Source organism: Sorex fumeus, unplaced genomic scaffold (genome assembly GCF_029834395.1).
Source record: "Sorex fumeus unplaced genomic scaffold, SorFum_2.1 ptg000047l, whole genome shotgun sequence".
In the NCBI taxonomy this organism is placed as follows: Eukaryota; Metazoa; Chordata; class Mammalia; order Eulipotyphla; family Soricidae; genus Sorex; species Sorex fumeus.
Genome location: NW_026606104.1, coordinates 46,225,738 through 46,295,333, shown reverse-complemented (window position 1 = coordinate 46,295,333; position 69,596 = coordinate 46,225,738). Strand labels below are relative to the sequence as shown.

At 53.9% G+C, this 69,596-nt stretch overlaps 2 protein-coding genes across 2 annotated transcripts; both read left to right on the top strand.

Moving 5' to 3' along the window:
- The first annotated feature begins 18,939 nt into the window (after positions 1-18,939).
- On the top strand, positions 18,940-40,436 carry LAPTM5 (lysosomal protein transmembrane 5). Its single transcript, XM_056123178.1, has 8 exons — positions 18,940-19,084; positions 32,314-32,407; positions 33,019-33,095; positions 34,026-34,157; positions 35,045-35,167; positions 36,275-36,370; positions 37,498-37,584; positions 39,013-40,436. The coding sequence occupies exons 1-8, from the start codon at positions 18,998-19,000 to the stop codon at positions 39,100-39,102; spliced, it is 786 nt and encodes a 261-aa protein (XP_055979153.1). The 5' UTR covers positions 18,940-18,997; the 3' UTR covers positions 39,103-40,436.
- A 14,283-nt stretch (positions 40,437-54,719) lies between these two features.
- MATN1 (matrilin 1) lies at positions 54,720-63,539 on the top strand. Its single transcript, XM_056122953.1, has 8 exons — positions 54,720-54,816; positions 56,322-56,668; positions 58,412-58,634; positions 60,185-60,310; positions 60,911-61,327; positions 61,850-62,002; positions 62,693-62,773; positions 63,445-63,539. The coding sequence occupies exons 1-8, from the start codon at positions 54,720-54,722 to the stop codon at positions 63,492-63,494; spliced, it is 1,494 nt and encodes a 497-aa protein (XP_055978928.1). The 3' UTR covers positions 63,495-63,539.
- The last annotated feature ends 6,057 nt before the right edge of the window (positions 63,540-69,596 follow it).

Genomic DNA, 69,596 nt, shown 5'->3' with positions numbered 1-69,596 from the left:
AGGCGGCGTTTGAGTCCGAGTTCTGCTGCTTACCGGCTGTAGGATTCTTGGGAGAAGGGTCATCCCCTTCAACACTCAGTTTCCTTTACTCTTTCTTTTTTTGGGGGTGAGGGTGGGGGTGTGTTGTTCACGACCCGGCTTAGAGTTTACTCTTGGCTCTGAATTCAAACTCAGGGATCGCTCCTGACGGGGATTCGAGGACCATATGGAGTACCGAAGATTGAACCTCGATTGGTCATGTGCAAGGCAAGCACCTTACCAAATGTTCTCTCTCTCAATCCACCAGACCTCATTCCACCCCACCCCCATCTGTAAAATGGAAGTAGCAAGGTAACTCTCACGGGATCATGGTGAAGACTGAACGTGTGGTATGGAGCAGGGGGTGATTCCTGCTCTTATTCTGGGCTCCCAAACTAGACCAGAGACTCAGATCTCTCCCCGTAGAGCCTGGTTAGAGGTCTGCCTTCCCCTGGAAGCCATCCCAGATTGCCTCGGCTTAGGTTCAAAGGCAACCTTCAAATCCAAAGAGTGAACAGCACAGCAGTGGGAGAGACGGGGAGCAGGAAAGGGTCTTGGCAGTGCCCAGTCACACCTTCTTGTTCTGGAGCTCAGGGATGAGAAAGGTAAGGTTCACACAGGGACTAGGAGATGGAATTGGGGCTATGTAGCTCTCCTGTTCTCCATTTCCAATTTCCCTGCTTTCCCTATTAAGTGTCCTCCCAAGAGACCGGGCCATACGGAAACACACCCAGAGAAGGCGCTTTCATTGATGAATGGGTACACGGAGACAGAATTGGGTCTGCCCACAAAACAAGCTCCTAAGAAGCTGCTTCTCCTAGTCCCTTCTCCCCAGCACAGCCCCTGGCCTGCTGTGACTTCACCCTTCCCTGCCAGTGAACCTGAGTTGCATATGGACAGACACAGACAGACAGAACACTCTGTGTGCAGCCTCTCCAGACTCACAGCCAGACAGGAGGAAGAAGCACAAGGGCCAGACACACCAGGACACACAGCTCCAAAGAGGGAAGAGTGCAGAGCCAACAGCATGAAAGAACTGGGGGAAATGTGGAGGGATGTGTTTAAAATCAGACAAACAGAGTTTGTGACTCAAAGTATCAATGACTTTTAAGTTTTCTTTCAAAATGGAAAACGGGCCAGAGATATAGTCCAGGGATTAAGATGCTTGCATTGCACAAAGCTGACCCGAGATTTGTCTGGGGCATCCCATATGGTCCCCAGAGTAGCACTAGGAGTAATGACTGAGTGCAAAGTGAGGAGTGACCCCTGAGTATTACTGGGTGTGGCCAAAACAGAAAAGGAAAACAGAGTGGGAGAGATTGTACAGGAATTTAGGCTCTCACACTGCACGCTGCTGACCCAGGTTCGATTCCTGGCACTGAGTACAGTCCCCTGGGCACTGTCAGGAGTCAACCCTGAGTAGAGTCAGGAACTGCATTTGAGCATCATCAGGTGGCCCTAAAATTTTAGAACAGGCAAATCGAGAAAGATAAGGGATATTAGGAGGTAAGGGGTTTCTTCGCATTCTACTGACCCAGGGTTCCAACCCTATGATCTCCTGAGCAACACCAGAAGTGATCCCTGAGTGCAGAGCCAGGATTAAACCCTGAACACCACTGGAAGTGACTCAACTCTCTCCTCATCAATGGCAAATCAAAAGGTAAACTGAAGGCTCTTGTGTTGTAGCCCAGTGATAGAGCATCAGCCTTACATGTATGAGGCCCTGGCATGGCAAAAAAGAAAAAAAAAGATAAAGAGTATAAAAAGGTTGCAACTTATATTACTGACCAAAAGGTTAATATGTAAGGACAATTTTTAAATCATGATTTTTTCAGTTGTTGAGGAATAAGCCAGGGCCTCTTATATGTAAGGCCAGTGCCCTATCTCTGAGCCACATCCCTGCCCCACAAATGAGTCTTCTTAAAAAATCATTTATTCTGGTATGGACGCTTCTCAAAAAATTAGAAATTGAGCTCCCATTTGACCCAGCAATACCACTTCTGGGAAAATATCCCAGAGATACAAAAAAATATAGTAGAAATGGGGGCTGGAGCGATAGCACAGAGGGTAGGGCTTTTGCCTTGCACACAGCCAACATGGCTGACCGAAGTTCGATTCCTCCGCCCCTCTCAGAGGGCCCGGCAAGGTACCGAGAGTATCTCACCCGCACGGCAAAGCCTGGCAAGCTACCCCTGACGTATTCGATATGCCAAACACAGTAAAAGTCTCATAATGTTACTGGGCCCACTCGAGCAAATCGATGAACAACGGGAGGACAGTGACAGTGATAGTAGAAATGACATCTGCACGTATATGTTCATTGCAGCACTGTTTACAATAGCCAGAATCTGGAAAAAACCCAAGTGCCCAAGAACAGATGACTGGTTAAAGAAACTGTTGTTCATCTACACAATGGAATACCGTACAGCTGTTAGAAAAGATGGGGTAATGAAATTTGCATATAGGTGGTTCAACATGGAAAGTATCATGTTAAGTGAAATGAGTCAGACATAGAGGGACAGACATAGAAAGATTGCACTCATTTGTGGAATATGAAGTAACAGAATGGGAGACTAATACCCAAGAATAGTAGAGATAAGTACCAGGAGGATTACTCCACAGCTTAAAAGTTGGCCTCTTGTGCTGGAGGAAATGGCAGCTCATATAGAGAAGGGACCACCAAGCTAAGGGTGCTAGGAGGGCCTGCTCGGGTTGGGAGATGCGGGCTGAAAGTAGATTATAGACCGAACATGATGGCCACTTAATATCTCTATTGCAAACCACGACACCCAAAAAGAGAGAGAGATAGCAAAAGGGAATACCCTGCCACAGAGGCAGGGTTTGGTGGAGGAGACGGGGTGGGGGTAGAGGGAGGGATGTGGGACTATTGGTGGTGGGAAATGGACAGTGGTGGAGGGATGGGTACTCTATCATTGTATGACTGAAATGCAAGCACAAAAGTTTTTAAGTCTCTAACTGTACCTCCCAGTGATTCACTAATAAAAAACTAATAAAATAATTTATTCTGGGGCAGAATGAAGTACAGAGGGTAGGGTGTTTGCCTTGCACGCAGCATTTAGGTTGATTCCAAGCTTTGGCTACTGTGAGCAGAGCTGCTATAAACACAGGGGTGCAACTATCTTCCCAAATTAGTGTTTTGCAGATGGAGAGATAGTACAGTGAATAAGGTGCTTGCTTTGTATGTAACCAACCTGGATTTGACCTCTGGCAGCACATAGGGTCCTCTGAGCACTACCAGGAGTGATCCCTCAGCACAGAGGCAGGAATAAGTTCTGAGCATAGCCACGTGGGGTCCTCCAACTCTCTCTAAATAAATGCATCTAAAAAAAAATTAGTGCTTTCATGTCCTTTAGATAAATGCCTAGAAGTGGTATTGTTGAATCAGATATTTCCATTTTCAGGTTTTTAAGGAATCGTCATGCTGTTTCCGGTGGAGCCTGCACCAACCTACTCTCCTGCCAAGAGTGTATTTGGGGGTCTGTTTCCTCCACTTCCAACTCTATTTTCCAATCTTTTCTGATCTTTTTTTCTTTTTCAGTTTTGTGACCACACTGGATGGTGCTCAGGGCTTATGCCTGGCTCTGTGCTCAGGGATCATTCCTGGCTGTGCTTGGGGGATGGTATGTGGTGCTGGGGATTGAACCCAGAACAACTGTGTGTGAGGCAAGGTCCTTCCCGGCTTTCCTGCCTCTCCAGGCCCTGTTCCCCAACACAGGCCATTTCCCGCCTGGTGAGATGAGAGCTTTTTGTGGTTTGCACCTGCGTTTTCCAAATCGGTGAGAGGATTTACTTGGCCTCTTTCTCAGGCTTCTGCCACTACCTTTTCTTGTAGAAAGGTCTCTGCAGTCTTCTGCCAGCCAACCCCCCCTTTTTTTTTAATAATTTATTTCTTTATTGAATCACTGTGGGAAAAGTTACAGAGCTTTCGGGTTTAGGTCTCAGTCATGTAAGTATCAAACACATTTCCCTTTACCAATACTTATTTTTAACCGCGAACCCCAATAGAACCCCACCTCCCACCCCTCCCAATTCCTGTGAGGCAGATGAGTTCTAGTTAATACTCTATCTACTTTGACTAGATACATTGTTTCGATAGAAGATGCACAATTATTGTTTAGAGTTTACAACACCCCCCCCCCCAATCAGATATGTTGAAACAGCGTTGTGAAATGATTTGCCTTCTACAGCTGGGTTTAAGAATAAAATGATGTCGCGCGGCCGCTATAGCGGCCGCGTGGTTTTAGATCTCTGCTATTTTACTTATTAACCCTGGAAGTATTTCTATTAAAAGTTAGATAGTTAAGAGATTGGTTTCTGTGCTCTGGAGTCGTGGCCGTGCCGGAGAGCCGCTCGTGGGGAGCAGCTGGTGACCTTGGTCGGGTGTGAAGGACGGCCCAGAACGCCCCCCTTCCCATGAGGCCCCTGCTGCTCCCCCACCCCCGGCTCAAACCTGCTGTCCACAAGGCTCCCGTGCGGCCACCATCTTTCTTTCCAGAGAGGAGCGGGCGAGTGGGTCAACACCCTTTCCCCTCCGGGCAGGCATGCTGGCGCGGTTTAACACATAGTCCATTTGCTTTTCTGCTCCAAGCGCAACCCCTTGTTGTTGCTCTGTGTTTCTTATGTATTTTGGATATCAAGAACAATTTTTTAACCTCACCTATAAAATGAATTGAACTGCAATGCAAGCCATTTTTCTCCACTTATTTTATTGGTAAATATTAAAAAGTTGGCTAATTTGCTGAGCATGTGGGAAACAGGATTTTTCACCACCTTGTGGTGGAAGCGTATGTTGGGATAACTGCTCTGCAGAGAAATTTGTCAATACTGATCAAAACTGGCAAGTTTTGATTCCATTTGTATTCCATTTTATTTTCATTTCTTGGGCCACTACCCGGTGAGAGCTCAGGGCTTACTCATGGCTCTGTGCTCAGGGTGGGCCTCCTGGTGGGGCTTAGGGAACTATTTGTGGTACCAGGGATTCAAATCAGGTTAGGCTGCTTCCAAGGAAAGTGCCTTACCCCCTGTGCTATCTCTCTAACTAGGGTTTATATTCCTTAACTTATTAACTCCACTTCTAGGGGTTTATCTTTCACATGTGCTTTAAAATGTGTATGTCAGCATTATTTACTGCTGCAATGTTTGTAATTGTAAACTATAAGAGACTAATATCCATTGATTAAAAATTATTTAAGGTCCTCAATAGAGGAGTACAGACCTTATACACAGGAGACCTTAGTTCTACTTCCAGAGTAGTACAGAGCTGCTCTGTAAGCTGCTCACCATGCATGTGGCTGACTTGGGTTCAATCCCTACACTGCACAGGGTCCCCCAAGCTCAGGAGTGATGCCTGAGCACAGAGTCTGGAATAAACTCAGAGCATAGCAGAGGAGCAGGTGGTGCTGGGGGTACTTCCAGCTCTGTGTTTGAATGAAACTGGGGTAGCCACAAGCAAGGTCAGTGCCTTCTGCCCGGTACTATCACTGCAGCCTAGACTAGGAACACTATGTCTCAAGCATAGCAGGTTCTAGAGCAATTAAATGACATACACTTGGTACAGAACATCCAGATCGTAGGTAGGTGGCCACCTTTAAGGATGGCATGGACATGGGGGTGCTTGTACACACAACAAAAGCTCCAGACAGAAGCTTCAGAAACCAGCATTGCCCCAGGGGAGGGTACCAGGCTAGCTGTTTGCACTTTAAGCCCTTCTGCATATTTTGGGAGGGTCACACCTGGCGATGTTCCGGGGTTACTCCTGGCTCTGCACTCAGGAATTATTACTCTTGGCAGCGCTCAGGGAACCATATAGGATGCTGGGAATTGAACCCCGGTAGGCCTCATGCAAGGCAAATGCCCTACCTGCTGTACTATCGCTCCAGCCCCCTTCTGCAAATTTTAAATGCATTTGTGGTATGCATTTATGATCTACTCAGAAATCCATTTAGATGGTGAATGACAAGCATCTTTCCTGGATCACAGGGAAATGGGCTCATGGGCTCATTTTAGGCACCGGTCAGGGGAGAGGGAGAGTCTCAGCCCCATCTCAAGATTTCCTTTCAGTTTTGAGCAGCGTCAATCCTGGGGCACGAGATAAAGTTAGAGTATTTCAAGCCTGAATTCCAAATCTAAATGTATTCCCAGCAAACCAGTTCACTGGAGGAATTCCCAATCCCCAATGTGGATAAGCACCTGCTGTCTCAGAGCTTAGATGAGGTGATGAGGGGGGTAAGGGATGGGGTCCGTGGCAACAAGGCTGCCCGCAAGCCTGATCAGGGTTAATATGCAGAAGGGCTTGAGGTGCAAAATAAGGATATACCCTCCAAGATCAGGCTTGATCCCTGGGCTACTGGTATCCACACGCCACAGCCCAGGTGGCTCTGCTGTCAGGGACCTTTCCCTGCCAAACACACACACACACACACACACACACACACACACACACACACACACATAAAATAAAGAGTTTGGTCCCCTTGGCAAAGAGCGTGACCCCACCCCAGCACGTGTGAACATCACTCTCGGGGAACACTTGCCAGAATGTGCATGAAAACACAACTAAGGGAGTTCTTCTCCCCATAAGCATGTGTACAAACACCACATCCTAAGCGTCGGAGCCCACAGCCAAGCATGGGGGACCTCTGCCATCCACACAATAGCAGCAGAGAATGGGTGGGGGAGATGTCCAGTAACAGCCCAACCCTGTCTCTCCCTGGACATTATCACTGTCCCCGACCCTGGGCAGCCCTTGGGCCATGAGTAGCTGGAGCACATGGCCCACTGCTTAGCAAAGCCACCAGCAAAACAGGCCGCATCAGATTAGCCCAGTGGGAACCAGCAACCACAAACGCCCCCACATTTCCCTTCAGTGTCAGGGGGTTTGTGGAAACGGATGGGGCTGAGGCTACTGATACCTGCGACATCATCAGCCCTGCTAGCTGAGACACCATTTTGGGGGCATTGTGTCTATCATTCAGGGAGCTCTGGGCCTCGTGACTGACCCGCTGTATGGGATCCCAAAGAGGCAGGGGGATCAGAGAGGCCACTGAAGGGTGGACTCTGAGGTCCTCAGCAGCACTGGGCACAGGATCTGGGCAAGGTGGGCTCAAACTGGCCTCTAGGGACCGGCCAGGGGTTGGGAAAGGGACAGGTGTCACAGAGACCTCCTGTCCAAAGCAGCATCCTGTCCTGATTTTTATTTTGGGGGACATGGTTTGGACCACTCCTGGTGTTGCTCAAGGCTGACTCCTGGCTCTGTGCTCAGGAATCACTCCTGGTGGGTGTCAGGGGACCATAGGAGGTGCTGGAGATGGAACCTGGGTCGATCAAATCAAGACAAGCACTTTATCCCCTGAGAGGTCTCCCATTATGATGTGTGTGTGTGTGTGTGTGTGTGTGTGTGTGTGTGTGTGTGTGTGTTTCTTTTGGGTTTGGGCCACACCTGGTGATGCTCAGGGCTTACTCCTGGCTCTGCTCTCAGGAATCACTCCTGGCAGTGCTCAGGGCATTATATGTGATGCAGGAATAGAACCCAGGTCGGCTGCATGCAAGGCAAACTATCCCTGAAAGCCTTCCCTCTCCCAGTCATGATCTTCACTGGCACCACCATGAGGAAACTCAATGGATGTTCACAGAAAACAGGAAGGTGGCATCACAAGCCCTGGCACACAACTGGGGGGGGGTGGGGGGCTGTGGCAGACTCTTCTACACCTCATCACTTCTCTAACCTGGGCCAGTTATTTTTAGGTCCCTACTGTCATCTCAGTGGCTCTTTTTACTAAGAGGGTATCGGTCTGCCTGTGACTCTTCCTGAGGCCGCAACCCTTTCTGGCTTCTGTCTTTCATAGCAGCGACCACCTGTGTCTCCGGCCACACTGCCAGCTTCCCGGCAGCCCTGACAAGTATGGGCTTGTTAGAGGTATTCCCACGCCAGCCAGGCTGGGCGCCACTGTGGGCCTTGTTTGACGGACCCCCGCAGACTTGCATCCTGTTCAATGTCTCGGGTATGTCTGTACTGTCCCCAGGATGTGGTCACCACAGGATACCATCAGGCCTTCACCATCAGGCCTCTGTGGTGGGGCTGTGGGCTCCCAGCACTTGTGGCTCAGTAGGGGTCCTTCCCAAGCAACAGATTTCAGGCCCTGGGCAGATTCTGTGGGGGATGTGGGGGCCTCGAGTTAAGCGCATGTTCTCGGTGTCTGCATTTGTGCTTTTATTTTGGCTTTAAATTTTGGCCCGGCCAGGAGGATCACGCCACAGCTTGGAAGGCAGCCTCACTTGCTGGGGGAAAATGTAATTGGGATAGAGAGGGGACCACTAAGTGAATGATGCTTGGAGGGCTTGCTCGGGATGGGAGATGCGTGCTGAAAGTAGACTATAGACCAAACATGATGGCCACTTAGTACCTATATTGCAAACCATAACACTCAAAAGGAGATCGAGAGTAAAAGGGAATGTGCCTGCCGCAGAGGCGGTCGGGGGATGGGATGGGGGTGGCTGGAGGGATACTGGGAACATTGGTGGTGGAGAATGGGCACTGGTGGAGGGATGGGTACTCGATCATTGTATGACTGAAACGTAATCACGGAAGTTTGGAAGTCTCCAGCTGTATCTCATGGTGATTCATTTAAAAAAAAAAAAATATATATATAAAAAATCACTGTAGAAAAAGAAAAGGCCCTCCCGTTGTTCATCGATTTGCTCGAGTGGGCCCAGTAACGTCTCCATTGGAGATTTTGTTGTTACTGTGTTTGGCATATCGAATACATCACGGGTGGCTTGCCAGGCTCTGCTGTGTGGGCGAGATACTCTCAGTAGCTTGCCGGGCTCTCCAAGAAGGGCGGAGGAATCGAACTCGGGTCGGCCTTGTTGACTGCGTGCAAGGCAAATACCCGACCGCTGTGCTATCGCTCCAGCCCTGTGTAGTACTTAAATTGTGGTTGTTTCAGGAAGGATCACAATATTTTCTTTATTTAATTTCACTTGATTTTTAAAAAAATTTTATTAGTGAAACACCATGAGGTACAGTTGTAGATTTACAAATTTTTGTGCTTGGGTTTCGATTATACAATGATCAAATACCCATCCCTCCACCAGTGCCCATTTTCCACCACCATGGATAATATCCCTCCCACTCCCATCCCCCCCATCCCACCCTGCCTCTGTGGCAGGGCATTCCCTTTTGTTCTCTCTCTCCTTTTGGGTGTTGTGGTCTGCAAAAGAGGCATTGAGTGGCAAACATGTTCAGTCCATAGTCTACTTTCAACATGCATCTCCCCTTCTGGGAGGATCCTTCAAACACCCTTTATTTGGTGCTCCCTTCTCTATCTGAGCTGCTCTTTTCCCTAGAATGCCCGGCTGGCCTCTAAGCTATGGAGTAATCCTCCTGGTGCTAATCTCAGCTATTCTTGGGTATTAATCTCATATTTCGTTACTCTATATCCCCCAGATAATTTCACTTGATTTTTACAGCTGAAATGTAACCTATTTTCCTGCATAAAAAGATGAGATGAAATAATACCAATTTAACTATTTCACATATATGTAGTGCTGCCATATAGTTAATGCCTATGTATAGACTAAAAATTGTGACTACAAAAAATATATAAATATATAAAATAAATGAAGGGTGTGTACACACACACACACACACACACACACACACACACACACTATTTTGGCCCAGAGTATTCCCAGCTGTGCTTGGGGACTACTCCTGTCTAGTGTTTCAACTTGTTAAAGTGGTTAAAGTGTACGTGTGTGTGTGTGTGTGTGTGTGTGTGTGTGTGTGTGTGTGTGTACCGACTGAATAGATGGCTCATACCTGCTCTTTAATCACTGGCAGAACCAGAGCCAGAGCCATAATACAGCAGGTAGGGCTCTTTTCTTGCATGTGATCCACCCAGGTTCCTTACCTGGCACCTCATATGGTCCTCTGAGCCTGCCTGGAGTGATCCCTGAGTGCAGAGCCAGGAGAAAGTCCTGAACACTGCCAGGTGTGGCCTCCAAACAAAAACAAAACACACACACACAGAAAAAAAAAACACTTGCAGGAAGGCAGATCTGGTGCAGATCTACGGTTCCAAGCTTCTGGGTCTAAGAAGCCCCCTGAAAGAAGGAGGTGGGGGCTTAGGTCTGGCTCTCTTCTGCAAGACAGGGGAGCAAGAGAGGGACCTCCCAAAGGTCCTTTGAGCAGGCTCCAGTCCCTGGGAGCCTGCAGTGTTGGGTGGGTGGGGTCGGTGCTTGTAAGGTTTCTCTTATTTTCCAGAAGTGCTTAGCTCAGGGATCCCTTATCGCTTTTGCCCTCTTTGCCCAGCAAAGCACAATCAGAGGGGTTTTCAGAAGGAATCAGGGGGAGGGATGGGCCCAAATCATGGGATTGCTGGTGTGGAGGATAGAGGGAGAAAAGCAGTGGGAACCAGAGTAGGGCATGTGGAGGTCTCCGTAGAGTTACAAAACAGGCGTAACTCGTGTGTGTGTGTATGTGTGTGTGTGTGTGTGTGTGTGTGTCTGTCTGTCTGTCTGTCTGTGTGTGTCTCTGTGTTGGGTGGGGGGTGCTGATAGAAAGGACCTGGCCTGGGTGGGAGGTGAGCTGCCCCTGGGGGGCCCAGAGCATGGCTGCGGCCAGGGGAAAGCAGTGGTGGTGGCTGTAGCATCCAGGGCCTTGCCTGTGTTGGCAGGGGAGGCCCCAGCCATATTGAGGCCCCTTAGCCCTCAGCAGGCAGGACAGGTCTGCCATTGTTGGCTTAAAACTTCTCAGTGGTCCTGACTGGGTTGCTTTCAGGAGGCATGGATAGGGGTTCCCTGAAGAATTTGAGGGCAGCACTGTCCCAGCCAGGCGTGGAGGAGAGGTCCTAGGCCCCGGGGACAGCTGTTAGGAGTAGCCCGTCTGGACCCAAAGCTGGTCTCCAGAGGGGTCCCTGCTTCAGAAGGAGGGTGGTCAGGAACCCAGCCCAGCTGGGAGAGGTTGGGGTGAGTTGGAAATGACTGTCCGCCCATGGCCCACGGCTTGTTCCTTCTCCTTCAGGACCAGAAGCCAGGCAGAGTGGAGAACCACAGCTGGTCGGAATAACCTACTTCCTGTGCTCTTCGTTTGTTATTTCCCCCACTAGAATTCTCACCCCATGAAAGATATACACTCGTCTTATTCACTGCTGTGAGCCAAGCACCTACATGAGCTTGCTGTTGAATGTATGAATAAAGCCAGAAGATGTGGTAGGATTTCGTCACCTCACTTAGTAAGATGCCCAGAGTGAGGGAGAGTTTTCAGGGTTGCTGCAGAAGCCCCATGATGGCGTCAAAGCCCTGTGTTTGTCTGTCTGTCCATCTGTCCATCTGTTCCTTCCTTCCTTCCTTCCTTCCTTCCTTCCTTCCTTCCTTCCTTCCTTCCTTCCTTCCTCCCTCCCTCCCTCCCTCTTTTCCTCTTTCTTTCTTTCTTTCTTTCTTTCTTTCTTTCTTTCTTTCTTTCTTTCTTCTTTCACCACATCTGGCTATGCCCAAGCCTCACTTCTGATTCTGAGCTTGGGGATCACTCCTTGTGGTTCTTGGGGGATCATATGGGGTGCTGGGGATTACCCTGCCCGCTGTTCTATCTCTCCACACCCCTGATATCTTCCTTTCCTGATCCTTAACATATATGTCCTTTGTCTTCATACTCCCCAAATGACAGCAACTTCTCTGGCCATTGCACCTGCATTCCTAGCAGGAATAGGAAAGTTAGGACAACGGCACGTAGAGCCTGTCCCTGTTTAGACAGGATAACCACAGATTTCCTAAAGTGACTTCAGAATTCATTGTCTACAACCACAGCTAGCAGTTTTCTGCTTCTCTGGTGTGTCCTAAAAACCAACCCCCCCCCCCAAATATGGAAAGAAAGAAAGAAAAAAAGAAAGAAGGAAGGAAGGAAGGAAGGAAGGAAGGAAGGAAGGAAGGAAGGAAGATCTTCCAGGAACTTGACCATTAGCAGAGCCATCCACAGATGTTGTTTGCGGGCGGTTGTTGTTATTTGATGAAATAAAAATCCCCTTTGCGGGGGAAATGCCCTCATGAGGTCATAGTCACTGTGCTGAGGGCAGGTGTGCTGACTTATCTGCCAACCTCCTAGGGACTTGGGCCTGCAAGGTCCCTTCTGAGGGTGGGCTCCCAGAGGGGACCCCTCTCCAGTGCCCAGAGCAGCCCTGGACTTCCCAACAATTCTCCTTCAGTAACGTCAGGGCAGGGCAGAGGCCAGGTGGATCCCTGACAGGGGTCCCAGCCCCCGCCCACGGCAGGTGAGCCCATGGCCGAGAAGACACTGGGCTGGCAAGTGTCTCTCCCATGATTTCCAGCTGACCCCCTTTCCACACAGTCCATCACCTGGGCCATCTGCGTGCAGAGTCCTGGAAGTGTGGCCAGGCCAGACTAAGATGCCGCTGGCCTGAGGTAAGGCGACGGCCTCAGGGATTCCCGCTTGCCCATACGACCCGCTCACCAGTCACTAGGGGCTTTCCACAAGCAACAGTCAGGTGCTGGTCATCTGTGTCAGATCAAGGTCTGGATCTCTACTTCTAACGAAGTAAGAGAGGGGTTCTCAAATGTTCCCTAGACAGGTGCCAGCCCCTGGGAGCCTCCTGAGTTGGGGGGCAAGAGAAAGGGAGAATGGAGAGAAATAGAGAAACCTCTATTTTGGCTTTGACCTTGCGATGCACTCCTCCCAGGTGGTGAGGGCAGCCAGAAGAGAATTCCAGGCCAGTGGTCTGGCCAAACTTGATCTTCAGTCAGGATAAGCATAGAGGGTGTCCAGCAGTACCTGGGGATAGGAAGCCTTGGAGTCACCCCTGGCTGCCAACACACACACACACACACACACACACACAGACATACAGACACACACAGACACACAAACACACACAGACACAGACATACATAGAGACACACAGAGACACACAGAGACACACACAGACACACAGACACAGATGGACACACCAACACACACAGACACTCACAAATACACATAGAGACATGCATATGCAGGCGCACACATAGATACACACACAAACACACACATGCAGGCACACACACACAGACACACACACACACGCAGACCATACATCTGTCTCCGAGGAGCACCTGTCCGGCTTTGATCCCGGAGAAGCTGAGCGGGCGCCTGCCAGGCACACAGTAGCACCCCCACACTACCCTCCTCAGACTGGGGCTGCAGAAGTTCAGAGAGCTGCATGCTAGGAAAGGCTTCCTGGACCAGAAATCACCCCAGCAACAACCACAAGGGGAGCACTCGGGAGCCAGGCCCAGAGCTTTGTCAGCGTTAACGGAAAGGACTCAGAGTCTTTGTTTAAACTTGAAACCTGGCAGAGCCTAAGCTCGTTTTTACCTCCAAGCAAGCAGTTGAAGGGGGAAGTTCCAGCGATGCTCTGCCTCAAAGATAGCTCACCTACCTGTGAGAAACAGATGTCCGCTGTCATATTAATAGGCCACCGCAGCACTTGAGAAAGCAGCAAGATAACTCACCTGCCTTAGAGATAGTTTGGGAATTGAAAAGGGTTTTCTGGGACCTGGGAGCCCTCTCAGAGGTTAGGGATGAAGCCTTAGAGGAATCTTCACTAGCAAGAACAGGCCCAAGGGCACGTTCCCACAAAGGTCTGCTCCAGCTTTGCCTGTGGTGTGTGGAATGGGGGACACGGGGGACGTTTGTCCTTACCTTGAAGAGACGGGAAGGTCTGAGGCTTCACGATTTCTACTGATTCAGAAAGAGTTCTGGAAGGAGTGTGGGAATACCAAGGGACTCAGAACTGATCATTGTAGGGGGAAAGGTGGGTGAGAGTGAGCTGGGATGAAGAGGTTGTTGTGCCTGAATGAGTAGGTTCTCACCAGCCAAGAATTGGGTGCTGGCTCAGCCCACCTTTGCCAGAAGAAACCAGGTTTGGAAACTGCCACTGCTTGTTCAAGACACCTAAGGTCTTGAAGCCCAGGGGTTAGGGCTGTCCTTGTCAGGAGGAGGTCATGTGAGAGCCCGTGTCAGGGAACTAGGTTCCTCTGTGGACTCTGCTGAGTAGTTTGGGTGTTTCCTATGTTCACTGAAACAAATGATCATAAACTCAGCAACAGAAACTGATTATTATAGAGCTCTGTGGTCAGAACTCCAAAAAAGGGCTTCACTTCAGGTCAGGGGGTTGGCATGATTGCTGCCCTTGGAAGATCTGTGCCTTTCTGGCGTTCTAGAAGCCACCTCTGCTTCTTGACCCAAGTCCCCTTGCTCCATCATCAAAGCCAGCAGGGAACGTGTTTCCCAGTTTCTGTTCTGAGGCCTCGAAAGCCAGCAGGCTGCTGATAGATAAGGAGGGGCCTCCCAGGCAATGAGTTCTTGGGAAGTAATAAAATCAACTAACCCTAAGGCTGCTAAAAAGCTCACCTTGTGGACACAGGCACTACGGCCTGATAAGATCTTTATCTGGCACCAGAGAAGGTTGGATGGACCTTCCTCAGATAGAAACTCCACCGGGAACATAGGGCAAGAGAAGAATGTCAAAGCAGACCATCCACCGCTCCCACTCTTCCCCTTGGCAACCACCCTAGCAACAGACTCTCGCCTAGGTAGAAAGCCCCACAGGGGGAAGCTTGGGAGAAACCCCATAAAAGCCAACTTGAACCAAGGAAGCGTGTACATGTGCTACCCAAACCCATGTGCCGCCTGTGCTCATGTGTTGCTTCTGAGTGCATGTGGTGCCTGAGCACGTGTTGTGCTTTGGAGATGTGCACTTCCATACCTTCATATCTAATGCTGGCATGTGTTCTGGCGTTCTCCTTCTACTGAAAAAGCCCACATTCTCCCTTGGGCACGTTATTCTCTCTCTCCCCCCTCCCCCCTCTCTCCCCACCCCTTCCTCATAACTTCCAGATCACACCTGTTACACTTCACTATTCCTTTCCTGAAATTCTTCTCAGAGAGGCAGAAGGCAATGGATGTGAGCCCTGGGTAAGGGCTAGCACTGACTCTCCCTTTCCTGCAAGGAGCATGGCTCTCACAGTCAGTCTGAGATTGCCCGAGCCATTCTTCAGGTGGCAGAACATGGATAGAGAGAAAATAGCAGCAGATTCCTTCCTTAAGGCTGCTGCCTCGCTCCCCCACACTTTACTAAAGTCATCCCAGAACCTCACCAGCATTAACTTCATTTCCTCCTTTCTCTCCTGGGGTCCTTCTGGTTATCCCGACTCACCTGGGTAATCTAAGAACATTTTAAGTCTGGCAAAAAAATATGAGATAACACATTTTCTCAGGTTCTAGGCTTATGATGTGGGCATCAACTTTTGTTCTGCATATCTAATATGCAGCCTGGGATAAGGAGCTGGACATTGGGCATAAAGCAAGCTCATCCTTCACGGGTTGGTGGAGGGGATGACAATTAGGTTTGTAGACCTCAGGGAATGACTGAGGCCCCAGAGCGGGTGCTGGAGGCCGGGGATGCCTTGAAGGCTAGTGCTCCTGGCGGGGAGACAGTGCCAGGAAGATGCCTCTTCTCTGAAGGGTTTGTCTCTCCAGTAGCTGGCCTCTTGGAGGTGTGACCCATGACAGTAGCAGGCTGAGGTGGTAGAGTGGAGAAGAGAGGAAGCGTGTTTGCACTTGACGCCATTTCAACCTCCACTGTGTGAAGTGTCTGCCTCGGGTTTGCAGATGTGGAAACAACAGCTCAGAGACCTCAAGCTCCTTGTCTGGGCTCAAGCAGCTACTGTGAGAGATTGGGGGTTCCCATCCCAGGCCACTTAAGCCCCTCTATGTAGAGGTTGAGCAAACCTATTTCCTTCTGAGCGGGGCTTTCTTTTTTTTTTGTGAGTTATACAATGAGTTTTATTAAGTATGATTTATAATTTTTATATTATTCCATTTTTCTTTTAATCAACTAAGTGTTCTTTAATAATTTTTTGAGCCTCTCCAGTGTTGCTTGGGAGACCAAGAGCCACTCCATGTGGTTCCTAGTGACTGGCCAGTGGTTACATGCAAGGGCCTGAGAAGTGGCCCTACAATGCTGAGGACAGTCAGGTTCACCCTGACAGTGTTTGGTATCTCCAGATCACATAAAAGGCATGTGTCTTCACTGTATCACTGTCATCCTGTTGTTCATTGATTGCCTCAAGCAGGCCCCAGTAACGTCTACTTTGTCGTAGCCCTGAGATTTTAAAAACTGCCACATTTAAGGCTCTTTCACTGTCAGGGGAATGAGACCCATCATTGTTACTGTTTTTTGGCATATTGAATATGCCACGGGGAGTTTGCCAGACTCTGAGGTGTGGGCAGGATACTTTTGGTAGCCTGCCAGGTTCTCCAGAGTAAGAACTAGATAATAGGATATCTTGTGGCCGGCCAATGCGTCTGCATGCTTCAGGGAGCAGGGTTTTATAGTCTCTGGGTCTTGGCCGTTGATGGGATTACACAGCACCGGGGGCAGTTGGTGGGTGTAACACCTACATACTGGAAGATGGGGGATCTGGGTGGAGGAGTCCCAGTCCCAGTCCGAGCAGGCTTGGAGATCTACACCCAGTATCCTGCACACCTGGGTTCCTCTGCTGGTTCCTTCATGTGTGAGGTTCATCTGAACGTGTGGAGAGTGGTCTTAAGCATGGCTGTGGCTGGAACCGGGGGTCTTCAGCTGCCGGGGCTCTGCTTGGGGTGGGGAGGGAAACTCAACCACCCTCCTCCAAGGGGCCCCGGTGAGGACAGCCAGGCGCAGAGGCAGGAGACTCTGCGCTGTTCTTTTCCGGGAGCAGGGTTTTATAGTCTCTGAATCTTGGCCATTGATGGGATTACAAGGCATGTATCTTACCCTGTATTATTTATCTCCCTGGCCTTCTGACTTACTTTTTTCTCATCCTAATGTATCTTTTTAAAAATGAGACTTCATAGGGGCTGGAGAGATGGGACAGTGGGGAAGGTATCCCCGGCATCACATAGGGTCTCCTGAGTGATCCAGGACTAAGCTCTGAGCACGGCTGCCTGTGTTCCCCTTCCCATCACCCTTTACCCCACTCCCAAATGAGACTTCATACTATTTCCACAGTTGGAAAATCAGCAGAACTCTTGGGCTAGTCATGCGTATTTCCATAATGCACATTAAGATAAATTCATCACTGTGTCAATGGCAAGTATTCATCTATGCAGCACGTAATAATCTGTATAAATGCTTCCAGTGGGGCTGGCTTTCTCTGCTAGAATTCAATCCACATTTTACTCATCTCAGCAAATCAGAATGTTATTAACGGTTATCTTTTACTAGGCCATGAAATGTTTGCACAGCTTCCCAGAACAATGAAACTCAGACTCCCCGGATGGCCTCTGTCTCTCCTGGCCCCAGTGTTTCCATCTCTGGATCTTTCTGTCTTGGACAATACATGCCTCCTCTTGCTGCTTTGGTCACCCAGGGAAAGGTGCAAGGGTTGGAACCCAGGCCATGAGTCCTGGAGCGCAAGTCTGTAACTACTCCTCGGTACCCCTTTCTGTGATATCTCATCTATGGTAGAACAGATGAGAAAAGAAAACTACAACAGATTTGAAAAGTAGGGAAAGTGTTGGCTGGGTCATTCAGGAGCCCCTAACTTGGAGAGCCTCCTTATTTTTATCAGTACACATTGGAGTTCAACCAAGTTCTCCAGCCTGGTCTGTAGGTCCAAGAGACCACCTCCTGCCAAGCGGGAGGAGCCTAGAGACCTTTTAAAACCTTTGGCAGAAGTGATAGGCAGCTGTGATGGCCAATCCTAACTGCCTGATCTGATGGGAGGGTGGTGCTTCCCTGAGGCTCCTGCTATATCTGCTACTGACAGAGCTGATGTCATATTCCCTTTCTTGGTGGCAAGGTGGATAATTTGTCATCTGAGCAGGGAGCATAGATCCCAGTGTAACTTGCCTAATACCTGTGGTGTATTAATTCCCATTTTCCTGAGAGAGGGGTACCAGGTCCCTGGTTTCAGGTGAGACTGGGGAGTTCAAGGCCAATGAACGGGGATTCAGCAAGATTCTGCCATACTCTGTGGGAGCAGGGGGTGGGGAGGGGAGGAATAGCCAGGCCCAGGACCTGCCACGTCGTTGATGGGTTTGCTTAGGCACCACTGTCTGTCCTGGGATGGAGCCTACACCCCTCATTGGATTCTGCTCAGGAAGAATGTGCTTCTCTCTGCACTGGGTGCAGGGTGGAAAGGGAAGAGATGACAAGCTCTGAGCTGGCGGCCTGGCTTCCTCTTCCGCTGCAGATTAGGCGCATGACTATGGACACATCCGCTCCCCAGTGGACCTGGTCAGTGGGGACACTCGGGGTACCTGAATAAAAGGGGATTGGTGAGGACTGAAGGGATTAAACCAGCGGAACACAGAGGAGGTTCTAGATATGATAATTTTTGCAACCAGACAGATTTGGGGTTGAATCCTGCAACCAGCCCTAGCCGCTCTGCAATTTGGGGTGGATACTTTGCCCTCTCTGGACCTTTACTTTTTCAGTGTTGCAGGGAGGAGGTCTACTTCTAGTGATGTCTGAGGGGGACCTTATTGTGCCAAGGACTGAATCGGGAGTTCCCCTAGGAAGAGCATGAGCTCCAGCCCTTTGGGTCTTCTCGCTGGCCCAGACCTGTTTCCTCATGAGGAAATGAGGCTGGGCACAGTCCCTGCTGTCCGGGGAGGTGAGGAGCCTCGGGGAGCCGCCAGGGTATGTGGGTGTCAGGGTGTGTCTGTGCCCATTCTCTGCCCCCTTCCCCCGGGCAGCCCTCCTGGAATGGCTGAGGGCCAGGTACTGTGCTGGGTGCTGGCTGTGTCCCTCCCCGGCCGCCCCACCCCATGGTGACGATCTTGCCCCTCCCCCCCCCCCCCCCCCCCCCCGCCTGTATGCAGGGGGCAGGAAGGAAGAGGAAGCGAGGAGGGCAGCCAGCTTCCCCTTTTCTGCTCTGCTCCCGGTGTCAGTGGCTCGGAGAAGGGGACGGCAGCACCATGGCTCCCTCCACGGCCGTTGTCCGCCGCACTTGCTGCTGCTTCAACGTTCGCATCGCCACCATGGCCCTGGCCATCTACCATGTGGTGAGTGTGGGCACTTCGTGTGCGAGGGCAGGAGTGCCCCAGGGGCCCCCTCCCGTGTCCCTCGGCCCCTCTCTGTCCCTTCCTGGGCCTTGGTCTCCCGCTCTGTGCAGTGGGGGCAGGGGGGGTCCATCCTGGGTGACTGGGACTCGGTTCCTGCCTCTGTAAAATGGGGCAACAAGCAGCCACCAGGCGTCCACCACCAGGGGGACAGCAGATGCAAAAGTGCTCTGGACGTAGGGTCCTGGGGAAGTGGGAGCTGGCTGGTCCTGGGAGGGGAGCCAAGTCCATCCTCCTCTTCCCGTGGGGCCCGGGCTACTGGAGGGGCGAGACGTGGAGCTTTTCTCGCTGGGCTTCAGGAGTTGTCCCAGCTCAGGCAGCTCTGCAACAGCCACCGGCTCCCCCCAAAGATGAGGGGGTGTGTGCGTTCCTAAGTGGGGTGTCTTCCCTGCTCGAGTGTCCGGGGGCAGCTGGGGAAGGGCCCAGTGGTCCCCCTCAGGTGCTCATGGGGCCTTATCTGTCTGCCCATGAGGTGGCTGATGACAGCCCCAGCCCCCAACTCTCAGCCTCTGTCACTTGTCCTGACCAAACTTGCCCTCCGACCCCACCAAGCCCAGTCACACCCAGCTGCCCAGACCTGGACACCTCCCTCTCGGGGTGACTCAGGGCCTGTGGTTAACAGTTCTCTCAGGAACCTGGAAGGGCTTCCTCAAATTTGCCTGAACCTCACGGCTGCGGGCACTGCAGAGATGCTGCCTCCTAGTCGTGCAGGCTCGTGGGAGCAGTGAGGGGTGTCCAGGGAGCCTCTGCAGCCCTCCTCCCAGGGGCCATAGTCTGGGCCTCACTGCTTTCTGGCTGGGCTGCCTCGAACCACTGTCTTAACCTCTCTGAACCTCAGTTTTCAGCTCTATGAGTGGGCACGGGAATGCTGGCTCCTCATGGATAGGACAGTCATGAGGACTGAGTGACAAGGACTGGCACAGAGTCTGCTGCTTGTTGAGGAGTGTGCAACCAGCTCACAGAGTCAGTGGGATGCTGAGAGGGGTGGAGGGTGTCAGGTCTGTGGCCACCCCGAGTCCTGGCGAGAAAGCGTTGCTCCCAGGGCGGAGGTGTCTACACAAGCAGCAGTAGCAGGGCCCCACGGAGTCTTTGTTCTCACTCTCCCTCTGACTGGCTGGTAAACCCAGACCCATTTCTCTCTTGGGCCTCAGTTTCCCCTTCATAAAATGAGCAGTGAGAGGATGTGATCCGACACGGAGTTCTGGAACTCCAGAGCCTCAGGGGCCACGTGTGGGGGAGTGTGGCCGGGTGACAGGCCCGGGGGCGTCTGGGGACCCCCAGCGGGTCTCCTGCAGACAGCTGGCATTGGCGGGTAGGCACTGGCTGGCACCTTTCTGACCTTTAGAGAAGCAGGACAAGAAGGATATCATGTCCCACCGCCTGCCGTCTCCATGGTGGTGACTGATTCGAGATTGGGAGAAACCCCTGTGCACACTGTCCCCCAGACCCTGGGTGGGCTTTGTTTTTCTGGGAGCCATATCTGGTGGCGCTCAGGGACTGCTCCCAACCCTGTGCTTGGGGGTCACTCCTGGCAGTACTCAGTGAGCCGCACGGTGCAGGGCTTGAACCCAGGCTCCCGCATGCAGGGCATGCGCTCTGTCCACCTCTCTCTCTCTCTCTCTCTCTCTCTCTCTCTCTCTCTCTCTCTCTCTCTCTCCACTGTGCTTCTCTCCAGCTAACTGTGATCCTTGAGTTTGCTTCTCCATTGCACCATCCAGAGTCCTTCCCTATACGTGGCTAAGTGACATCCAGTCCCGTCACGGAGCTGGAGAACGGCGGTGGGCATCTGATCCAGGAAGCCTGCTTGGAGGTGGTGTTGTTGCAGAGGCACATAGTTGGGCTGAGGAAGTGCAGAGAGGGGAGCACCTGAGGGGAGCACAGAGCAGATGAAATTCCAGGCCAGAGGCTTGCACTGCATCCCAGCCTGCCTGGAGGTGGCAGGTTGGGGCACAGCTGGTGGGCAGTGGGGCTGGCATGACAAGTGAAGAGCCGGACTCTCACTTGGGTGCAGGATGGGCATTTGGGGATAGAGGGTTCATCGTGGGAGGATAGGGGCATCCCTGGCCTCTCCTCGTGAGGTGCTGACCCCACCCCTCGTCATGCCCACTTCTTGTCTCTGACATTGCAAGGTCACCCATCTGTGGGCAAAGTTGCCACCCCCCCCCCCCACACACACACACTGGGGATCGGGGTCTGTTCTAGGGCAGGAGAAGACAGTGGGGGCTTGGAGATGGCCAGGAAGTTCTGCAGGCCTCTAAGCAGGGCAGCGGTCATCTCCAGGGCTGGGGGTCCTGGTCTGACTGGGCGGTAGGGTGGGAAACGTTCTTGGCTCCCCTATGGGAGGGCTCAGCCCCTTCCCAGGAGGGCAGGACTTGGGGGCTTTCTGGGGCCAGCAGCAGGGTGGCAGGTGTGTGTGTGCCGGGCCTCGAACATCTGGGTGGAAAAACGAAGCGCTGCCCAGATGTGCTGACGGGCAAGTTCGTCATCTGGAGTCAGTCATGGGCAATGGCTCTGAACGTCGGCAGTTATTTATGGACAGGCCTCTCAGGCTGCAGCGTCCTAAGGAGGGGCCCAGCCCAGGGGCTGCTCCCGCCCTGGGCGAGGGCCTTGCTTGCTGCTGGGCTGGGCTTGTGGGATACAGACAGGGAACTCCCCAGGTCGACATGCCCACAAAGGGGCAAAGAACTGGCTTCAGTTGGCCCCTTTGCTTCTGCTTCTCAACCCGAAGCTCTCCACTGCCCTCAGATAACCTTTTGCCCTAAACTCACTTCCTCCTTCCCCAGCATCTGACGGCCTCTCCCCACATGCCATCAGAAATGTAGAGTTCAGGGGCAGGAGTGACAGCACCGCGAGTAGGTCATTTGCCTTGCATGCGGCCGACCAGGGTTCGATTCCTAGCATGCCATAGGATTCCCCCGAGCACCGCCAGGAGTAATTCCTGAGTGCAGAGCCAGGAGTAACCCCTGAGCATCGCCGGGTGTGACCCAAAAAGCAAAAGTAAATAAATAAAAATATGGAGTTCAGTGAGTCCTGCTCTGCAGCGGTGGCCGGAGCAGGAGGGAGTGAGCAGGAGGCAGGCAGGCAGGCAGGTGGAGCCGGTGCCAGGGACCCGCCACTGTAGGGGCAAACAGCACCGTGACGACACGAGTTCTGCTGCTTTTCTGTTTTCTCCATATGGGGGCACCATGATTAGGTGTGGCTTTTTATTTATTTATTCGTTTACATATTTTTGCTTTGGGGGGGGTCACACCTGGCAGTGCTTAGGCTGACTCCTGGCTCTATGCTCAGGGATCATTCCTATCAGGGCTCAGGGGACCCTATGGGGCGTCTGGGGCCAGGCAAGTGCCCTCCCTGCTGTACGCTCTCTCCAGCCCCAGGTGCCACTTTTAATTAATTAATTATCTTAAAATTTATTTTTTAATTGAATGGCAGTGAGTTAGAGAGTTACCAAGTTGTTCATGAAATACACAGTTACAAAGTTGTTCATGATTGGGTTTTAGTCATGTATGTTCCAACACCTTCACCGGTGTACATTTCCTACCACCAATGTCCCTGGTTTAGGGAACCACCACCACATGCCCCACCCCTGTCTGCCCTCATAACAGGCACTTTCTCTCTCTTTCTCTCTTTCTCTCCTTTTGGGCATTATGGTTTTTTAATACAGATACCGAAGGATTATCATGCATATCCCTCTATCTACTCTCAGCACTCGTTTCTTGTCCAGAGTGATCATTTCTAACTATTATTGTCATACTGGCCTCTTCTCTCTAACTGCCCTTCATCTTAACTTGCCCACACACTTGTGGTGAGTTTCCAACCATGGGCCAGTGCTCCGAGGTGCCACTCCTTAGAGTAGACTTTTTATTCCAGAGGAGGTGGGTGCCTCGGGCAATGGCGAACGTAGTACGGGCTCTGCCCATCACACTCTAGCCCGCTCAGTAACACCTCGCAGCACACTCTTCACAGAGGTGGAGAATGAGGTCCTTTGTCCTTACTGTCTGCGAGTCCCCCTACATCCTGCCGAGGCCCCTTTCTCTTTGTGGGGTCCCTGGAGCTCTCTGCCCTGGGGCGGGGCTCACACCCTCTTCCTTTCCTTCTGTCAGTTGTTGCTTGCTGTTGTGATATTCACACACAGCTGGTGGCATCACATGCAGCTGGTTGTGGCATCACACACAGCCGGTGGCAACCACAGTGTCTGGGATTGCAGTCAGTGATGGGGGCAGGTGCCAGGGGTCGAACTCACAGCCTCACACCTGCGAGAAAGGTGCCATCCCCGGAAGCTGAATGCTCTCCAGGTCCCCTGAGTGGATGACCCCCACAGTGCTGGCAGCTTTGGTCATACACTTGGCGAAATGTTCCTTCAGTCTGACTTGTCAGAGGGGCTTCTTGTGGCCGACGGGGCTTGTGTGTTTTGGGGAGGATGACCAGGGAGGGGAAATTCCAGTCTGTTGCTTGGTCCTGGATCCCCCGGGAGAGAAGGCATATGTCAGGGTGCCCCTGGTTCTCCCATGTTCCCTTTCCACGCACGTTCTCTTTGAGAGAAAGTATCCACTTGACTCCTTGGTGTGTGTGTGTGTGTGTGTGTGTGTGTGGAGGCAGCCAAAGGGGGGATTGTCTCTGCTTCTCTCTCAAGGGTGGGGTGGACGCACATGGTTTTTGAATTTCCTCTGGGAGGCTTGTGTGTCCTCATTTATTACATAAATAATCAATTTGTGAGCTTGTATCCGTGTGTCATGGGTCTCGTTGTTGTTTGGGGGCGTCCTGTCCGGTCTAGCTGCTTGCTGGGAGGAAGCCCCACACACTGCTCCCACGGGGGCTCTGCCCTGAGTACCAACAGCTCTGCCGGTGCTGGGACCACCAGGCTCACTCACAGCTTCTGCCCTCCAGACTACCCGTCGGCCGGAGAAAAAATATGACCATGGCTTGGTGGGTGACAGTGTTGCCATGGATGGACCTCTGAGGAGGCGTTGAGTCCTGGATTTGTGTGTGTGTGTGTGTGTGTGTGTGTGTGTGTGTGTGTGTGTGTGAAGATCCAAGGAGTGCAAGGAAGAAGGGCATTGTTGGGCCAAATGACAAGCCTGGAGGGAGCAGCATGTGCAAAGGCTAGGGGGCAGGGAAGCTTTGGGAACACTGAGAAATTCTGAACTGGAGTTAAGGGGAGGAATGACCTTGAGGGGTCCTAGGGGCAGCTGCAGAGGTCAGCGCAGTCACAGTGCCTGGGATTGCAGTTAGTGATGGGGGCAGGTGTCAGGGGTCGAACTCACAGCCTCCTCCAACTCCACGTTAAAAGGAAGAGCTCTGCTTGGTCGACGTCTTCCTGGACCAAGAGGAAAAACAGAAGTTCAGGAGGGACCGTGGCCTGTTCCAGGCCTCACGCCAGGATATCGAGACTGGACACAGGTGTATGGGATGACAAGCCCACAGTCAGGGTGGTCTGTCTGTCTTGGAGACCCTTCCCTCACCGAGGCTTCATTTCTTTGTTGCCGTTCAGATGATGGGAAATGTAATCTGGAAGATTATATTTATTATATTTATTTATTCCAGATTTCCTCCTCCCGGAAGCCCTCCTGATAGCGTCTCCTCTCACTGCTCCCCTCCGCCCACCCTGCTTTGGGACCGAAAGGCTCCCAGGCCTGCCTCTCTCACTTTCTCTCTGCCTGAGCATCCGGTGCCTGAGCTGGTGAGGCCTGTCTCTGGATGACTGTCCCAAGGGGCCGTGCCCTGTTGAAGGGGGCTTCCAGGGGGAGTGAAGCACAGGGGACACTCCTGAAAGTGCATCTGGTGGCACCTAAATATAGGTGCCAACTGCCTGGCAGGGAAAGTCCCTGGGCAAGCCTGGAGGCACCTTCTGCATCCGGCCTGGACAAGCCTTGCCGGGGTGGGAGGGGAGAGGCAGGGCCTGGACTCCCGAGTGGGAACCGAGTCAGGGACGTGCAGATGCCCTCTGGGGGCCTGCCAAGCCCTCTGGACCCAGGCCAGGTGCAGTCAGCTCCGTCTGGCCGGCCCTTGCCCCGCTCGCTTGCTCGCTCGCTGCTCCTGGGTTGGGGGAGAAGCGGCTCTGGGAGCCGGAGCTGGAGCTGGGGGTCCCCTGCAGGGAGGGACAGGAGCTGGGAGAAGCACAGAGGAGGGGTCCTAACCAGCCGGCCAGCTGGGACCCACTGGACCCCGCCACCATGACTCAGGACAGGAGGGCGGGGCCGTGGCTTGGGGACCCTCCCTGTCCTGGCCCCGGCCCTGGCCCGCGGGAAGTGGGGTTTTTATTTTGAGCCCCGGGCGGGCAGTGGTCTGGAACCAGAACTTCACTCTGTGTCCTGGGCACCGTGTGTGCTGGTCTCCCAGGGGACTGTGGCCTGTCTGAAGTTCTGTGGGGACATCGGTGGGCACAGACCTTGTCAGGAGGTGCTGAGCGGGGGTTGGGGGGTTATGCTAGTATTGTGCCGGCTCCTGCTCGCCCGCCGTGGCCTGCCGTGGCCCAGTGCACCCGCCCCGCCGCCACTTCCTCTCCTGTCTGTGGGGTAACATCCACCCAGAGAGCGCTCCACACATGGCTGTGCCCCCAGAGCCCCGTTTGAGGGAAGACAGAGCCCAGGGCTCTGTGGGGCTGAAGGAGGCTAAGGCTGGGCTCTCGCTGCCACGGGGCCGGGGCAGCTGACCTGCTGTAACGTGGAGGATGATGAACTGTGCGAGTCCTGCGCTCAGAACCAGGCACCCACAGGAGTGGAGGGCTCTCAGCATCACCTGCAGGGGTTGGGTTGGGGGTAGCCCTGTGGGCTGATGCTGGCAGGCCAGGGGAGGGTGTGTGTGTGTGTGTGTGTGTGTGTGTGTGTGTGTGTGTGTGTGTGTGTGTGCTGTTCCTGGGAGACTATGCTCAGAGGCCATGGCTCGTGAAGGTAAAGGAAGGTCAGTGGCTGATGGGGAGAGTTTGGGACCATTTCCCCAGCAGTGTAAGATGACAAGGGCTTGAGCCAAGCAAGTCTGGGGCTGAGTCCCTGGGTGCTTATCCATGAAGAGTTTGATGATACCTCCCCACCCCAAGGATAACAGAGGCCACCAGGGTTCTCTGGGCCAGGACCTCAACCTTAGTGTCTTTATTCCTTTAAGAATCCTCAGTCTTCTTCTCTCCAAGGGTCGGGTCTGGAGGGCAGAGGACAGAGGGCAGGGAAGGGGCATCTCCTCCGGGCAGCCCGGGAGCAGCACCAGAACCACGAAATATCTTCTCTCAGCCGTGGCCTTTGCTCCAGCTGCTCCTCCTTCTCCCACCCCTGCCAGTCCCCAAGCCGGTGCCCCTGAGGCCCACGTGTTTCCCTGTGTCGTCTACATCTTCTCTCCTTCTTGTTTGTGAGGTTACCATTTCCAGGGAGCTCCTGCCTGGCACCCGGATGACCCCCAAGTCATAGCTCACTACGGCCCAGAAGCCCTCCCCTCTCCTCCCCTCACTCCCCCCACCCCAGGTTCCCCCCAGCCAGCCCCTTGCTCCCCCTGCAGTGCTCTGCAGCATGGGCACCAGTCAAGCTGGATTCCTTTAGCTCTGCAAACCTTTCCCTGCGGCCCTATTCGCATATCCCGAGAGCACAGGGCGGATACACGGGTCCCTCCCCCCAGATCAAGAAATGGGAGGACGGGAGCAGAGTCTGAGAGAGGCCCCTGGTTGCCCCTGCTTGTCACTGCTTGAACTTCTTCCAACTTGTGTAGTTCCAGAAGGTTCTATCACGGAGCAAGTCGCAGCACTTGCTCACTCATGCCTGTTTCTTTCTCTCCCCAGGATGCTCACAAGCTCCATCACTCTCCTGAGGCAGCTGGCTCAGTGTGTGGGTCTCTGCTTCAGAGGCATAATGTCCAGCTGTGGCCCTGCAGCTCGGTGCCCACACACAGCACGGCAGTGACTCCCTCCCCCACTGTCCGGAGCCCGGTGGGCTCTTCGGGCAGACACATGCACACCAGCGGCGCCTGGGTGCCAGCCCTTCTCTCTGCTCTACAGATGAGGAAACTGAGGCACAGAAAAGTGACATGGCCATGAGGTGGGAGGGTGGCAGCCTCCCGAGCAGCTGGGTTCTGGAAAGAGGGGGAGTGGCTGAGGCCCGCGATGGCATCTGTGCTGGGGATAGAGCTGCGGTGGGAAGGTGGCCCCTTCCGGCTGCCCCTGATAAGCTGAGACAGGAAGTGTCATGTGGAGGCGGGGCTGGGAGCTTCCTTTTGCCACTGACACATCTGGTTCTCACCCCCCACCCCCATCTTTGCTCCGAAAACCCCGGGGGGGGGGGCACAGAAAACTGGGACAGAGCTGCAACAGCAGATGCTAATCAGAATCATCCGAACGGCCCAAGGGGCAGGTTCCCTTGAGTCATGGGTGGGGGAGGGCTGCAGGGAAGGGGCTCCCTGCAGAGGCAGAGGGGTCGGGAGAGACCCACTCTGCAAACTGTGTCCTCTTGGGCCACCTGGGTCGAGCCCTGACCTGATGTCTCCTGGTGCCTCCTCATTTCACTTCCAGACAGGGCCCTGCTGCCCTCTGGTGAGCGGGGACACCCAGGCCTTGCAGGCTGCTCAGAAGGAGACCACAAAGGGAGTGGCCACTGCATGCAGCAAGTGCCCATCACTGGGGCCGCTGGGGGCGTTTGCACCTCCTCCCTCCCGTTGTTGCATTGTGAGCGGAGGCTGTGCTCGTGGCTGAGTGCTCAGAGAGGCATGCTGGTGGCACCAGGGACCCTCACAGCAGTGCCGCCGGAGCTCGCTCAGCCTGGCAGGGGAGGTGGGGGAGTCCTGGGACCAGCTTTGGTCTCATGCCCGCCTGGGGCGCTGTCCCCCTCTCCCCTGCTGACATCCGAGTGTGTGCGCCGCAGAACCGGAGCTTGGCCTCGGCTGGTGTCTGAGCCAGAATCAGGGAATCTGGGATCACGCTGATCTCGACCATCCGCCGCGTTAGCCTAGTGTCACTGAGGTGGCAGCAACTGTGGCTTCGGCTTATGGCCACGTGACCGTGGCAGTTAATTATCACTTCCCAGCAGGCACCCGGCATCCCTCTATCACTCCCACTGTCACCTCTATTATTACTGCACATGTGATCCTGGCCACACACAGCCGCTGTCCGGTCCCTCCATGCACGGTCACCGCTGTCTGACCTGACCATGGCCCCTCCCCCACCCCCATCTATAATATCACCTGTTCTCCCCCCCCTCCCATTTTCCCTCTCCTCTCACACCCCGTCTGCTTCTGCTACTGCCCGGTCACTCCTCTCGATCTCCCTGGAAAAGGAGAATGAATCCTCCTGGCCCCTTGCCTGCCTCCCCCCACCCACCCCCTGCTCAGTGCTCACTTAGGGAAGTTGTGCTGGTTGTTGAGAGTGGGGGTGGGTCGGAAAGGGAACTGAGACCAGGAGAAGCAGAGGAGGGGCAGGAGGGGAACGGAGCGGGGCTGGGGGCCTCTCCGGCCTCAGTTCCTCACTGGACACTGCCAGTTTCGCCCCTGCCCCCTGCCCCTGCCGTTCCTACCCCGCTCCAGCTCCCAAGGGCCTTAGCACCTGCCCTTCTTTTTTTCGATGGCTGGAAAGCGCCTGTTTATCCTCCAACGCACAGGCGTTTCCTGCCAGTGGAACCCAAACAGCTCTGGCTCCATCCTGTCCTGCCCCCACCCGTGTCTCCTGTTACACGTACATCAGATAGTAGGGTCTTGTGGCCGAGACCCCAACAGGCCAGGTGGGGGTTTATCCATGGGGGCTGGAGGCCTCAGGTGCCCCCTGACAGTGCCACCCAGAAGTGGTGGTTTACAGAGCCCATAGCAAGCCCACGAGGATGGGCGGTCACCATCCCCATTTCCCAGGTAGAAAGACTGAGGCTCAGAGGGAGCAGTCACCTGCTTAAGGACACAGAGCTGGGAATGGGCTGGACACCCTCCCCGGCAGAGGAGCGAAGGTAGTGGGGGGTTAAGCAGGGGCTGAGGGCTGTGTGTGTGTGTGAGGCATGCAGGAGACAATGTTTTTATCCCACTTCCCCTTAGGGAGAGGGGAAGCCTGGGAAATCTGGGTTTTGGGGACTCCCCAAGGGTATACTATAGCGAGGCCAAATAATTTGCAGGGGTAGTAAATAGGTTGGGGGGCAGCGAGGGTCTGGGGCGCTGTTCTGGGGCACGGAGCAGAGCCCCAGGCTGCCCTGTGGATGACATTTGCAGGAGCTCAGTTGTCCCAGAGTTTCCTCTGGCAAATGGGGGTGACTCTCCCCGTTGACCAGAGGCGACAGGCAGACCAGGAGCCTCTCTGGCAGCTGAGGGAGCCCTGAGTGTTGGGGAGAGTTAAGGGGTCCCCTAAAGGTGCGAGCTCGCGCTCTGTGGCCTGGCTCTGCCGCCCTGGGCTGGTTCTCTGCTCGGTGGGCCTCGGGCTCTCGGGACAGAGCCTCAGGGCCCCTGCGGAGGCAGGAGGGGAGCTGGGTGGAGGGGAGCCTGGCTTTGGAGGCAGGACTCATTTGTTTTATTTTTACCCACAAAACAAAAAATCCGTTTGGGGCGCTGCATGACTGCAGGGCCTGGGGGAGACAGGTGCTCTCTCTGAAGCTCTCAGCCCTGACATGGAAGTGGGGGGGTGGGCAAGGCGGAAGGCCCCATCGAGGGCCAGGCGACACAGGGGAGAGAATCAGAGACGGGCCCAGGGACTGTTCTGGGCTCCAAATGCTGCAACACAGCCTCAGTTGGCCAGGGGGCCGTGGGGGCCATGGGGGGCCGTGGGCAGCTGTGGGCAGCTGTGGACAAGCTCCCTGGGCAAGGAGCCTCCTCCCCTGGGCTGTGGCTCCAGAACAGAGTTAAGTGGACTTTCCCGGGGTGCCTGCCCTTCGGGAGTAGTGGGTGGGGAGGGCAGCAGGCCAGGAGGGGGCTGTGAGTTTGGGACCAGAGCTGAGGAGCCTTGGAGGGTGGGTTACACACTAGCAGAGGTTTGTAAAGCAAAGTGATGTGCAGGGGCCCCAGGGGAGCAATCTTAGCATTTGTACACATTACAGTCCTGTTCTTTAGTTCTGAGGCGAGTGTGTGCACATATGTGTGAGCACACACACACATGTGTGTGTGTGTGCATGCACAAGCATGTGTAATGTGTGTGCGGTGATGCTGATGACCATCCGGGACAGGAGCCTAGGAATAGAATTCAGAGGTAACACAGAAATGATAGAAGGTGCAGACTGATAATCTCTGGGCCTGTGGTGTGTGTGTGTGTGTGTGTGTGTGTGTGTGTGTGTGTGGTGGGGGGCTGGGTGGCGGCAAGCCAGGGCAGCTCTGGAAGTTGGACTCCAAGGCTCCTCTCTGCTTCCAAGTTGTGATGTCCCTGAGGGAGCCCCTTGGCTTCCCTGAGCTGAGAGAAGGAGGAATTCAGACCCACAGACAGGTTCTTCGCAGCGTGTAGCACTGTGTGACTCAGCCGTGCCCCAGAGCTTAGAGAACCCTGGGTACTGGGACCAGGCAGGTGACCCCACCGCCCTGACTCACATGTGTTTTACCTCTACCCCAGGGGGTGGGTGCTCACCTCACCTCTCCTAGCCAGACTAGCGGCCGCTCCCCTGCCCTGCTCTCTCTTTTCCTGCCATAGGAGCACCTGGGGGCATGGGGCAGGGGGCTTTAGCCTTCAGGGCCGCAGCAAGCAACTTGTCTTCCTGAGCACTGTTTGCTGTGGCTCAGTCACCGAGTCTGCCCTCTCACCGCACCTGGGGCCCTCTCTAAGCCTTCCTGGTGAATCCAGTCTGCTTGGGTCTCCCTGCGCCCTGCAGACGGGGGACAGCCAGCAGGCTCACGCAGCTCCTGCCCCCGCACTTTGCTCCAGACACTGCTCCCTGCCAGCCCCCACGTAAGCCCAGAGCAGATCAGGAGTGTGGCCCACTGCCAGGCCCCAAGCTCAGACAGTGCAAGGTATCCCTTCGCAAAGCCAGGGGCACCCCATTTGTTTATCCCAGGGGAAAAACTCAGAGAGGTGAAGTGACTTGGCCAAGGTTGCCAGCGGACCTGGGCTCAAGTACGTCTCTGGCTGAGTCTGGAGTCGGGAGTCCGGCTCTTCATCACTCTTCTCTGCTACCCCGTTCTGCCTCCCTGAACAGGATGTTAGTGTGGCAGGAAGACAGATGGAGACCTGCGTCGGAGCTAAAAAAACCACAGTGTCAGTGAGGAGGAAACAGATGGTGGGTGTCTGGCTGCCTGTCAGCTGAGCATGAGTTACGTGCAGGGACACCTAGAAAGTTGAGGATGAGGTCATATTAATAGAGGCAGGGCATCCATGACAAGGGAGGAGATACCTTCCATGAAGGTAAATAATCCCTGAAAAACAGTGTGCAGAAGACTGTACCTCTTGTGGTTGGAAACTTTTAAGCTGAGACTGCTTGATGCAGGATGGAGTGATTGGACAGTGGAAATGATCTCCAGGATCCTTTTAAATTGAAGTTTTGTGGCTTGACTTCATCTGTTTCCAGGACTTTCAGGCCCCCCCCCCCCCCCCACACACACACACACCTGCTCTTTCTCTACCAACCTAGCAAGGGCGCCCTGAGGAGACAGGGATCATCGGTTCATTCATTCGTTCACTACACAAACAGCTAAGTCAGGGAGGAGAGGCGCAGGCCCTCCAGCCTGGACCCCACAGGCAGTAACGCTGACCCTGAGCTTAGTGTGAGGACATGTGTGGAACAGAGACTTGAAGGGCTTATTCCCTCCAGTCACATTACAACCCTGAAGCTTTCCCTACTATCCCCATTTTACAGATGAGCAAGTGGAGGGGCCACGGGGGATACGGTTGACAGCACCTCTGGGTCCAATGCTCCCATTCCTGCATTGGTGGTTCCAAGAACAGGGATCATGTCATGTTCCGAGGCCGGAACAACAACCCTTCGATGCCTGGATATTTGAAGTTGTGAAATGGGGTGCAGAGGAGGGGCCCAGCCTTTGGCGAGGCCCTCCTTGCCTGCCGCCCGGTGTGTTTCTGAAGGCTCTCCTTGACCTCCCATTCATTCCTCGAGCACCGGACAGAAACTGCTGGAAGGATCCTTATTTCATGGCCCCGGCAGCTGAGCCAAAAGGACAAGCCGTCTCAGTGCCTGTGGCGGAGAGAGGAGGGAGAGGACGACGGGCTGAGCCCTGCACAGCTGCTGTCTGCGCAGGTCTCTGTGCGCTGTGCCAGCCACGAGCTAACTCTCGCTGTCTCTGTTCTGTCCCAGATCATGAGTGTGCTGCTGTTCATCGAGCACGCGTGGGAGGTGGCCCACGGCACGGCCTCCTGCAGGCTCTCTAAGACTAGCTACCTGCGCGTCGGTAGGTCCTGACTGATGCTCAGTGATGAGTGGGGGAGTGGGGAGCAACCCTGCTTGGGGCTGGGGGTCACCTGCTTCCCTTCTTTGATCCTCTGCCAGGGCAGATGTGCCACCTGCTGCCACCTGGTATGCAGAGCAGCGAGAGGGGCCACTGAGCAAACCTGTCCGACTTGGAAGGTGGCAGCGGGGACTCTTGTGCAGACTGCCAATAGCTGCCCATCTCCTGCCGCAGCCCTTCCTCTCACCAGCCCTGCTCACCCCTCCAGGGTCCTGCAGCTCCTGAGCTCCTGTCCACACAGGCTTGGTCTCTTCTGGGGTGCTGCCTGGACTCCTGGTCACTCACTCACCCACAGGCCACCTTCTCAGAGCCTTTTTTGACCTGCTAAAGCAGAGCTCAGTGTCCCAGCTGTGCCCCTACACGGCTGTAGCCAAAACTGTTGTGTTTGGGTCTTGGGACACCCCTTCTGGACTGAGAACAGCAGAGGGTGCAGCCTGAGTATGAGGACATTTGCTGCCATGGTCCCTGTCCCGGGGTTCCCAAGTGTGGTCCTGGGCTCCAGGCGGGTCCCTGGGAGCAGCCGTGGGCCCTCACAGCATCTCCTTGTCTTCCAGCCAACCTGGTGTCCAGCTTCCTGCTCATCGCCATGCTCTTCGTCATCAGCCTGAGTCTGCTGATGGGAGTGGTCAAGGTGAGGGTCTGAGCAGGGCCTGGGGCAGGGGCCCCCGAGCTGCCCAGATGCCTACTTGCTGGTCCTCCTCACAGGATTCCCGGGGTTGGGGAAGCAGTGCTTTAGGAGACCCCTAGGGAGATCTTCAGCCTGACCCTGGAGAGCCCTGATTCTACTCCGACTTTGTGGCTTGTGCAGGGGAGGAGGGTGGACACGGCCAGGTGCCCACTCACCTCTCCCCCGACCCCAGCAGGTCGGAGACTCACTTCCTTTTGGGCTGCAGGCAGAAGCAGGCGATTTCAACAGAGGAAGGAGGAGAAGTGGTCTGGGCAGGAGAAGGGGCTGGGTTCTGTTACCCAGGGCAGGAGTCAGAGTGGGGCGCGAGCATGGACACTCAGGTCCCCTCCACCCTCTCTGTGGGGCAAGGCTGTAGCCAAAAGAGGAAAGAGGAAAGCCCCCTTTGCTTGGCCCTGTGCCCTGGCTCTGTGCCCACCCCCACTGGACAGAAAACTAGTCAAGTGACAGTGACGGGGTGGGGGGTAGAGGTTGGGAAGGGGTCTGGACTCACAGGCGTCCGGCACTCAGAGTGATTCTAGGGGACCGCAGGAGAAACCATGAAGCCCCCTCCTATGAATCTGCCCTCTGCTCGGGTCTCGGACTCCATCACAGTGGTCACTTCCTCATAGCTAAGGGAGAGGGACTTCCGCCTGGCTTCCCGCCTCGGACATGACGAATGTCCTGCCTTTAGCAGGCATTTCCCAATGTCTGCCTTCAACACCCTCCTTTGCATCCTCCTAGCCTCTTTCCAGGCCTGCCTTGGTGGGGGGGGAAGTCCCACTACCAGAAAGTTCTCTCTGGCCAGGGACCACTTGCCCCCACAGCTATAGCCCAGTCTGCAGGGGTGTGGTGGTGGCATGCCCGGACCCCCTGACGGGCTGCTCTGCCTTGCAGAACCGGGAGAAGTACCTGCTGCCCTTCCTGTCGCTGCAAATCATGGACTACCTGCTGTGCCTGCTGACCCTGCTGGGCTCCTACATCGAGCTGCCCGCCTACTTCAGGTTCACCTCCCGCAGTGGCCGCATGGTGAGCACCCGCCCTGCATCAGCCACTGGCCATGCGTGGGCTGAACAGGGGAAACCCCTCAATCTTCCTTCCTCATTGGGGAGCAAGTCCCCGAGCCCCTCTACTACATATGTGTGTGTGCACACACAGACACACACATGTGCATGCATGCATGCTTGTTCTCACACACACACGTATGCACACACGTACACATGCACACATGCACATGCACATACACATACGTGTGCATGTGTACACACACACATTCACACACATACACACACTGCCAAGTCTCTGATGGAATCCTGTGGCTGCATTTCCTTGCAGTGCCACAACGGCTCTGCCCAGGGTCAGCCCCAGTGGGTGGGGACCTGACAGCCCTGGGAGGCTGGGGTGGTCCTTCTGGCCCCCACGCCTGCTCTATTCCTCCTTTGTAAGCAAGTTGAAGGCAGAAAGAGGAAGATGCAGAAAGTTCCTGGGCAGTGCTGCTGTGACGGGGGATTGGTGGGGGTGGGGGTGGGGGTGAAGATGAAGGCCGGAGCCAATTGCAGACGAGACTAACCCTCAAGTAGCTTTTCATTTCTTTTCTTTTTTATCGATTCAGATTCTGTGGTTTATAGCACTATTAATAATGGTTTTTCGTGCACATAAGTCCAATACCATGGCCGCAACACTGCCATCATATGGGCAGGGGAGCTAGGTCACAGAGGGCCGAGCTGAGTGGCGAGACACCCCCCTCTGTCGAGGCTGGTCTCATCAGAATGTCTGGCATCCACCTCTCACTGGGGGTGGACTGAAGCGATGCTGGCCTCTGGCTGTGACAGTCTATCTAGCAGTAGGTCCCTGAGGAAGAGGCCCCGGTGGTTTCTGATGGCTGGTTTCTCTTCCTCCTCATCTGTCCTCTGCAGGGCCCCTCCAAGGTCCCCCTGATGACCCTGCAGCTGCTGGACTTCTGCCTGAGCATCCTGACACTCTGCAGCTCCTACATGGAAGTGCCCACCTACCTCAACTTCAAGGCCATGAACCACATGGTGAGGCCGGGTGTGGGGCTGGCCAGCTGCTGGTCACTGGTGGGGCCAACCCTTCCTCCCTGTGCTGAGTGTTGTCAGGCAGGGGTCGTGGGAGGAGAGTCTGTGCGAGGGAGGGACGGAGGGATGGACGCAGGAGGAAGCATGGAAGGGGTCAGCGTAAAGTCAGACCACGCAGGCAGCCAGGCAAGCCTGTGGCGGGTGGGTACGACAGCTTGATCCCAGGAGGGGCCTTGAGGAAGACCCGCATAGCAGCGATATTTGCTCTCGACTGCTGGCTAACCACTCACCCCTCAATGAGGGCCTTGAAAGAACAAGCATTGGTTATCTCGCCTGCTCCTGAGGGTTGGGACTTGGGAGGGGCTCAGTGGGCTGTTTGAACACTTGGAGTGAGCTTTCATAAAAGCTGGAGCTGAGGCTTCATGCTCCAAGATGCATGTCAGTCTGAACGTCCACCTCCAGAATGCCCACTCACGTGGACTATGGCCCTTGGCCTCTTGGCCTTTCACTGGCCTCTACAGTGGTGCCTTGAAACACCTCGGGCCATGGCTGAACTCCCAGGGTGAACATCTGAGATGGAATGAGGCAGGAGGGAGTGGCATGACTTTTAGTTTTAGTTCTGGGGTCATACACAGTGGTGCTCGGTACTGGGTGCTCAGTGGTACTCCTGGCTCAGGGGACTACATGGATACAGGGATGTAAACACATGGTCATGCACAAGGCAAGCACTTTACTCACTGTACTGTCTCTCTGATTCCCAGTATATATTTTTTTTAACAGTTTTTGGGCAGTCACACTCTCCTCTGCCACACTCTAGCTAGGAAGTTTGTGGCTAAAATCAACACCCCCAGACTGCATACTCTGCACTGGATGAGTGGTGTGTGTGTGTGTGTGTGTGTGTGTGTGTGTGTGTGTGTGTGTGTGTCCATTGTTGTTTGGAAGCTGCTTGCATGCTTCCCAGCTTTTCAGGGTGAGGTGGTTCCCATCTGCCTTGACCCTGCTCTGAAGGAGGGCAAAGGTCTGACTTGCTGCCAGCTCAGGGACTAGCACCCCTGCCTGGTGCAAGTGCTTATGACCACACACACAGATGGGCTCGCAATTCTGTTGCAGAATTATCTCCCCAGCCAAGAAGGCACAGCCCACAGCCAGTTCATCAAGATGATGATCATCTTATCCATCGCCTTTGTTGCTGTTCTCATCCTGAAGGTGAGTGGCCACTGGCCATGACTCCAGGAGGGACAGGGCTGCCCTTAGCCTCCTTCCTGCTTTGAACTTCTTCTTCCTGTCCCCCCCACACTGTTTTCCTGACCCCCTCTGGGATCCCTGGGTGGATCAGTGGGAGATTGCCATGTATTCAGGGTTCAGGGACATGCAGAGAGGCCTGTCATACGCACTGGGAGGAGGCCAGCAGGTTTCTGGGACTGGAGTCTCACCAGGCAGGGCCCGGGTCCCTTGCTTCGTCCACAGCAGTTCTGTGTGATTCACCCGGGGTCCTGCAGTAGTGGTGAAGGTTGAGAAGGAAGGAGGGCTGATGTCGGTCTTCTCTGGGGAGTGGGTGACCCGTGGGATGAATCTGGTCTCAGATCCCTGTTCTTGTAGATGGAGAGTACATGCAGAGCTGCACAGCGGAGAAGGAGGAGGAGGAGGAGGAGGAGGAGGAGGAGGAGGAGGAGGAGAAAGAGGAATAGAAGGGGGGAAGAGGAGGAGGAGGAGGAGGAAGAGAAAGAAGAGTGGGGAGGAAGAGGAGGCGGGGAGGCGGCGGCAGGAAAATGACTGACAGAGGGAACTTGGGGCATTGAGCTTAAACAAGAGATGACCCAGTTGCACAGTCACAAGACCTACAATCGCAAGAGCCCATTGCCAAGCCCAGTGGCATCTTTCAGGGCATTGGGTGGGATTCTTGAGTCACCCTGTGGAAGGGGTTTTGAACCTTCACACTGGCCAATGCCTCTGAGCCCAGGACAGGGCCTCTACCATCAGCCCTTTCCTGACTGTGGAGGACTGTCCACTCCTGGGAGCTTTGATTAGCTACAGGCAAGCAGGAAGAAGTCTTCAGTCCTGCCAACACCCTCAGGAGGTCATGAGTTCCTCGTTATTGGGAGTAGACAATCAGGGTTCATTGAACTATTTCATCAACGTGGTCCAGAACCTGGAAAAGGCCCTTCCTGGACTGAGTTCTCGGGACTGGGGAAAGGATAGTGTCCAGGAGTGACAGGGGATCTGAGTTGGCTGCTGCCTACTGGGGAGAGCTGGGGCACCCCAGGAAACCCTGATGCTTGTGCCTGAGTGAGGGGAATGGATGGTCGACACAGCCTAATCCGACCCCTTCCCAGGTCTACATGTTCAAGTGTGTGTGGCGATGCTACAGACTCATCAAATTCATGAACTCTGATGAGGAGAGGAGCAGGAACCTGCAGAAGGTGAGCCTGGCTGGGCATGGGGGCGGGGGAGGGAGGAGAGAGGGGCGGAAATCCCCACCCCACCCCTCACCAACTACTATGCACTGTGCCATGTGGCAAGCCCTGCTTCGTCCCATGCCACCCACTGTGCCATGTGGACAAGTTTCCCTCCCTGGCTGGTCATTGGGCAAAGGTGAGGTGCATCTCTTTCCGCTCCTTAGTCCAGGGTTCTAGTCATTTGTTCCTGCTTTGATCCATTTCTGCCCCTCACTCTTTTCTGACTTTATATTCAACCCTTAAGGTGCAAAGGAAATTAAGACAGCCCCCCTCCACCGGCCTCAAGGATTGTGTGGTCCAGAGGAAATTAGGGCCTGAAGAGCCAGTTACAATATTGGGTGAAGCCTGAAGGTCATTGGAACAAGAGGAGGCAGTGGGCTGTATTTAGGGAAGAGGGATGAGGGGCACTATGAAGCATCAGATTGACATGAGAGGTGGTCCAGAGAGGCAGCACAGTGGGTAAGGCACTTGCCTTGCACACCTCTGGTATCATTTGCTCTTTGGCACCATATCTGGTCGCCCAAGCATCACCAGGAGTGATCCTTGAGCACAAATCCAGGAGTTAATCATGAGCATTTCTGGGTGAGCACCATCCCCCATCCCCCTGAATAAACTGACAACAAAGAAATGAGAGAGGAAGTGCAGCTATGGCTCACTTTACTCGTCTGTAAAAAGGATGTTGGATGAATCTTGTTCTTTTGGTTGTAAGTGGCAGAAACTCAAGTCCATCATATGGATTTGTGGATGGGGTGGGAAGAACACACATAGTGGTGCTCGGGGATCACTCCTGGTGGGGCTTCAGGGATCATTTGTGATACTAGGGATCTAATCTGGGTCATCCATGTGCAAGTCAAATTTCCTACCTACTGTACTACCACTCTGGCCCCAAGTCTCTGAGATTTCAGTTCAGCATGGCTGCGTTCTGATGCCAGCCTGTGAGTAACGTCCCCTGGCAGCTCTCCGTTCACCTTTCCTTGGTCTTGGTCTTCCAGGCAGTCTTACCTTTCTAGGAGACATTGAGCAGCTCATATCCCTTGGCTGCCGTCTGCCATCTGAGCAATGCCACAGAAAACAAGAGTTCAGAAAGCTTGTCTCATTTAGACCAGCTTGGACCCCTGATCACTCCCAGACCAAGGGAGACCTTGATGGGGTGGGATTTCAGGCCCAGTGGTCCCTTTCTGGATCTGTGCAATGGCATCAGCTCCCCTGAAGGCACATACGTTGAATATTTTCCAGGGAGAAGGTAACCTAATGACCAGAGCGAGGAGCCTGGTGCAGAACTGGCAGGGTCTGCTGTGAGCTCAGCATGGAGAGAGCACCTGACCACGACCCGTGATGTGGGTTCACGGTCCTTCCATCAGTCCTCATTGACCCTCTCTCTGTCCCTCCCAGGTGCACCTGCCGTCTTATGAGGAAGCCCTGACTCTGCCGTACAAGACTCCAGAGGGGGGCCCAGCACCGCCCCCGTACTCCGAGGTGTGATGTCCACCAGGCCCAGCCCCAGTGCTGGAAGGGGCAGAGCTGCCTCACAACCTGCTTCTTTGCTTTGGGAGCCCGTGGCCGGGAAAGCCACCTGGCTGACTGTAGGGCAGTTGTTTGTGTCCACCTCCCTGGCTTTTCTCTCGGGTCTTGGGAGATGCTCACAATTGGATCAACCCTTTAGGCTGAACACCTCCTTTGGGTGTCTCACAAATTCAGTCCAATAGCACCTGGCTTATTTTGATTAGCTCTGACGTTTGTCTCGAGGACTAGCCAAAGTCAGTAAGTTTGGTTAAACAATTATCAGCTTTGATCAGTTTAACCAAGTGATTAGTAGATCAAAAATACACTTATCAGTTTAATAAAGTGATTTGGTTAAGCAACAGACCATTGCATTGGTTTCTACATGGCAACTTAGCCAAGTTTCATCAGTTAGTCCTTCACACCCTTCATCCACTTACCCATCCATCCATCCATCCATCCATCCATCCATCCATCCACTCACCTCTCCATCTACTCTCCTATCCATCATCCATCCAAATTCTTCTCAAAATTTGCTCAGTGATCAAGCCAACAAACTATCAAAGGTCAAGTTAGCATAGAGATAAAATTCAATAATAATGATAATAATAATACTGAGCAATCCAAACCATCCCCATCGATCGAATCTAGTAACTGGCTAGCTCTCTGGTACTTCTGAGTGACTGAACAATCGTAAATTCAAATGAAAATAGAGTCTGACAATGGCCAAGCTGCCATCCCATGGTTAGTTCCAGGACACAGCCACCATTTCCATCCTCAGACAGACCCTGAAAACATGCCAATATTTCATGAAAGTGTCCTCATTGACAGTCCCTATACTGTCACACAGCGCTGGGCTCCGAGATAGTCCCTCAGACGCAGGTGGTCATCGCTAGTACAGCTGTCGCTCTCTTGCCCAGGCCAGGCCCCCTGTCTCCAGTTTCTTTGTAGGCTATTTGAACTGCCTGAGGTGTGCAGTCAAGCAGAAATTCAGCCTGAAATCAGCAAATTTGTGTGTTGGACTAAATCCACAGTTGCACCAGAACAAGAGGCAAACTCTTTATGGGTGCAAAGTCTGCCACAAGGCTCTTGGTGGTATAGAATGGAGGATTTGGTTCCATCACCTCCTCTTTGGCCTGCTTCCCTGTGTGCCGGCACTTCTGATGGTGCTCAGAGGCAGAGACTGGACCCTGAAGGCTGGTTCAGAGGCCTGCAAGGGGGCTCAGAGGCAGAAGGCTTTGTAGGAGGACCCCCCAATACCCACTATGTATTTGCTTTGTCTGTGATGGGGAGAGTTTAAATAAAGCAGCAATGTGCTTCTATCTGGCTGGTGTGGTTCCTAGGATAGCTGGGGGTGATCTTGGGATTTATCTTCTGCCTTCATTTCCCCCAACACACACACACACACACTCATATACACATGCACAAACACACTTCCACACACGTGCACACATACAGATAAACACAGACACAGACACAAACACATGAACCCACACATACATGTTTACCTAAGCACACATACACACATGTACATGCAAACAACACAAACATGCACCCATATGCACACACTCACAGACACACCTGCCACATGGACACACAACACATGCATACACATACACAAACATATGCATCGTGAGTTGATACTGCCCCTGACAGTATTATGGGGTAACCACAAACTGCAAGGAGCTGATGTTTCCCGGACGAAGCCTGAACAGACTTGCCCAGAGAACAACCGCTTGGGTCAGGTTTTACAGTGGGTGCTGGGGTTGATGTGACTGGATCGGACTTACTCTAGTTGTTCCAAGTTTGTGGCAGGGCAGGAAGACTCCATAAATGACTATAGTAATCTATGGCCATGGACAGCCTGGGAAGGCTTCTTGGAGGAGGTGTAACCCAGACTCAAAGTGAAAGGTGTCAACATGGTGTCACTCAGACTGAAAGTTAGCAAGCGGGGAAGGGAGGTTTCAGCCTGGGCTCCAGGGAGGGCAGGGCGAGGAGCTAGGGCTGGTGGCTCAGAGTGGCTGTACCTGGGAAGGGGAAGTGGCTAAGCCTTGGGGTCTTGGCTAAGAACAGTCTTTGCACTTACGGTCTCATTGGCTGCAAGTCTGACTCACCCCAGGCAAGAAAGCAAAAAAAGGAGAGGGCCATAAGTAACAGAAACCTAGCGAACCAAGGTGTGTGTGTGTGTGTGTGTGTGTGTGTGTGTGTGTGTGTGTGTGTGTGTACGCGTGCATGCATGCATACATGTGTGTGTATGTGCCTCTCTACAGTGGTTCTGATGCTTTTTGACCCACATAAATGGGAAGTCCAGAGATTTCTGGCTTTAGGCATGGTTGGGCCTAGAAATCAAACTTTTTAATAATCGATTTTTCTTTTCGTCTCGTGCCTTCTGCTGCTGGACACGTGGAGCTGCAGAGGGGCTGCCTGGGAGGAAAGTGAGCAGGGTCTGAAGCGGGATGTCCAGGGCTCTGGGTCTCCCCTAAAGAGGCCCACAGGGGGCCCTGGTGTCTGTCTGAGCAGCGCCTTGCAGAGCTTTGTAGGACGTCACAGGCCAGCTCCGGGTTCTAGGGAGGACGAGATGGAACGGTGGGGACCCGGCAGAGAGCCAGGCAGGTGTGGGGCAGAGCTGGGCTGGGCTCGCTGTCTGCCTTCCAGGATGCTTCTCGTGCGGACAGCGGATTTCTGTAATCAGCCACCTTCCCATCAGCTCCCCCAAGACAGCTTCACACACAGTGAAGTGTGGTGATGCTCACATGAGGGCCAGCAGGCTCCTACCGCACAGGGGGGAATCGAGGTCCAGAGACAGCAAGCTCCTGTCTTGGGGTTACACAGCAGCTGGGGTTAGACTCCGTGCCTTTGTTCTCTCCTCGGAGCAGAGGCTGCTGAGAGGAATCCAGAGACTGTGAACATTAGCTTCTTGTGAAGCGGGCCCCAGAGGGAATCCCACCTAGTGGGGATTAAGGTGAGGGGCATAGGCGGAGGAGCTGGCCCCTGTCTCCATGAAGAGGGACCAAGGGGGCCCTGCCTGTGTGTCCCGAGAACCGCTGCCCGCTCCCTCTGGCCTGGCCGTGGGCCGAGGAACAGACAGAGATGTATAGCAGGATTGTGTCCTGCGGCCAGGCTGCCGGCAGGGCCTGCGAGGCACAGGAAATAGCTGGGTTTGGGGAAGTCATGGGGCTTGGCCAAGCCAGCTCTGCATCGCTGGGCAGCCCCTGCGGGCCCCCATCAATGCCCCATTTGAGATGCACACAGGGGTCCTTTGATATGCTGGCAGTTTGGACCCACTGAGAGGGCCTGTTTGGGTTAAATGCCCAGAAAGAAGGTGGGGGGGGGGGAGCGGGGGAGAGGGGGCTGCATGGGCCAGGCAGGTGGGGGCACTGGAGGGGCTGAGGTGGGGAGGGAATGGGAGTCTGCAGCATCAGACTAGGTCACTGAGGTAGGGCCTCAGTTTCCCAGGGCTGGATGGAAGCCGAAGGATCCTCGGATCTGGTGGGACCTTCAGTGCCTTTGTGCATGCCCGTTGCCCCATGCCATGTGCTGTGCAGGGAAGATCCTGGGCTGGCATGAGCAACCCCACGGCCAGAACCGAGTGGGGGTCTGCACCCATCAGTCTGGCTGGAGCCTGTGCTCGTCACCAGCTGTGGCTGGCCTCAGTGGCCGCAGGAAGCTTCCAGTGTTCTGTCAGTTCACTGCTGGGGGCTGGAATCCATGTGCTCTAAGGAATGTGGAGACTTAGGGGTTTTTTTCCCAGCAGAAGAATCTGCTGGGGGTACATGAGGGTGACCTTCAGGTCACTGAACATGGTTCGCCTGGAGACCCACTCACTCTCTGAGCCAAATGTGGGATCTGAGGGGATAGTGAGGTGTCCCCCCTCCCAAGACAGAATTCACGCTTCATGGGGGAGGGAAGACAAAATTGATGGTTTACCTGCAGCAGGATCATCTGTAGGGCTTAGATAGACAGATTCTCTGGGTCTGGCTGTCTGGAACTTTTTATTTCCTCTTCCTTATCCTCCTCCTCCTCCTCCTCCCCTCCTCCTCCTCCTCCAACTCCTCCTCCTCCTCTTCTTCTTCTTCTTCTTCTTCCTCTTCCTCTTCCTCTTCCTCTTCCTCTTCCTCTTCCTCTTCTTCTTCTTCTTCTTCTTCTTCTTCTTCTTCTTCTTCTTCTTCTTCTTCTTCTTCTTCTTCTTCTTCCCTCTTCCCTCCTCCTCCCCTCCTCCTCCTCCTTCCCTCCTCCTCCTCCTCCTTCCCTCCTCCTCCTCCTCCTTCCCTCCTCCTCCTCCTCCTCCTCCTCCTCCTCCTCCTCCTCCTCCTCCTCCTCTATATGTGGCATTGCTCAGGACTGTACAGCCAAGAATGGAAACTTGGGGTGTTCATCCACAGCCCTCCCTCTTGGTCGAGCTTTGCCCTGGCCATTCTAAGTCCACACACCACCTTGCTCCTGACCAGCGTGCACAGGAACTGTAGCTATAACTGGAGTGAACTCAGAGGTGGGCTGCAGGGCCCTGGGTGAGGGCCCAAATGGCTCTACAGGGAGGTCCTGCCTACACATGCTCACTACCTCTGGCAGAGTGATGAACAGTTGGAGGGACCCCATGAGATGCCCGGCCTGCAAGGCTTCCTGCATGATGACCTCTCTGCTTGAGTGGGTTAGGGGATCAGGAAGGGAGGGGGAGGTCTCCGTGACCCGTGAGCTTCCTTCAGAGCCCGAGATTCCAGATTCATCTTTCCTCCCAGGTAAAGATGCTTTATTGGCCACACACTCTGCTATGTGCCAGTGCCAATGTGGCCTTGTGTGCCTTGCAGGCTGGCATCGTCTGGAGAGGTGAGTCACTGAGAGCAGTGAGTGGGCAGCCCTGCCACAGAGCAAGACAAACTGCTCTGAGAAGAAAGAGGTGGGGCGAGAAAGAGGTGGGCAGGGGCACGGAAAAAGTAACAAGCAAAGTCAAAGAGCTGTTGACTCTTTGTAGCAACCAACTTCAAACACTCAGGGCAAGTTGAAATGTCTTTTTTCTTTTTATTTAGATTTTTATTAGTGAAACACCATGAGGTACAGTTGTAGATTTACACATTTTTGTGCTTGGGTTTCAGTTATACAATGATCGAGTACCCATCCCTCCACCAGTGCCCATTCTCCACCACCACTGATCCCAGTATCCTTCCCACCCCCCATCCCCCCATCCCATCCTGCCTCTGTGGCAGGGCATTCCCCTTTGTTCTTTCTCTCCTTTTGGGTGCTGTGGTTTGCAAAAGAGGCATTGAGTGGCAATCATGTTTGGTCTAGAGTCTACTCTCAGCACATATCTCCCATCCTGGAAGGATCCTCCCAACACCCTTTATTTGGTCCTCCCTTCTCTATCTGAGCTGCCTTTTCCCCCAGCATTTGTGGCTGGCCTCCAAGTCATGAAGTAAACCTCCTGGTACTTAAAACCTGGTACTATGCTATTATTGGGTGTTAGTCTCCTGTTTTGTTACTTTATGTTCCCCAGATGAATGCAATCTTTCTATGTCTGTCCCTCTCTTTCTGACTCATTTCGCCTAGCATGATACTTTCCATGTAGTACCACTTGTATATAAATTTCATGGAAATCTTTCTTATTAAATTTTATGAGCTATAGCCTGGCAGTGCTCAGTGGCTGTCCCAGTGGTGCCCAGTGGACCATGGAATGCCCAGGATGGAACCCAGGATGGAACCCAGGGCTCCTTCCACTTGCTCCAGCTTTTTGCACTGTTTCTCAGCCCCTAAGTTTGAATTTACATTTAAAGGTAATACATGACCCTGACCGAAATGATTTTCTCCGGGGCTTGGGAGAGAGGGTCTCTGCTCACTGCATGCCCACCTAACTCCCTGACGTTGAGTAGATTGACCTCTCTGACACCGAGTAGAGCCAGGGGATATGCACTCCCACTGTGCTAGGAGGAGAGCTCGACTGTATCCCATGCGTGTGGCTGGAGATGGATTTGGAGATGGTGAGGCAGAGACAGGCAGAATGGGGAGCATCTGGGCAGGGCAGCGCCTGTCCACCACCTGATCCTGTCAATCACAGGAGAAAACCACCCTGCTAAGCTTCTGGAGCTGGTGGTTTGCTTGTCTCTCTGCCACTTAGTCTGGCTGGACTCCCGCAGAAGGCACTGCAAAATGACCAAAGCCACAGGCAGCGCTAGGACATTTCACTCTCAATTATTTTGTGACGTTGGCATGAAGATCCTGACCTAACAGACACGAAACAGAGTTACAGAAGCATCTATTTGTGTTCCTACCAACAGTGGGGCGAAGTTCCCTTTGCCGCTCCATCCCGCCAGCACTTCTTGTTTCCCTCCGTTTGGATATAGGCCATTCTAACCGGTACAAGGCGTTCTCCCATCATCATTTTGATTTGCTTTTTCCTGGTATGGGTGGTGAGGAGCATTTGTTCACATGTCTGCAGACCATCTGCATATCTTAGTTGGAGAGGTGTCTGCTCAGCTTCTCTCAGATTTGGATGGAGTTTTTATTGCTATTGAGTTTTATGAGTTTCTCTGTCTTGGGTATTAGTCATTTAGCAGCTAGATGACGTGTGAATATTTTTGCCCATTCAGTAGAGTTTGCTCTTTGGTGATTTTTCTTTTGAAGTGCTGAAGCTTTTTAGTTGGATGTTATACTGTTTATTTTGCTTTTGTTTTTCCAACAGTTGAATCACTGAAACTGTCACGAAATATTTTCTTCAATGGATTTAAGTGGAATATCTAAGTCTTTAAGTTATTTTGAGGTAACTTGTGTATGCCAACAGAAATCAATACAATTTGATTCTTTTGCATATTGCTATCCAGTTTTCTTCAGCACCATTTGTTGAAGACTTTCCTTTCCCCATTTTATGCTCTTGACTCTTTTGATGTAAATTAACTATTCATATATATGAGGGTTTATTTCTGGGATCTCAATTCTATTCCATTAGCCCAAGTGTCTTCTTTGATTCTACTACCAGGTTGTTTTTTGGGCTGGAGCGATAGGACAGCGAGTAGAGTGTTTGCCTTGCAGGTGGCTGACCCAGGTTTGATTCCTCCACCCCTCTCGGAGAGCCCGGCAAGCTACCGAGAGTATCCCGCCAGCATGGAAGAGCCTGGAAAGCTCCCTGTGATATATTCAATATGCCAAAAACAGTAACAAGTCTCACAATGGAGACGTTACTGGTGCCTGCTTGAGTGAATCGATGAACAACAGGAGGACAGTGCTACAGTGCTACCATGTTGTTTTTGTTACTGTAAGTTTTATGGGGGCTCCTAGGCAGTGCTGAGGAGGGGCCCAATGATCATCTCTAGTGACACTTGGTCATTTAAGCCAGATGGTTCAATGCAAGGGACTGAGGACATGGTGCTGCTCTGGCCCAGTGGTGCTAGGACCACTAGGACCACCTGATGGTGATTAGGGGCCTCTGGGGATATGCCCAGCAATGCTGGGGTTGGAGAGGGAAATATGGTGTTGGGGATCTAACCAGGATTTTGTGCAGGCCTAAACCCTAGGTTATTTTCTTGACATTTGCTTACTATAATTTTATGTTATAATTAAATTCAGGGAATGGAAGGTTTCCCATATTTTTCTCAGGATTGATATGGCTACTGAAGGGTTTTGTAGTTCTGTACAAATTGACTTACATATGAAGTTCCATGCAAAGTAATATTTGTTCTATGCCTTTGAAAAATGTCATTGGAATTTAGGCGGGGATTGCATTAAATCTCAATAGTGTTTTGGGTAGGATGGTCATTCTAACGATGATAATTCTTACAATGCATGAAGATGGAATCTTTGTCTATTTCCTGGCTTCTTTTAACAGTAGCATAGTAGTATAAATGTATAGATCTTCACCTCCTTTGTTAAATTGATTCATAGGCTTTGATTCCTTTTGATGTCACTGGAAATAGAACTAATTTTTTAATTCCTTTCCTAATTTATTGTTTGTATTTGGAAATGTGGCTGATTTTTGTATGTTGATTTTGTAGCTTGTCACTTTAGTCTGTTGATTTTCTTTTTTTTTTTAATTTATTTATTTATTGAATCACTGTGGGAAAGGTTACAAAGCTTTCAGGTTTAGGTCTCAGTCATGCAAATATCAAACACATTTCCCTTTTACCAATACTTATTTTTTACCATGAAGAACCCCAATAAGACTTCACCCCCCACCCCTCCCAGTCCCTGTGAGGCAGCTGAATTCTAGTTAACACTCTATCTGCTTTGATTAGATTCATTGTTTCATTAAAAGATTCACCACTATTATTTAGAGTTTACCCCCCCCCCCCCCCCAATCAGACATGCTGAAAAAGCATTGTGAAGTGATTTGCTTTCTACAGCTGGGTTCAAGAATTAAATGTTGGTTTTGGATTTCTGCTATTTTACTTATTGACCCTGGAAGTATTTCTACTGAAAGTCAGATAGTTAAGAAATTGGTTTCTGTGCTCTGGAGTCGTGGCCGTGCTGGAGAGCCGCTCGTGGGGGGCAACTGGTGGCCTCGGTAGGGCGTGAAGTATCATAAAGTTGTTCATAGTAGTCTCATAATCCTGTTTCTGTGATATCTAATGTAACTTCTCCTCTCATATTTCTGATTCTATTTATTAGTACTTCTTAGAGTTTTCTCTCTTTTCCTTTGACAATCTAGCTAAGGGCTTATCAATCTTGTTTCCTATTTTTTTGGGGGGGATGTCACACCTGGCAGTGCTCAGGTCTCACTCCTGGCACTGTACTCAGAGATCACTCCTGCTGGGGTCCATGGAACCATTAGGGGTCCCAGGATAAAAGCTGAGTCAGCCACATGCAAGACAAGCAAGTGCTTTTGCTATTGTACTATCTCTTGTTTATTCTTTCAAAGAACCAGCGTTTGGTTTCATTGATCTTTTTAATAGTCTTATTGATTTACACATTATTCCCATTTATTTTTATTATTTTCTTTCTTCTACTTCCTTTGGGTTTTACTGTTCATTTTCTAGTTCCTTAAGATGTGAGTTTAATACAAGTGCTACTACATGGAAAGTATCATGCTAAACGAAATGAGTCAGAAAGAGAGGGATAGACATAAAAAGATTGCATTCATCTGGGGGACATAAAGTAACAAAATAGGAGATTAATACCCAAGAATAGCCAGGATCAGTACCAGGAGGATTACTCCATGGCTTAGAGGACAGCCTGGCATCCTAGGGGAAAGAGCAGCTCAGATAGAGAAGGGAGCACCAAATAAAGGGTGTTTGGAGGATCCTCCCAGGATGGGAGATGCATGTTGAAAGTAGACTATGGACCGAACTTGATTGCCACTCAATGCCTCTTTTGCAGACCACAACACCCAAAAGGAGAGAGAGAACAAAAGGGAATGCCCTGCCACAGAGGCAGGGTAGGATGGGGGGGATGGGGGTGGGAGGGATACTGGGATCCACGGTGGTGGAAAATGGGCACTGGTGGAGGGATGGGTATTTGATCATTGTATAATAGAAAACCAAGCACAAAAATTTGTAAGACTACAACTGTACCTCATGGTGTTTCACTAATAAAAATTTTAAAAAAAGATGTGAGTTTAGATTAGTTTTGAGTTTTCTCTATTTTCTTGATGTAAGCCTGTTTGCTATGAACTTCCCTGTTAGCATTGCCTTTGTGGTATCCCATATATCCTAATGACTCATGTAGTGGTAGTCATTTGTTTTCAGACATAATTTTAATTTTCCTTAACTTCCTCATTAATTCAATAGTTATTAAATAGCATGGTGCTTAGTTTCCCAAAGTTTGAATTTTTGCCAGCTAATTTCTGGCAAATTTGACTAATTTCTACCTTTATAGCACTGGGATCAGTAAGGGCACTTTTAGATGATTTCAATGTTTCTAATTTCAATATTTATAACTTTACTAATACCTGACATGTGGTATGTTCTGGACAGTCATCCTTGCGCACTGGGGAAGAACATCTTTTCAGGTTTTAGCAAGTGAAGAGTCAGTAAATGTCCATTAACCCAGAGTGGGGTATTTAAGTCTTCTTCAATGATTGTGTTGTGATTTTCTTTAATCTTATTAATAGTTGTTTCATATATTTCACAAGTATATGTATTAATGTCAAGTCTCCTTATGTCTTATCTCTTTACACTTTAAAAAATTATTTTATTTTTATAAAATAGTTCACAATATTTGATTACATTTAATATTTGAACACCAATCCCACCACCATTACACCTTCCACCACCATATTTTGGATGTTTCCATCCCAAACTCCAACCTCTGCCCCAAAGCAGGACCGAAATAATTTATTTGTATTGTTTGTTATGAATAAACTGCTGAAAATGCTCCAAAAAACCTTTCTTAGAGGAGAGTATGTGAAGATTGTTGTATTTCAACCAGGGGTCATTATGCCCTTCTATAAGAGATGACTAATTTCTTGTTAAGGGTTGAGTCTTGTGTGCATATATATATATATATATATATATAATATGTATATATATATCTGTAAAAATATATTAAATATATTTCCCTCTAAGATTGATTGCCTTCTACTTTAAACCCCATCAAATGTGATGCACTACTCTTGGAGTATGAGTATTGTGAGGTATGAGATGTCCAGGAATAGGTTTACTTGTGGGTGAGGCTCAGTCCAAGTGTGTGGAGAGCGTCTGTGAACGTGGTGGAGGTTGAATTCTGGAGGTTTTTGGCTGCCGGGAGGCTGGGTCCTTTAGGGCAGGGCAGAGCCTCACCTGCTCCCCTCTGGGATGCCCTGAATGAAGCTGCCTGGCATGGGTTCTGGCGGCATGGCTATGGCAAGTCGTTTTATGCTCTCTTCCGAGAGAGAAGGGCAGTGAGTTTCTGAATCGTGGCTGTTGATGAGATGTCCCCCTGGCATCTCTCCTTTTGCCTCCTGCTATTCAGGGGTGCAGAGACACTTCTCTGGGTCCCCGTCTCTGTGGGAAGGTCTCTGCATTGGGATAGGACCTGGTGACTGCAATTGAGTCTATGGCCTGCTGGATTGCTCTTGGCTTGGCAGCCACCAGAAATCTCCCGTGTTTCCTAAATTCTTTCATTTCAAAGAATTCCTCCAAATCTGGCTGCCTGAATGCCCCCGGAAGAATACAAAATAATTTTTTGTGACGCGTGGATGAAAAGTTTAATTTAACTCATTTAAAATTGAAAGTTGCGTCCATTTGGAGTGCATATTGGAATAAATAAATGGTTCACCAAACCAGTGATTTCACAGTTATTATTTCTTGGAGGAGCAGAAGAATTTTTTTTCTTTTTGGGTCACACCTGGTGATGCTCAGGGGTTACTCCTGGCTATTCCTGCACTCAGGAATTACTCCTGGAAGTGCTCAGGAGACCGTTTGGGATGCCAGGGATCAAACCTGGGCCAGCCTCATGCAAGGTAAACATCCCCTCTCCCCCCAATGTACTATCTCTTCAGCCCAGAAACATACTCAAAGGTTCATGAAAAAGAAAGATGAAGGGTATGCTGAAAGTAGACTATAGACCAAACATGATTGTCACCCATTGCCTCTCTTGCAAACCACAACATCCAATAAGAGAGAGAGAACAAAGGGAATGCCCTGCCACAGAGGCAGGGTGGGATGGGGGGAATGGGAGGTGGGAGGGATACTGGGATCCGTGGTGGTGGGAAATGGGCACTGGTGGAGGGATGGGTATTTGATCATTGTATAATTGAAACTCAAGCACAAAAATTTGTAAGTCTACAACTGTACCTCATGGTGTCTCACTAATAAAAATTAAAAAAAAAAGATGAACTTGAGCAGAGTGAAGGTGGATGCATGTCCCACAAAACTGTTGCAAAGGGCTAAGGGGTCTTGTTGTCATTGGCCTTGAAGCCTGTCCTGGGGCCCAGCATTGGTCTGCTCTTCAGGAACCGAACATCCATGGACTGCCAGGGGTCGGGCGGGGAGTCTGCACACTGCCCTGGGCCTCTTGCTCGATCACAAATGCTCTCTCTTGGATAAAACACTGAAGACTTTAAGTTGCTGGAAACCCGAGGTGTGTGAAAACAAGGAAAGGAACAGCAGGAGTCCTTCACGAGGCTGGCTGACCTGGGGGTAGCCCCAACGGCCCTGTCCGTCCGTGTGTTTCCACCCCCCTCTGGCCCATCCCGCACACACTGTTCCTGATTGTGATTTCAGGGCAGTGAGGTTTCCCGTGTAAGAAACACAAATATTTGCTTTCTATTCTCAATATATATGCTGAACTTCCTGGTCTCTTCCCCACAAGGCCTTGCTCCCCAATGGAATGTTCAAGCCGCCCCTTCTGGGGAGCCCATCTCTGTTCCCGAAAAAAGTCTCTCTGCACATTTCTGTGGCTCCACTAATGAGGGGAGAAGGGACCCAGAAAAGGCAGCTGTGTTCTGCGGACCAGCCCATAGAACTGCCATTCAGAGACGGTGCTGAAAGGCCTGTTTCATGGGCCCAGCTGCCGCCTTGGCCAAGGGGGCTGTGCGCCCCCTGTTCATGTCCGTTGGGACTCAGTAGGGTGTGCTCACGTTCCCCTCAGCCACCTTCTGCAGGACCCGGGGGGCAGAGCTGGGTCTCCCTCACCACTGAGCCCCCGATCTGACCCTGTTTGGTTCATGCAGAGTTGAACTGGTTCCTCATGGGGCCCTTCTTCACTTGCTTTTCCCTGGGCGTCCAGGGAGTCCAGGGGCACCGGCCTCCACTGGTGGCAGCTAACACCCTGATAACACCATTTTGGAAAGTGACAAGACCACCATGACCATGTCCTGTAGTGTCTCTGGAGGTGGGGATTGAATACACACATGGTTGAGAGAAAAGAAATCAGGCTTTTGGAGTTGAGGGAGGTCTCTGAATAATGAATACAGCTTCAATGGGAAAAGTTTTTATATATGCTAGACTTCCTGATCTTCTCCCCACAAGCCCTTGCTCCCCAATGGAGTGTTCAAGCCACCCCTTGAAATGCTTTCAGGGGAAATGCTTTCAGGGGAAATGCTTTCAGTTTCCGTGCTCTCTGCAACAGGGGCAAAGAGGAATGAGGTCTGAGTTCCTGACCCCAGTATCTCTGTCTCTGCCTCTGAACTGGTTAGGAACGCCTCTGGCCTCAGTTTTCTCCTCTGACAAATGGTCCAATATACTCAAATCTGCTGGGAGAGTTGTCAGAATGATGGCTGTGTCATGAATGGGGGAGGCGGGGGCCGTCATCATTCTTGCTGAAGATTGTGGGTAAGTTATGGTCAGAAATCTTGTCTCAGAAAACATGGTTAGAAATCACTTTTTAGAAAATGTACAACTCCTTTGGTCGAGGTATAATTTATAGAGAGTGGAGTGCATAGGCCTTAAGTGTTAGCAATTGCACCCGCCAGAAAGATAATAGTTCTTCGATTGTCCACTTTGTCCTCTTCCTGCCTCCTTCCATGGTACCGGTGAGCTGCCACTCCCATTGCATAAACATCTGTCCGAGGTTCAGAGAGGTCAAGTTACCAGTTTCGGGCCACACAGCTGCAAGGGGGCAGCAGCAGAAACAGATTTGAACCTCTCCCAGGTGGCTCTTCCTGCTTTTCCTGCTCTGCCCTGTGAAACACTGTCTTCATTTGTCTCGGTAGGAACCATTTTGCACCACTCGCATCATGTTCTTCTGTGCTTGATTTAGCCTTCTCTTTGCAGAGACTGCCCAGGCCTGGATGCAGAGGTCAGTCAGTCGAGCACATACTCCCTCAGGGGTGAGACAGTCAATACTACCCAGGAGCACTGGGAAGGGGGCCTAGATGAGGGAAGTGGGGGAGAGATGGGCATGAAGAAGGACATGAGACCTCCTCCAAACCGCAGTGTGGCTGAGAGAATTGGCTATACCAGAAGCCGTACCATATCCTGGCCATGACACCTCATAGTTGTGTGACTTCAGACAAGTTACTTCACCTCTCTGTTTTCCTTGGTTCTTCTGGCAAGTGGGAGTGAAACCAGTAGCTGGCTCATGGGCCGTGTCAAGAGAATAAAATGAGACAGCTCCACCAATCAGCCTCGGGAGCTAGGCACTTTGAGAGGATCCTGCCCCCACAGCCTATCCCCCAGCTCCCAGAGGAGGAATGTGGGGGGTACAGAGAGGTCCCAAGGAGCTTGCTGAAGGTCACACAGGCAATTTATCACAAACCAGGCCACAGGGGGTCTCTAGTCCGTGCTCTTCCCACACTTCAGTGCATGATCATTGCATTGTGTGTGTGTGTGTGTGTGTGTGTGTGTGTGTGTGTTTCAGTCCTGAAATTGGTTTATAACCTTTTGTTGCATGATCATCGCCTGGTAATAAATCTGCTCGCCACGCTGCTCCAAGGTAAACAGAGTCGCACTGTGACCGCCCGGTTGGGGGATGCACATTAGTCTTCTCGCACATTGCAGACCGCGAGGCTGTCAGTGTGGGCAAACAAACCCGTCAGAGACCACTTACACTGTTCCTGCAGGGAGGACTGGTGACCACTGATGCCCGCTGGAAATATTAAGCGCCCGCCCTGGGAACAGTTACGCCTGCGGGTAACTCAGAGTTGGGGCCGTCTGCTGCAGGAAACGGTCTCTAAACACTTGAAAAAGTCAGGCATTTCGGAGGGGCTGGAGGGAGCTGAAGGTGTGGCTGCGCAATGAAGCACACACACCTTTTATGAGAGGTGCTTGCGACGTGCCTCAGACAACAAGCCAATGAGAGGGGCCAGGTGGGCGGGTGCCGAAGATGAAATGTTCTAAGTCCGCACCTCATTGCTGTAGTAAATTTTCTCGAGCGTAATATTTTAACTTCAGTGTATGCATCAATAGCTACTACTGTGTTAATTTTTTTTTCAAACCAGAAAAATGTTGGCTAAAACGATCACAAAGAAACAGTGTGTGTCGATTTGGAAGAGTCCATTTTAAGGTATATCCACAAAGATTCCACGTTCTAATCAATGATTTTTTAAAGTCAGATGGGCAGATTTTAAAAACAATGTCTTCACATAACGGTCTCACCCCATTTTTTTTTTCCTGTGAGAAAACTGGGTATAAAAGCCATGCCCACGAGGCGGTGGAGGCTGGGAGCACTGGTCCCTCCTGCCTGCCCCGTCCATGGCACTGGAACCAAGGTACATGCTTTTCGGTCACGACCTTGAAAGGATCCGTGTGCCAGAGGGGAGGGAGGGCATTTTTGGCAGCTGCCTCAGAGTCTGCAAAGACTTGGACGGCACCCCGAGAATCTAGGTGCAGCTGGAGACCAGAGCGGGCGAGGAAAGGAGGGGGGCCCAGTCCGGCGAGGTGTGCCAGGAGGAAACTGGCATTGGTGCTGCAGGTGGGAGAGGAGCTGGGTGGGGGGTGTGCCGCTGGACTCGGGTTCCCCTGGCAGCTAAGGTGTCCTGGGTCTCAGGGGCAGCTCTGGCTGCTTTCACAGTACAGGGGCCCAGGGGTGGGAGGGGCCTGGGGCCTGGAGGGGCGTGCCCACCTTCCTCTGCCGCGCACACACACCTCCATTCAAGCGGGCACCGCCCCTGCTGGGGGACGGGGGTGGGCAGGGTGGGCTGTCCCCTGTGCGTGGGGGGCCGCCCTGGCCCCGGGGCTGGGCGGGAGGAGGTTGATAAGATCTGGCTGCTGCGGGCCCTGCACTGTGCCACCCCGCGGCTGCTGCCCTCCTGCCCGGACATGGCGACCCTCTCTCCGGCCAGCCTGCCTTTCTGCGGGCTCCTGCTGCTGCTGCTCCGGGCCCCACACGCACTGGGCCTTGAGCCGCAGGCCAGAGGTGAGGGGGTGGGGGACCCTGGCTACCAGGGTGTCGAGCACTGCTAGGCAGAGCCTGGGCGTTGGGAAGAGAGACTGGAAGCAGTTGGAGGGCCCAGGCGCAGACAGGAGACAGGGGGTTGGGGTTCCCAGGTAGGAACAGGAGGGGGGTGGGGGGGTTCCCTAAGGCTGCCAGGATCCTGCCAGGGGTCAAAGGGCAGAGTCTGCAGAGAATCAGTAGCTGCTGCACCAAGTGTGTGTGTGTGTGTGTGTGTGTGTGTGTGTGTGTGTGTGTTTTGGGGGGATGGGGTGGGGTGGGGGAGGGGAGGAGGGAGTTGAGAGGGGATGTGTAACAGAGGAGTGGAGACCTGGGGTCCTCTCTTTTTCTTTTAGTTTTGGGTTTTTGTGTCACACCTGGCGGTGCTCAGGGGTTACTCCTGGCTCTGCACTCAGAAATTACTCCTGGCAGAGCTTGGGGTACCATATGGGATGCTGGGAATCGAACCCAGGTTGGCCGTGTGCAAGGCAAATTCCCTACCCGCTGTGCTATCGCTCCAGCCTCAAGATTCCCCTCTCTCTCATCAGCCCCTCCAGCACATACCGACTTGGACTCCCTAGAAACTCCAGCCCCTAACGCAGAGTTTACAGTGGGCCAAGGGTCCTCAGATGCCCGTTCCTCCTGTCTGGATGGGGAAAGTGAGGCTGGAGAGGGAGGTCGCTCAGAACTCCCTCCACACAGTGCCCAGGCCCACCTCTCCCCCTCCCATACACCATCCACTGCTCTGAGGTACAGCCATTTCCATTGACGCTCTGACCTCAATTTCCCCATTTGTAGTCTCAGCTTGGGGAAAATGAGGCAACCAGATGCAAGGGATTTCGAAGGTCCCTTCAGGAATTTTGAGGAGGCTGCGGGGGGGTGAGGGGCTGGAGAGAGGGAAAACAGCAGTTCCCCCAGGGCAGCCCCCAGAGTCACAGTGACAAGAGGCCGGAACCAGCTCTGACTCTGCAGTGCTTCCCGGAAAGCCGTGTCCTGCAGGGTGCTCCCTTGGGTGGGGGGTGTGGAGCCCTCTGGTCAGCCTGGAGATGGCCACTAGGAACTGCTCCCCTGCTGCCTGTGGGCCCCACAGCCACTGCAGTGACCCGCTTTGATGCCAGGAGGAAAGGGCTGTTGGCAAGCTGGCAGGGCACTGAGGTGGGGCTGCCTTGAGAGTGTCCCTCCCTTCCCCCATCCCCATGTGCTGACGCCAGGCAAGCTTGTTTGCAGGCTCCAACACACCCGGTGCTGCCCTTGGCTTCTCCTGCCGCCTGTGAGGGGAAGACCCTCAGCTCATCAGAGGAGGAAACTGAGGCTCAGGGAGGTGCAGAGGCTTCCGGAGGGCTGAGAGGACTGCCTGAGTCTCCACACTCTGGCCGGGGAATGAGGCCAGCGGCTCCAGGACAGTCCACCCGCCCGGAGGCCCCAGAAGCCTGGAGAATGTTCTGCCGCTTCAGCCCCCTGACCTGAACTTTGCCCCCGCCTCCTCCCAGGGCACCTCTGCCGGCCCCGGCCCACCGACCTGGTGTTTGTGGTCGACAGCTCCCGCAGCGTGCGGCCCGTGGAGTTTGAGAAGGTGAAGGCGTTCCTGTCCCAGGTCATCGAGGCGCTGGACGTGGGGCCCAACGCCACGCGGGTGGGCGTGGTCAACTACGCGAGCACCGTGAAGCAGGAGTTCCCGCTGCGCGCGCACGGCTCCAAGGCGGCGCTGCTGCAGGCCGTGCGCCGCATCCAGCCGCTGTCCACGGGCACCATGACCGGCCTGGCCATCCAGCTCGCCATCACCAAGGCCTTCAGCCCAGCCGAGGGCGGCCGCGCCAGCTCCCCCCACATCAGCAAGGTATGTCCTGAGACTCCCCCATGGGTGGGTGGGGGGTCGCCGCTGACAGCATTAGTTCTCCAAATACCCGGGCGAGAGGTGGGCATCTGTGAGCTGGGGCAGACCTACACCAGGAGGATGTGGTGCTCCAAACCCACCTTTGCCCACCGGGGCCCCAGGGGAGACTTGGCTGAGCTCAGACCAAGCTTTCTAGAGGCAGGAGGTCAACCTGGTGGCCCTGGGCAGGCGGAGAACATGGAGCTCGCTTCCTGCCACTCCAGCACCTCGGCTGTGTCCTCTGAGCAAACTGCTAATTCTCACCGTGCCTCGGTTTCCTCCCCAAGGAATGGGGGGAATCTCACAGTGCCTTCTCACAGGGCGGTCAGGTGAACTCAGTGGGCACCAAGCCCCAGGGCACAAGATGGAGGAGTGAGTGAACGTCTGTTTATCAACCTCTGTGGGGAGGGTGGAGAAGCCAAGTGCTATTCCCAGGGTCAGCCGGCAGCCCTGTGGCAGGACTGAGGGGATCAGGTGGTTTCCACTGACCTGTGCAGGACTCAACCTCGGGGCTGTTAGGAGCCTGCTGTCCTCCTGCACCTGCCCCCCACACACCCCACTCTCACAAGTAGTACCTACTGACTCAGAAGAGCTGACGAAGGCTCAGAGGTGGTAACCCCATTTCATGCAGGGGAAGGGGTGAGGCACCGGAGACTTAAGGGACTCGCCCAGGTGACATGTGGCAGGTGTGTTTCCACAGATCATCGCAGAGGATACAGCCACCACAGCCATGAGGCATCACCTCAGACAGCCTGCTGGTCCTGTAACCAGGGGAACGGGGAGGGGTGCTCGCTTGTGCTGCTCTGCAGCCGCCCCTGGTAGACCCTCCTGGAGACAGGGTAAAGGTGCCCTCTGCAGCAGTCACTTCTCCAGAACTGATTGGTGAAAGTGTCAGGGGAAGGCCATGGCGGGTCCTGAGTGCAGGGACCAGGTCTCTTGGCGGGGAGGAGCGTGGCAGGTCCCTCATGTAGCACGGAGACAGCGGTTGCCTGACTTGCTCAGGAGCTGTGCGCTGGAATCTCCGCAAACCTCCAAACTCCTGGAGCTGCGTATCTTCCCACCAAACAGGTGGGAAGTTGGCACCAGTGCCAAGGGTGGGCCTGGATACTGAGCCCCAGACTCAGGCATTGCTGAGTGCACAGGGAGACTGGCTCAGCCCAGGCTCTCCTGTCTGTCTCTCCAGGATACAGAGCAAGAAAGCCTTGCGGGGGGTGGGAGGTCCGGTGGCACCTTCTTCCCGGGGACCCCTGGCCCGAAGCATCCTGGGAATGCAGAGATTCAAGGCAGCATCTTCTTTGGTTTGTTGAGCATCTTCATGACGTCCCTTGCCAACTCCCAAGCTATAATCCAGCCTCTGCCTCCCTCTGCCGGCCAACGGCAGAACTGCAGGGCGTGGGGTGGTTAGGCCGGGCGAAGCGTTCCTGGGGGGCGTCTGCGCGCCCTCGTGATCCGCGGAGACGTGGCCCTGCCTGGGGGTGCTGATCCGAGGGAAGAGACCTCCGAGACGCTAGTCGGAGGTCTTGTCTCTTTCAATCCGAGAGAAACTTCGCCGGCAGGACTCTCCTGCCCGGGACAGAACCCAGGCTGGGGAGATGAGCTCGGCTAGCGCCTGGGGGTGTGGCCTGGACCCAGGCACCGTCCCGGAGGCTCACGGGGCCAGCGCGGGGAAGGGGGCCCGCTCATCACTGGCGCCCCCGCTTGTCGCAGGTGGTCATCGTGGTGACGGACGGGAGGCCCCAGGACAGTGTGCGGGACGTGGCTGCCCGGGCTCAGGCCAGTGGCATCGAGCTGTTCGCTATCGGCGTGGGTCGCGTGGACAAGGCCACGCTGCGACAGATCGCCAGCGAGCCACAGGACGAGCACGTAGATTACGTGGAGAGCTACAACGTCATCGAGAAACTATCCAAGAAGTTCCAGGAGGCCTTCTGCGGTGCGCTGGTCGTGGGGATGGACTGGGAAGGGCTAAGTTCGTGTGGGCGGGGCCTAGAGGGGCGTGGCTGAGAGGCAGCGCGGGCGGGGCCCGGAGGGGGCGTGGCCGATAGACAGCGTGGGGCGGGGCCTAGAGGGCCCTAGGGGGCGGGGCCTAGAGGCAGTGTGGGGCGGGGCCTTGAGAGGCGGGGCTGAGGCTGTGAAGGGCTGAACAGGGGAGAGGCTCAAAGACCTTATGGGGCGGGGTCTGAATGGGCGGAGCCTGGAGGCAACGGCGAGGCCGGGCCAGGAAGAGACCAAGGAGGCAGTGATGGGTTGGGGTCAGGTGGGGGCCTTGGTTTACTCGGGTTCCTGAGAGCCTGTGGTAGGGAGGTTGGGACCAGAGGGACTGCACAGGGCTAGACCTGGGCAGGGGTCGGGTTGGCGGGGTCATTGTCTGGGTGGTGCTGATTAAACCCAGTCAGAATCAGAGTTTAGGCAGAGCCTGGTCGGGTAAGGAACCAGCCCTGGGTCAGTCAGATTGAGGCAGGACTAGCGCCAGGGTGTGCCAGCGCAGGGACAGGTCCTGATCCTGGGCACGGGGTGAAATGAGCTGATAAGAGATGCCTAGTGGCTGGAGCAATATCACAGCGGGTAGTGCATTTTCTTTGCATGCCGCCAGCCGGGGTTTGATTCCCAGCATCCCATATGGTCCCCCGAGCACCACCAGGAGTAATTCCTGAGTGCATGAGCCAGGAGTAACCCCTGAGCATCGTCGGGTGTGACCCAAAAAGAAAAAAAAAGAGAGAAGATGTCTAAATTCCTTTAATGTGGCAGGACCCTGACTGGGACCAGCGGGGGCGGGTGCCCAGTGAAGAGAGGTTCTAAATAGCCATGAGAGTATATGCCAAGGTGCCAAATCCTCTGTGATGCTAGAGGGTCTGAAGGCCAGGGTACTGGGCTGCAGAAGATCCTTTGCAGAGGGAGGTGGGCTTTGTGAAATGGAGACTTCCCACCCTCTGTAAAAGGCTCTTTATGGGGCTAGGGAGATGGTACAGTGGGTCACGGCCTTGCCTTGCTCATGGTTGACTCGGGATTGGTTCCCACACCCTATATGGTCCCTGTGGTCCTCAAGCACCACCAGGAGTGATTTGAGTGAAGAGTCAGGCGTCAGCCCTGAGCACAGCTGGGTGTGACTCAAAACCAAACCAACAAAACAAACAAACAAAGAGGGCCTTAAAGGAGTCGTAAAGGTGTCCTGTGCTGTGTCAGTGGAGTCATGGAGACAGTGTGTGGCATCAGTCTCAGCACCAGGTGTTTAATAAAGAGTCCACGTGTCTTCTTTGCAGTTCTAGAGAACAGACTGGATGAATGACCCTGGCCCTGTGACCTTTTTACCTTTTAGGCAGGAAGTTTGGCAGCAGTTTTTGTCAACTTCATTAGGGATCTCAGCCTTGGTGCCGTGATTCAGGCTTGGTCCTGGGATCTGAGGCCCATGCACTGGGGGCCTCAGTTTCCGTGGGAGTGAGTCTGGCCTGCGATTGTGAGACGGGTTGCCTGGTGTCTCCACAGTGGTGTCAGACCTGTGTGTGACCGGGGATCATGACTGCGAGCAGCTGTGCCTCAGCTCCCCTGGCTCCTACACCTGCGCATGCCGCGAGGGCTTCACCTTGAACAGTGATGGCAAGACCTGCAATGGTCAGTGAGCTGGACACAGGCAAGCCCAGGGAGATCGGGGAGAGGCTTTGATGACTCCCCACAAGCTCACCCAGCCCTTTGTGCTCTCTGCCTCTGGATCAATCTGCAAAGATGCCTTTCCAGAAGCTGGTGTCTGCAGAAAGTGCTCTTGTGACATGGGTTCCTTTTCCTATCTCTCTCGACTAATTTATTTATTTGTATTTGGGTTTGGGGGGCCACACCCAACTGTGCTCAGGCTCTGTGCTTAGGGTTCACTCACTCCTGGCAGTGCTCTCAGGACCATGTGTGGTGCAGGGGCTCAGCCTTGGGCAAGGCAAGCACCATGACTTCTGTTCACTCTCTCCAGTCCCACTGTGTCCCTCTTCAGTGGGGCGCAGGGATCCACATGGTTTTGCCTTCAAATCTCGGTGCCTCCATATCCGCACTGTGTGACTCCACAGCTTGGGGAACACACCCTGTAACCTAGGCTTCGTAGAGAGGGTTTTGAGGGCAAAATGGGCTGCTCCCCAGCACAGAGTTTGGGGTGTCATGGACCTCAGGCCAGTGGGCAGCAGGGCTTTTCTGACCTCCAGCTTCTGTCGGTCTTTTCTCCCTCCTCAGTCTGTAGCGGTGGCGGCGGGAGCTCGGCCACTGACCTGGTCTTCCTCATCGATGGATCCAAGAGTGTGCGGCCGGAGAACTTTGAGCTGGTCAAGAAGTTCATCAACCAGATCGTGGACACACTGGACGTGTCGGACAAGCTGGCCCAGGTGGGGCTGGTGCAGTACTCCAGCTCCGTGCGCCAGGAGTTCCCCCTGGGCCGCTTTCACACCAAGAAGGACATTAAGGCTGCAGTGCGCAGCATGTCCTACATGGAGAAGGGTACCATGACGGGGGCTGCCCTCAAATACCTTATTGACAATTCCTTCACCGTGTCCAGTGGGGCCAGGCCCGGGGCCCAGAAGGTCGGCATTGTTTTCACTGATGGCCGGAGCCAGGACTACATTAATGATGCTGCGAAGAAGGCCAAGGAGCTGGGTGGGTACCCACTGCCAGGATCCTCAGTACCCCTGCTGACATGACGTGTGGCACAGCCCAACTTCCTGTCTGTTCCCATGAGATCCATTAACCCGGTTTGTCCAGTTGGTTTATCCAGCTCTCTCTTAAACCCATGACAAGACTGAGCCCCCACCACAGTGCGTGATTTGTCTTGATGGTTCCCTTGTAGGTGGAGCTTGAAACTTTTTCAGATGAATGTTCCCCAAAGCATACTAACTGTTGGAAGGCAATCCTGGTTTGGGAAAGCCTGTGTTTGTTTTATCACCTATTAAATAAGAATAGTACTGACCACAAGATGGATGGTTAAATGATAGGCGCGAGTTCCAGGGAAAGAAAGTCAGAGAGTAACTCGAGTTCCTTAATGTCTTTGTCCTCAGTGCTGTGCCTGCAATTCCAGCAGCTGCCACCAGGAGGCATCAGGGTAGCCTGATTCTCCCAGGAGGCTCCGCCGTGGCTGGTGCTTTCCAGGCCCACTCCTACTTTGTTTTATTCCTTTGACAGGCTTTAAGATGTTTGCAGTGGGCGTGGGCAATGCTGTGGAGGACGAGCTGAGGGAGATTGCTTCAGAGCCCGTGGCCGAGCACTACTTCTACACGGCGGATTTTAGGACCATCAACCAGATTGGCAAGAAGTTGCAGAGGAAGATCTGTGTGGGTGAGTGGGACTGGATCTGGCGTCGGCGGGAGGTGGGGGTGGCGCCATCCTGGAACAGGGTTTCGGTGGCATAAAACTGGAGCGGGAGTGGCATCAAGAGGTGGCAGAACCCGGAGGTGGGCTGGTTGGCGTGACTTCCTACCAGCTGACACGTGGCAATGAGGCCATGCGCTCACTGCTGTCCGGGTGCTAAACTGTTAACCCTGTGTGGTCCAAGCCTCATCCCCACATTACAGACAGGGGAACGGAGAGGAAGCATGGTTTGAGCCCCACCACCTCCCGGACCATGTCCCGGCTCTCTGGCCTGTGGCCCCCCTGTAAGGAATATGGACCCAGAGCCAGATATGGCCGGGGTTTGTCTCCTTGGTCAGATGCTGTCAACCGCAGACCAAGGGTTTTACTTCTCTGGGTTGTTACTTGTTCAATGAGCTTAATTACTTCAACCCCAAAGACTAGGCTGGGGCTGAGGGGTCACTGAGATGACCGTTACCCTGTGTATTGGGCATTTGTCCAAGAGGCTGTGAGGGGAGCTCTAAGGTCAGGACAACATTCAGGGGGACTCGCCTGCCCTCCTGGGGGCTCTGCTGCTTGGCCCCACTCTCCCTGGGTCTCCGTGGTCCTTCCTTCCTCCTCGCTGGCTGGCTGTTCACTGATTTGTCCCCTTTCCTCTCCCTGCTTCTTGTCCTCCAGAGGAGGACCCGTGTGCCTGTGAATCCATTGTGAAGTTTCAGGTCAAAGTGGAGGATCTGCTGCAGGCGCTGACCAGGAAACATATCCTTTTCCAGAGGCCACTGCGGCAGGGCAGTGGGGAGGAGAGGGGAGGCCCCCGAGGGGCAGGAGAGAGGGGACTGTGCCCCTTGAGTAGTGGGCTTCTGCTGAAGAGAGGTGGTTTGGGGTCAGCTTGGGCACGAGCTCTGTTTCAAGCAGAGGCTCCTGGAAGAAAGCAGGGAAACTGAGGCAGAAGCTGTGACTGAACAACTCCCCCCCCGGATACTAGACACATATAGGAAAACACAGTGCCCAACGGGCCCCTCACCCTCAGCTCTCGGGGATGGGACCCGCACCAGAACCAGCCCCCTCGGTGGAGCCCTGTGCCCGGCTGCCTGGGGTTGTCTGGGGCCCCATTCTTTTTTTTTTCTTGCTTTTTGGGTCACACCCGGTGATGCACAGGGGTTACTCCTGGCTCATGCACTCAGGAATTACTCCTGGCGGTGCTCTGGGGACCATATGGGATGCTGGGAATCGAACCCGGGTTGGCAGCGTGCAAGGCAAATGCCCTACCCGCTGTGCTATCGCTCCAGCCCCTGGGGGCCCCACTCTGAGGCAGCAGTCTGGGGTGAGAGGAAGGCCTGGAAGAGGGGACTGGAGGAAGCAGGAAGTGGGGCCCAGGGTGGTGCCATGCCGGGCTCCTAGCAACGCGTGCTCCTTAACTGCGCGCCCACTGGAAGCCGTGAGTAAGCGGCTGGCCCTCCTGGAGAACAGAATCATCTGAGGCCGCTAGCTCCCACCTGTGTCCACCACCCCAACCCCACCTCCCACTCCCAGCATGGCCGAGGATCCTGCACACATGCCCCCCCCCCCCCCCCCCAAGTAGGGTGGCTTGGCCATGCTGGGGGGGGGGGCTGGGAGAGGAGGGCCTCGGGGACGCACCTCCTCCCCTCTGCTCCTCAGCACCTCTTGTCCCTGCCCAGGTGTGTGGTGTGTGTGTGTGTGTGTGTGTGTGTGTCTGGGCACAGGGATGCGTGTATGGGAGTGAGAACATAGCTATGGGCGCGCGTGAGAAGGGTAGGGTTTGCATTTTATTTTTTTTCCAATTAAAGCCTAATATATTCCTGTTGTTTTTTCTTAGTTAACCTGTAAGTGCTGTGAATCTCTTTCCTGATCTCCCTCCTCTCTTTGGGAGAACAATTAAACGTGATTTAACAGAAGCACTGAATGGGTCTGTGTTCGTCTGCATCTTTGGGGAGCCGAGAAGGGTTCTGTGTGGGTGGGGGTGGCGGTGGGGGTGCCGAGGCAGAGCCAGCTGCCTCTCTGCCCTGATTCTCCCCCCAGCAGCCCCAGCAGAGGCCCGTGGCAGACGGGAACGTGGGATCTCGAGGGCCAGCGCGCCTCTCAGCCCACCAGGAGACCCGGGCCCGGGGAGGGCGGCCGCACCTATCCCCGCTCTACACACTTTGGGTCTAGTGCCCAGGACCCCCGTGGTGGGCCAGTGCTGCTGGGGAGGGGTGCTGAGGACCCAGCTGGGAGCTCTGCCTCTAAGCCCCTCCGCCGCCCTCCTCCCGCTGCTCCTTTTACTTCTTTTGTAGAATTCAAGCAATTTAGTTCCAGGTGTGGTTTTGAAAATCAGCCTCTGCTTTTCAGGTGGCTCCCCCAGAATCCTGGGGCCCAGCCATCAGCTGAACGGTTGACTTCTTCTACCCCACTTACCAAACCCGGGGTGCTATTCTGAACCCGGCTGGTTTAATGGATGGTTAGGTGACCAGATCCACATGGGAAGGCCTGCAGAAAACTCAGACCGCCCTGAGAATCCTTCCTTAGTGGCAGTTGGCGCCCAGCAGTGCCCTGGAGCCCAGTCCAGCCTGGAGCAGACCCCAGGGGACAGGAGACAAGTCCTTCCCGGCGCCCCTCCCCCCCCCCCACCCCCCCACCCCCCACACACACTCTTTTACAAGCTCTTTCTGGTCTGGGCCTAGATTGTTCTCATCAACCCTTCCTCTGGCCTTGCTGGTCAAGGCTTCCTTTTTTCTGAGATGATCCCCACCTCCACCCGGCCCCCCAGGATGACACAGGGTGACCCTGTCTCCTGGATGCAGCTGACTGGACATAAATGGGCACGTGGCCCGAGGCAGACCATGCACGGCGCCTCTCGTGGGAATTTGGTTGGGGTGGCTGCACCCAGCTTTCCTGGCCAGGGGGCTGGGCTTTATTTTCTTCCAGGGATGCCCAGAGGCGGAGAGAGGAACTCACTGCCTTCAGGGAAGTGGAAAGTGACCTTTACTGGACAGCTGGAGGCGTCCTAGTCCTGGGCTGACCATGCTCAGCCAGGCGGTTTGGTTTTGTTCCTGGCTATCAGCTAGGCTTACTGCAGCAGGGGGTGACCCATCCACAGGGCTGCTCCCTTTTCTCTGCTGCAGAGATTTCTCAGAAAAGCAAACCCCAGTGCGTGTGTGTGTGTGTGTGTGTGTGTGCCTACACTGGTGTGTGCGTGTGTGTCTATGTGCAGGGCGCACATGTGCTCAGCGATGAACTGTTTGGAGTGAGGCTGGAGCTGAGGTCCTTCCTGTTCACATCATTCTTGGAATTCCGTGGCAGGAGGGTAGGGGGAGAAGCTTCAAATCAGCCACCGGGAGCCACCAGGAGCCAGTTCTAGGCTGGGCTCACAAAGTCTAGTTAGGGCTCCTGGCTGTGGGTGACCCAAGGGCCACCCAATCTGCAAAGCACAGAAGTAGCACAAGATTCCGGGCGGAGGTGGTGGGGCAGGTTCTGGCTCATGGATCGGGGCCACTCTGCCTACTCCTGTTTATTTGATGTTGTTTTGGGGTCACAGCTGGTGGTGCTCGGGGCTGACTCCTGGTTTTGATCTCAGTGGTTACTTCTGGAGGGCTTGAGACAATAGACAGGAATGAACCCAGGCCAGCTGTACGCAAGGCCAAGTGCCCTGCCTACTGTACTGTAGTACCTGACCCTGCTCTGCCCACCTGGACTAGGGGCTCCACCCCGAGGGCCTCCACCCCAGTGGCCTCTCCTGGGGACGCAGCCCAGCCTCTGCTCATGCCCCGACAGCCACAGAATTCAGGCTCGGACGGGGTCCCTTGCCCACCCTGGTCAATGCCGTGGCCAGGATGCTATAGGGTCCTGCTGGGTAGGGTTGGTACCCCATATGACTGAGCCATGGCTCCTGCAGCAGACGCGGGGGTGCAGGGGGCTGGGGTTTCCAGAACCAGCCTGTGTGGAGATGCTGTGGACCTCATGCTCCGTTCAGGGCTGAGGGGCTCTCAGAGGCCCATGTCGCCAGGTTCCAGGAAGCGGGGAGTCGGCATCTGGGGGGTCTTCAAACCCAGGCTCATCCTGTCCCCCACACCTGCAGCTGCTCCTGCAGACGCCTCCTGGCTCTCCTCTGATTAACAGGAGGTTGTAAACGCCTCCCAGAAAGAGGGAAAACAGCCAATCCCCTACCAGCCCCTCCAGACAGACACCAGCACCGCTGCAGACGGGCGGCAAGTGGCGCTGTAACGGATAGTTTTGTTTTCCTGATGGTTGTGTAGATAAACAGGGCTAAAGTAATTAGGATTTCTCTTTCTTCCCTTCCCCAGGCCCGGACACAATGGGAGTCTCTGCGCCCCCAGAGAATCGGTTACTGGGTTTCAATAAGGGGTTTGTCTTTTGCAAATAGAGTTCATTAATGGATTTACAAGGGAAGGAGAGGGCCCAGTGCTCTGGGGATTGTTCTGCATCTCCTCCTTTAATTACACCCCTTTCTCCTGCACCAGCGCTTTGTGAAAATGGGGGCAGGGGAGGGGAAGTCCAAACGCCCCATCTGTACCCAATGCAATAACGAGTGCAATTAAGTGGCAGGAGTGGGGAGCTGTTGGGAGCTTCCTTTTTACTTTTTGGTTTTCGAGTCACACCCAGCGATGCTCAGGGGTCACTTCTGGCTCTGCACTCAGGAATCACTTCTAGTGGTGCTGGGGGACCATATAGGATGCTGGGGATCGAACCTGGGTAGGTCGCGGGCAAGGCAAGTGCCCTCCCAGCTGTGCTATGGTTCTGGCCACTGAGCTTCATGCAGTCTGAGATGTGCCGCGGGACGGCGGCTGGGAGGCTCCCCCCAGTTCTGTTCATGGGTATGGAGAGCTCCGTGAGTGGTTTCAGGCTCAGTGGGACTAAGTCCAGCCCCTGCCGCCCCGCTGTTTGAATCTGATTGGAGGTGCTGGGCCCTCGGTGCGAACTTCCCAGTGACCCTTTCGGATGCTGTTTCACAGCAGGGAAACCAGGATGCCCAGGTCCTGAGCTGCCTGGCATTCCCCAGGCCTCTCAGGCGCACACAGGTCTTTGAGCCTTTCTCACTGGCTGCTCAGAGCCCCCGCTTCTGAGCCCACTTAGCAGTACACCGGGTGAAACTGACCAGACCCCCTCAGACTCCTGCTCCAGAACCTTCCCTGGCTCCAAGGTAAAATTCTAGGCACGCCGTGGTCACTGCTGCCCAGGCCTGGGGGACTCCAACTTTCCTCTTATTCATCCCCATGCTTGGATGCTGTGTGGGTGACCCAGCTTCCCCCATCTGCGAATTGGACGCCTGACGGGTGAGATTTCAGGGGCAGCTTTGGACCCTGGGGCTCCGGGATCTTAGAGTGACAGGTATCTCATCTCAGGCTGCTGTGGAAGAATATGGCCACCAGGGGGCAGCAACAGTCCAGGAATGAGAGGCGGGCCCAGCTTTTGGGGTTGGGTGGGGGTGGTTAGTTGTGTGGTTTCTAAAGCTGGGCTGGATTAGTTGGCCCCTTCTTCCAGCACACAAAGGTGTCAAGAGAACAGTGACCCCCCTCCACGGGCAGCCTGACCACTCCTCCAGCTCTAGCTCTGGGAGGGGCCTGGCCTGGTGCTTCTCTGGGTCTTGGGCCAGGCCCCATGCTTTGCCTGCTTCAGGACTGGCAGCGCAGTGGTCAGGGCATGCTTTACAGGAGGTGGGGGCTCAATTTCTGTTACGGCACGGTCCTCTGAGGACTGTTGGGGCCAGAACACAGCCAGCTGTGGTCTACCACCTGCCCTCCAAAAGCGTCTACCTCCGTTTTACAGGTTAGGTAAAGTGAGTCTGAGATCTTGCCAAGAGCTTGCAGTGGAGTTTCCAAGACAGGGACACAGACCATCTGCTAGACACGAGCTCCTTCCCCCAGGGAAAACCCCTGTGTTGCCCTGGGTGTTTTTGGGGCTGGGACCCTCCTTAGGACCCCTCCAGCTTGGCCACACCCCATCTACAGTGGGACTGGAGGCACTGAATGCGACCCCCCTGCCCATGTCTGCGGCTGGCAGGGCTGCCAAGGGGCAGGTGCACACTTCAGGGTGCAGCACCCCTCCCTGGGTCTCAGACCCCCCACACCACACACACACACACGCACACACACACACACTCTCCTGTCCTTGTCCCTTGGCTTGGGGACGGCCAGCCCCTCCCTGCTTAGCTGTGGGTGGACCATGCTTTGAATATGCACTCACTCCTGGGGCTTCCTCCAGAAGCCAGACTGATATGGGGGTGCACATTTAGAGTCCTCCACCTGCATCCCATTCTCAGAGCCCATTTGGGCCACCCTGGGGCCTGTGTCCAGCTGCCCTTCCAGCTGCTGTGATGCGTCCTCTGCCAAGGCACAGGGGTGAGGCCGCTCCCCTACTCCCCCCCCCCCCCCCCCCCCGTTCCCACCAAGCAGAGAGATGAGCTGCTGCTGGCCTGACCGGGCCGGAGAAGCTTTCAGAGCATAGCGGGGGCATTGGAGCTCGTGAGCCTGGAGGGGGACCCCCAGGGTCCAGGCAGGCTCTGTGATGGAGGGACCTCAGGCAGGCCCTTTTACCTCCATGAACCTCAGTTTCCTCATCTGCAGTGTGGGGTGATCAGGGCTATTGGGGGCTTGTTGGGAGGAGGGGGCTGGTGTGCACGTGACCCAGGGTCAGCATCCAGCCGTGAAGCGGGGGCTGGTGGACCTAGCATAGTTATTCTCAGGGTCCTGGATATCACCAGGGGCAGTTCTGGCCCGGGTGGTTGATGGCCTCCACTTGCTGGTGGCTGGAGCTTGTCTCCCCAACCGCAGCACAGCTCCCAGCAAGCAGCCTCCCTACCAAGTCCCCCCACCCCACCCCCACCCTGGGGTGCCTTGCTCCAACCCACAACTCTGAAGAGATGGCCAAGCGGCCACCTTGAGCGGTGATAGCCTCTCTGGGTTCTGACATCCTCGTCATGGGCTGAGACCAGGAGACCCACCTCCCAGGAAGTGCTTGTTAGGGACAATGAGAAGCCGGTCAAACCCACAGACGGGCAAACTTCGCCCTGTGTGAGACTTTGTCTTCCCATGGGGCGAAATCTGTGAATCAGACAGAGTTAGGTCCAATCTTGGGTGTTTTGAATAATCTCAGTGTCAAGTTTGCTCTTGACATGGACACCCATCCATTATCCACCACCCAACTGTCCATCCATCCATCCATCATCCATCCATCCATCCATCCATCCATCCATCCATCCATCCTGTATGTGATGAAGACCCACCCTGTGTCAGGTCCACTGTCCAGACAACCTGAACGAGGCGGCCGAGGTCCCACCTTCATGGTACCTGTGGAGATCCAACAAGCCGCAAGGACACCTGTCACCGTGAGGGTGAGGGTGAGTGAGGAGGAGCACAGGCTTCCTGTCGGGGTAGGGGGGCATGAGCAGGACTTTAGGTGCGGAAAGTGCTGGTGAGGGGCGCAGTGGGACTGTCCTGGCAGGGGCTCAGGCTCCCCGGGAGGTAGGGAGGGAGGGGGACTGGTCCAAGTGCAGAAACAGGGGTGCTGGTGCTGGGGTGTGTGGTTCATTTCCCAACACGCCCCCCCCCCCGACACTGTAACCTGA

Excerpts from the sequence above, each read along its gene's own strand:
- LAPTM5 (XM_056123178.1), top strand. The coding sequence starts at position 18,998 with ATGGCTCCCTCCACGGCCGTTGTCCGCCGCACTTGCTGCTGCTTCAAC. Across the intron at positions 19,085-32,313 it reads CCCTGGCCATCTACCATGTG|ATCATGAGTGTGCTGCTGTT; the intron begins GTGAGTGTGGGC and ends GTTCTGTCCCAG. Across the intron at positions 32,408-33,018 it reads GACTAGCTACCTGCGCGTCG|CCAACCTGGTGTCCAGCTTC; the intron begins GTAGGTCCTGAC and ends CTTGTCTTCCAG.
- MATN1 (XM_056122953.1), top strand. The coding sequence starts at position 54,720 with ATGGCGACCCTCTCTCCGGCCAGCCTGCCTTTCTGCGGGCTCCTGCTG. Across the intron at positions 62,003-62,692 it reads GCAGAGGAAGATCTGTGTGG|AGGAGGACCCGTGTGCCTGT; the intron begins GTGAGTGGGACT and ends CTTGTCCTCCAG. Across the intron at positions 62,774-63,444 it reads GCAGGCGCTGACCAGGAAAC|TGGAAGCCGTGAGTAAGCGG; the intron begins ATATCCTTTTCC and ends CTGCGCGCCCAC.